The 59,307-nt window shown below is 39.6% G+C and overlaps 1 protein-coding gene across 1 annotated transcript; it reads right to left on the minus strand.

Annotated features, from left to right (window-relative positions):
* Nucleotides 1-1,116: 1,116 nt before the first annotated feature.
* atp1b3b (ATPase Na+/K+ transporting subunit beta 3b) lies at nucleotides 1,117-56,587 on the minus strand. Its single transcript, XM_052110780.1, has 7 exons — nucleotides 56,311-56,587; nucleotides 21,636-21,764; nucleotides 15,019-15,117; nucleotides 11,739-11,926; nucleotides 10,515-10,565; nucleotides 7,773-7,859; nucleotides 1,117-2,124 (listed from the first exon to the last, which is right to left on the minus strand). Exons 1-7 carry the CDS (start codon nucleotides 56,414-56,416, stop codon nucleotides 1,957-1,959), a joined length of 828 nt encoding a protein of 275 aa, XP_051966740.1. The 5' UTR covers nucleotides 56,417-56,587; the 3' UTR covers nucleotides 1,117-1,956.
* Nucleotides 56,588-59,307: the final 2,720 nt, after the last annotated feature.

The following is a 59,307-nucleotide window of genomic DNA, read 5'->3' on the forward strand; positions in this document are numbered from 1 at the left end:
AAACAGCCATGAAGCTGTCTGATTCATGCTCAAAATTGTAGATCATTTTTGAAACTTCACATAATAGTTCTACATTTGGGCTGATTTAGGACCAGCTTTCCCATAACCCAAAAAAAATTATATTAATAGTGACCTCATAACAGATCTCAGATCAGAGTTGTCTGAGCTCACCTTTAGTGTAAAAGCTTGTTTACAAACACACTCCAAAGCCACTTGGTCAGGTCACTTCTCTCAACACCTAATTATATACCCTCAACCCAGAGTGCTAATGCTTCTGTTATCAGGTGCTGAGAAGATTACAGACTTAAAAGCAAATTAAGAGTCTCAAGAAACTAAGAATCAAACTCTCTGATAAAATATGTGTTTTTGTTATCACACAGCAGGGTTCTATCACACTTGACCTGGGTCTTGGTATTTCTTGGTCTTCAACTGAATGAACTATTTAATAACAGATTAGATCCACAAGAGAGCAGTATTGGAATGTGTTTGTCACTATCATTAAAAATCAATGATGGTACAGCAATTTATACTCAACTATCAAATCCAGCAAAATACAGACAAATAGTAATCTAAAAAATGACCACAAAAGTATATTGTTCTGTATGATGGAATCGCTTCCATAGATTAATCCATGTTATGAATTTATTATAGAGAGCTAGAACATGTGAAACCATTTAATATATTTCTGAAAATAATCCAAAATCCTTGCTTCTAAGGGACAGTGATATAGTTTTATTTGAATGATATGGCTATAAAGCAAATAATTTTGACACTAAATCCATATAAACCACACAGATTGTACTTAAATAGCATTTCAATATTTAGACACTTTCCATACTTGTCCAACTTTTTCGGAATTTGGGTTGTATATTCATTATAAACTTTAATTATATATTTTGAAATTCATGAGTAGGTACAAGCATAAGTGTGACTCAAGCTTTCTATAGACATAAAAAGACCTTGTGTGTTAGTTGGCTTGACCAAAAGCTGCAACTGACTTCCATCAGCGCTTGTATGGAAGTCCATTCTTAATTCTTTTCCATAAACAATTTCCTTCAGCCTAGCTATCAAACACATGAAAAAGAAACATTCTCAACAAAGAAAAGCTTTGTTTAAAATCACTTTTATTTCAAGATTTTTAAACTCATACAGACCGTAAGGCATCTGCTCTGCAGAGGTTTAAAAAAAATCATTTCCCTCAGATGGTGGACGAGTTTCAAACAACATTTGACAGACGTTTTTGGTGTTTACCCCCTCCATATTTTTACTTTCTCAATAATCTTAAATTACAGCTATTATATAATTTTATACTCTTGATTTCTTACAGCAGTCAGACGTAGTGAGAGCATTGACAGAATAAGAGTGTTTAAAATCCATTAAATATGTACATAGAGGCTTCACGTCACACGCACACACACGGCAGGCTAAACGGTACTATGGGAGGGAGCGGATCACATCGACATGTGTTGATGCAACTATTTACAGGTCCCTAAACTTACTACACGATGGCACTACGTTCTCTCTTAAGGGGCGGCATCAGAAAATTAATGTGCATCGTTTTTTTCCCTTCGTGTTTTTTTTCTCCAGTGAGTGAGTGTGGGGTTTCGGAATAATCAGACGGGTAGGGGTGTGATTAATGAATTATAATGAAAAATAAACTAAAACCTTGATTAACCTTCACACACACTATTCCAACCCTGACCCCATCCATAGCACAGGGCAACTGAACGTTAGTATGCATCAACCTTCTCGGTTATCCAAGACAAATTTCTGTTTTGATCATAGATTAACATTCATATCGTGTTTGATGCTTAAAGGCCCTGATGACACTTACAAGACACCAGATAGGGTACGAGTTGCGATTGGGTACAGGGTGGTGAGAAATAAACATTTCATGGAAAGTGTCTGGGCTTGAGTGAGAGGAACTGCATCGTGTGTCTCCATGAATGAACCAGGCTACTGGGACACCTTCACCCGGAAGGTGACACGGCCCAAGAACTTGTCGCGCTCATCGTTGTTACGCAGGTCTGAGCCCTCTACCTTGCACTCGATGATGAGCTCAGTATTATAGTCATCCTTGGCCAGAAGCAGCTTCACAGCAACAACTGGCTGGACATAATTTTGCTGCAGAAAGAGAAGATGTAAAAAAAAGAGATCAATAATAAATAGGGATGCACCAATTTCGAAATTTTGTCCAATGCTGATGATAACCAAGAATTATTTTTGCCAGCTATGATGACATTATACATTTATACAGGTGTGTCCTGATAATATTTGCTTCTAATATCCTCCAGATAAATACATATTTATAATAGTCAATATAATAGTCACTGATACACAATATCAGCCTAATTAGACAAATACGGAGGATTAACTAGTTATGGCCAATACTGATAACATATCATCCCCTATGAATACAGATACTTAAAGTTTAAAACAAACTACTTAAGGCCAACACCAATAATGGTAATCAATTTATTGTGCATCCCTATAATATACTTCATCATCATACTTAAGGCATTTTCAAATCAAACTACCTATGGCCAAACCGATAATGGTCACGATTTATATTGTGCACCACTATAATCAAACATACTTACATAATGATATAGAGGTGCTCTCTATAATTAAGGATACAGTGATACCACATATGATATGATATATCTGTTAGTCTTCCATGTAGTGCCAACTCAGCAAGGCATGGACTCTACAAGACCCCTGAAGACCGCTTCAAGTCCTGTAAGTTGTGAGGTGGAGCTGCTGTGGATCAGACTAGATAGTCCAGCACAATCGGATTGAGATCTGGGAAATTTGTAGGCCAGAGCAACACCTTGAACTCTTCATCATGTTCCTCAAACATTCCCAAACAATGTGCACACTGTGGCAGGGTGCATTATTCTGCTGAATGAGGCCACTGCCATCAGGGAATATCATTGCCATGAAGGGGTGTACCTGGTCTGCAAGGATGTTCAGGTAGGTGGCACGTAGGGTTGCAACAGTATGAGCTTTTCACAGTATGATAATGGTCAAAAAAGATACATACAAGAACATACAAAAAAGCTATTTATTGGCCACTCCACTCTTGGTACATATGTGTAAAAACGGTCTCCCTTTTGAAAATAAATAACATAATTACAAAAATAAGAAATCAAACATAATTATAATAAACCGAATTATAAACATGATAAAAAAATAGCATGTAACTATAACTAAAGCATGTTAGTTTACATGTTAGCATAGCATGTTAAATTAACTACTAAATGAAAAATAACATCAGCTGTGTGAGCTTTTAAAGTAATGTCCTGTGATTATTAACCGTTAACATATACTGCTCCTGTCTGTACCTTTATCTTCTCAACTGGTTTTGCTTCAGGACAGATTTTACATTGGACATCAAGTGTCGACCTGCCATAGATTAAACGTAACCTTTATTTTATGTATCAAGGGGTTGCATTTCCTTTTATGTTGCATAGTTTTGTTCATGGTTTTCAAGTACAAGGACATGCATCAAGTGACTTTATTTTTGTTGTTGAAGTCAACAGAGCATATTTACTTATATGAGCCCTTTATTGTCACAATTCCCTTGTTGTCTGCCCTGGGTTTCATTTGTCTTTGTCCAAAACTACACTTCCCATGATCCCCGGACCTCATCACTGCCAGCCCTGTGTCATTGTGCTCACCTGATTGTAGTTTGTCATCATCATGTCTCCAGTGTATATAAACCCTGTTTGTTCTCCATTCCCTTGTCGATCGTCGATGTTTCTGGATGCTTGTTTTGCCTGTTTCCCTGTTTATGTCCTCAGTGTTTTTGTTCCTCCGTGTTTGTTTTATTTTTCCCAATCTGGAGATTTCCTTTGTTCCGGTTTTGTCGTGTTATGATTTTTGCTTTAATAAAGACCTACTGCAATTAGATCCTCGCCCCTCGTCTGCCTTCCTGCTCATCGTAACAGAACGATCGACCAACAATGGATCTAGCAGGGTTCCTCAAGGAGCTGACACAGGCGGACTTGTCCGTCCGGGAGTTCTCCCACTTCTTCGCCAGCGTGGCCAGTTACACCGGCTGGAATGACCACACCTTGAAGGTGGCATACCGGTTCGGTGTACCCAAACACCGGTGGTGGGAATTACCGGAGACTGGAGCCTACACCTGGCATGTGGGACTCATCGTAGAGGAATTCGCTGCCGGGGAGCCACCTCTCCTGATCCCGGCTCCCGCCTCTGGGCTTTCCTCGCCAGCCACGTTGAGTGAGCCAACCCCCACGAACCAGCGCTGCCAACTTCATCCACCCAGAGGAGGAGAAGAGGAAAGGCCTCTGCTCTCCAGCCTCCGCCAACCACGGCCAACCAGCCAATGCCTGCAGCCCCGAACGTCAGTGAGCCAGTGCCTGTAGCCTCGACCGTCCCAGAGCCAGCGCATCTCGAGCCTCCCAGGGCTCCGCCTCCCGAGCCTCCCAGGTCTTCGCTTCTAGAGCCTCCTACGGCTCCATCTCCCTCTGCTCCGCCTCCAGAGCCTCCTACGGCTCTGCCTCGAGAGCCTCCTACGACTCCGCCTCCTGAGCCTTCCTCGGCCCAGCCTCCAGAGCCCCCAGGGCTTTCCATGGTTCCGCCTCCCTTGGCTCCGCCTCCTGAGCCTCCCTCAGCTCCGCCTCCTAGGCCTCCCTCGGCTCCGCCTCCTGGGCCTCCCTCAGCTCCGCCTCCTGGGCCTCCAGAACCTCCCTCAGCTCCGCCTCCTGAGCCTCCAGAACCTCCCTCAGCTCCGCCTCCTGAGCCTCCAGAACCTCCCCTCAGCTCCGCCTCCTGAGCCTCCAGAACCTCCCTCAGCTCCACCTCCTGAGCCTCCCTCGGCTCCGCCTCCTGAGCCTTCTACGACGTGGTCTCCTGAGCAGTCCATGGCTCCGCCTACCTCGGCTCCGCCCTCGGAGTTCCCCATGGCTGTGGTCCTGAGGCCGCCTCCCAGGCCTCCTGAACCTGTCTTTGCTCTGTGGCCAGCTCCCAGGCCACCTGATCCAGTCCTCTTGTGGCCACCTTGGACTGCCTGTCAGCTCCCTGTGCCCCCTTGGACTGCCTGTCTGCTCCCTGTGCCTCCTTGGACTGCCTGTCTGCCCCCTGTGCCTCCTTGGACTGCCTGTCTGCCCCCTGTGCCTCCTTGGACTGCCTGTCTGCTCTCTGTGCCCCCTTGGACTGCCTGTCTGCTCTCTGTGCCCCCTTGGACTGCCTGTCTGCTCTCTGTGCCCCCTTGGACTGCCTGTCTTGTGCCCCTTTGGACTGTCTGTTTGCCCCTTATGCTCCCTTGGTCTGTCTGTTTGCCCCTTGTGCTCCCTTGGTCTGTCTGTATGCCCCTTGTCCCCTCTTTGGCCTGCCCCCCCTCACTCCTTGGATGATTCTTTTTTTTTTTTTTGGGTATTCCGTTTTGTTTTTGAGGATTGTCTGGAAACCGCTCCTTTGAGGGGGTGTTATGTCATATTCCCTTGTTGTCTGCCCTGGGTTTCACTTGTCTTTGTCCAAAACTACACTTCCCATGATCCCCGGCCCTCATCACTGCCAGCCCTGTGTCATTGTGCTCACCTGATTGTAGTTTGTCATCATCATGTCTCCAGTGTATATAAACCCTGTTTGTTCTCCAATCCCTTGTCGATCGTCGATGTTTCTGGATGCTTGTTTTGCCTGTTTCCCTGTTAATGTCCTCCGTGTTTGTTTTATTTTTCCCAATGTGGAGATTTCCTTTGTTCCTGTTTTGTCGTGTTATGATTTTTGCTTTAATAAAGACCTACTGCAATTAGATCCTCGCCCCTAGTCTGCCTTCCTGCTCATCGTAACAACTATCCCGTTTGTTTCCTAATTTTAAACATTCAAACAACATATTACACAGAAGGAAAAGCTCCTCATTACCATGGTTAGGTCAGTGTAGCTAGTCTTAAATAATAGTAATAATAATAAAAAATTATAGTATTTATGAAAAATAAATACTGAAACGCATCTTGAAACTTTAACTACAACTGCCACTGTTGATATAAAATTAGGTCTAATTGATTCTACCTTTAGATTATTTCATATGAAACTAACATTTTGTCAAAATATAAGTTACATTTACTCATGTAAAAACGTGAAACAATTTTGTAAAGGTGGTGTGTGATTTTTTTATTGTTTTTAATTTTTTTTGTTCTATTCCTCCTCAGTGCTGTTTGGCATGTCAGGGCTGCCAACTCTGTTTGAGAGATTCAACAGTAATGCTTTGAACTAGAAGTCTCACTAGAATTGAAGTTGGTCACATCAGTTTTGATGTCTGCACTCCACAATATCGAGGGAAGCCCAGTTGTTACACCCACGTGCCAGAGAGAAGAGCAGATCACGATCGCGAGCTCGTTACACTAGTGCGAAAATGCAGATGAGAAGCCTTTAGCTGTTTGCCAGATTATCATTAAATCTGCCTCGGCAGTCCTAAATAGGCTATCACTTGGGCGGCCGCCGAAATATCTTCAATGGGAGAACCATGGCATTACTCTTTCCCTGCTGTCCATGACCCAGTCCGAATAGAACAAGTTGGGAAACACTGCTTTAACTCACAAAACACACTCATTCATGTCAGACCCCTCTCCTCACTCTGGCATTTTCTCCACTGCGCGTGCGTGTGTGAGACGCAAGTTGACAAATCTGACAGGCAAACAATGAGGAAAGGAGATGCACACAAGCATGTGAAATTTTCTGTCCGGTTGCTTTTTTTTCTCAATATCGTAGATAAGCAAACGTACATGGTAAGATAACCATCAATTTTCATACCATGGTATACCGTGAAACCGGTATAACAGCAAACCTAGTGGCACGTAACAAATTGACATCCACATGAATGACCGGACCCAGGGTTTCCCAGCAGAACATTGCCTTGAGCATCACACTCCCTCCACCGGATTGTCGTGTTCCCACAGTGCATCCTGGTGCCATTATTTCCCCAGGTAAATGGTGCTGACACAGATCTCCATGTGATGTAAAAGAAAACGGGACTCATTGGACCAGGTGAACTTCCTCCACCACTCCGAGGTCCAGTTCCGACACTCGTGTCCCCATTGTAGGCATTTTCAACCACGGACAGGGGACATCATGGGCACTCTGATCGGACTGCGGCTTCGCAGCCCCATACGCAGCACAGTGTGATGCACTGTGTGTTATGAAACATTCCTTCCGTAACAATCATTCAAATTTTCTGTGATTTGTGCCACAGTAGACCTTCTGTCAGTTCAGATCAGACGGGATAGCCTTCGTTGTCCTTGCACATCGATGAGCCTTGGGTACCCAACACCCAGTCGCTAAATTGTGATTTGTCCCTCCTCGGACCACTGTCGGAAGGTACAAATCACTGCTGAACTGGATCACCCCACAAGCCTTACCATTTCAGAGATTCTCTGACCCAGTCGTCTGGCCAGAACAATTTGGCTCTTGTCAAAGTTGCTCAGGTCTTTACTCCTGCATTCAACATGTTGACTATGAGAACTGATTGTTCGCTTACCATCTACTAGTAATCTACCCAGACCTTGACATGTGGCCTTGTTAGGAGATGATCAACGATATTTGCTTTACCCGTCAGTGGTCTGTTTTGGCTCATTGGTGTATACAGTATACAGACAAATAATACAGTATTTGTTTAATTTTTAAAACAATCTACTTGTTGCAGATACTGATAATGGTCACCTATATGTCATACATCCCTATAATTGAATATACTTCCATAATGATACATGTTCAATTTTTTTTTTAATGCAGAGCTATATTGTACTCACATGTAATTTCTTGCCATAATAGGGGAAATAGCTCTTGTCAAGCCTGCCTTCACTTGGGAAATATTGCATCTGCAGGGGAGTTTCTCTCTGTATCAGGAGAGACAATGACAAAGCGTGAGATCACGCTCATGCACTTTAATGGACAATACATGTCATGTGACTCATGTTCAGTTGCCACTGGTAACGGACTGCCTCACATCACTCAAACTGATGACACAAAGAAAAATAAGAATCCCCTTCCAACACACAAAGACATCAAATATTTGAACAAAGCATGTTACAGACAAATCCATTCTAAAAAAACAAACCCAACAGCAGATTTTCATCCTATACAGGAGCTATTTTACATCATGTATATCAATGCATAAATTCTCAGTCCACCGCAGTCATACAGCCAGAAAAATTGGGAAGCAAAAAAAACTGTTTCCACAGATACTGATGTGCATTCAGAAATTGGTTCCTCTTTCAGTAAGTGAACCGAAATTAAATGATTTGCTCTAAGCTTTTGAAATGGCTGTGTATCCAGGAATAGATCACAGTGATGCCATGTTTGAAAACAGTGTAGTCCAATGAAAAGATAGTCAAAATGCTAAAAGAAAGTATATTAATCAGTCCTTTTAAAGCACTGATCGCCTGAAGCCATGATTCATGATTTAATAATCAAATTCAAAGAATGTAATCATTAACAAAGCATCAGCACAGAAGCTTGTTTTATTAGCCACTTTCACACATTACATTCTTTGCGGTAAATGTATAAAAAGTTGTGTATAGATGCTATATGTTGTTAATATAGTTGTAAAAGACAAACATTAAAAGTTTGAGCATGCACAAGGTTACGCCACCCTGACAGACAACAGACTCTGAAACAAGATATTTCAGAGCGCAAGCATATCACAAAATTCTGAAGAGCTGTGCAAGTTGAAAATCTCAATTTGGCTATCAAACATAAACATCATTGCACACTTTGGACTTCAAAGTGAAACACAAGCAAAACAAATGTGTATAAATCATAAAGGTATTTTTCCAAATTTTTTTTTATTATTTTTTATTCATTTCATGTGTGAAAGCAGCCACTGAAGCATTGCATTATCACCATAAGTGGAGGTTTGATCAGTAAGAAATGCAAAGACTGAAACAACAAGGACCATCAGCATAATTTGAGAGCAAAAACGATAGTTCCTAAGGAGCAGAGGGCATGTTTGAACCACAAACAAAACATTTCACTTGTGCACGTGTTACAGATAACCACGAGCTTCTCAGGTGATCAGATCACAAATGGGCAGAGCTATGTTACATACTGGTGTGAAGGTTTTGTGATCGAATCCCTCAAAACACTATCAGAGTTGGTCATGAACACACAAGTATGCACATCACATTTGTACTGTAAATTATAATGTGCCTTGATATTGTCCTAGAAGACCTCGAAACATTGCCTACTCACCTAACATGTAATCTCAGACTCAGGTGGTTACCACTGGGCACGTTTGCTGTGGTCCGAATCAGAGTGCGATTAGTTCCCGGCAACCCCGCAGAGTTGGACTGGTTACAGACAACTCATGAACCCCGGTGTACACGATGGAGAACACAACGCGGGTCGCCATATTTGTGTGTATTTTCTATTACTTTGCCGTCATTATGCACACCAGAGTGAATGACACTTGCGCCTCTGTGCGTCACATGCTGTAATTCAAGAGTTGTACATTTCCAGAAGACGACTATATCTGATGATTAGAAAATATATATTTTGAGGACACAGCTGGTTGCACGCTCACTCATGTAAAGATTGTGTCAGTACCATGGTGCGCTCCCCAGTCGGCAAAAGACTTAACTGCCAGTGAGAAAGCCCACTCGAACAACCCAGTCTGATCATTGATTGGCTACAGTAATGCATATTGCACATAAAATGGCAAGAGCTGCAAGAAAACTCTCCAGCACGAATATGATTGGCTGTACTAATCTTCATGGAAGCTGCACCAATCTGCCAAAAAAATTAAGTTGTGCTTACAAGGGATGATGCAACAAGTGCTTTTGAGGAAGAACAAATCATTTTAATTTTGAGAACTTGGTAGTAACTACAGTGTGGCTGGTTATGCTAAACTCCCTAACATCTAGTCACTGTGCCAAAAAGGATTTAAAATTCTGCTGGATAGGTCTGGCTTTAAAAGAAAATATGCTGCAAGTTTGGGTTACTTTGAGTTGCCCAAACATATGTGAATAAGACTTAACTTTCCACTCGCATTTGAGGAGCACATTAATACCAGATGTAAATGGAAACCTGTCTCCAATGCCCTCTTGTGATCGAATCACCCAAAATGCAAGTTAAAATCAGGTGTTAACAGGACCTTAGGCATACCTATAAGGGACCTATAAGGGACCCACTGCTATATACCCCAAGTAGGCATTACCTTCTCTATGGCTTAGGTTTGAAGGTATACATTAAGTCTAGAATGAGGGTAGTTTAAAGCACCAGAGACAAAGCAGTACAGGTGATAAGCAGCAGAAAGATGGAAAAGGCCTGGGGCAAGAACCCTGGGGGAACAATGGGGTAGCTCGTGCCCGACGTCTTACCCACCATTGAAACTGCTGGCCCTATAGGCAGCGTGGAGAAAAACCAGATACAAACAGACGTTTGAAAAAGCAAAATGGAAACACACTTGCGCACATTACTCCTGGGTCACACCTGAACACACAGTAAATGTGGTCACTGAAGCAATAGTATACAGTGTGTGAAGTAGTCAGTACCTTGGCTGCACAGTTGATATGTGGGTCTCCTCGTGGCCTCAGCCCAATAACCTGCAAAGGATAAGGAATTTATACATTCAATAAACATCCTTATTTAATTATGTGAATTCCACAGAGGCATAAAGAAATTATCGATCTATTGGCGAACCTCTTGACTGCAGAAATCTATTAACTAGAATGACCTCAAAATTAAATATTAAAATACTTCCTCCTATTAGTGGAGCAGCTAAGTGCTTATGTTTGGCAGAATCGTTCAGTTTATGATACAAGCGTGAAAATTGGCATGAGCAGTCTCCATGGGTCACTTGACAAGAAAATTGTCCGAGCCACTTGAAATTTCAATATGGCGGCCATTTTTCAAGATGGCCGACACCTTAGTGGAGCAGTTAAGTGATATAGTGGTTTATTTGATGATACAAGCATGAAAATTGGCATTTCATATACTCCTTACTTATTGTATTGTATATTGTGTGTATTGTTTACTGTACATTGTATATAATTATTGTGTTGTGTAAGTATGTGTACATTTGATTTGTAAATTGTGTTGTGTAAGTATGTTGTTTACTGTAATTGGTATATGTCTCGTCACTGTCATGACTGCTATGTTGCTCGGAACTGCACACAAGAATTTCACCTACTGTTGCACTTGTGTAGTGTGACAAAGTGATTTGATTTGATTTAAGGTGGTGGCCATCTTGAAAAAAAAAGGCAGCCATATTGAAATTTCAAGTGGCTCGGACAATTTTCTTGTCAAGTGACCCATGGAGACTGCTCATGCCAATTTTCACGCTTGTATCATAAACTGAAAGATTATATCACTTAGCCGCTCCACTATATCCCAGTTTGATTTGCAGAGACAACAATAAGTAAGCCATTCATAAGTTGACTTCCTGAAGAGTGCGAACACACTGTTTAGGGTGTTTGGCTACTCATTTCGAGGGTGGGATGGAAACAACTTTCACAATTCTGTTTAGTGCCACCTGTGGTGCAGAAATTACACTTCAGGACAAAGTTCATCACATCTTTTGAAGAACTTTCAGTTCATTGATACATTTTATTTATATGTAGAAGAATAAAGCAAACAGGAAATTATTAGGGAAAGAGAGGAATGGATCAGGACAAGTTGCTGGCCCAGATTCAGTCCAGAGTCCCTATCTATGTAAACCACCAGGTCATTGGCTCCAATATGAGGTGAATTTCATGGAGTAAAAACAAGCAACTCACTCGATTCATCTTGACCAGGATGCACGGCTGGCCCTCAGAGTAACCGAAAGTACTATCAGCCAGTCCAGAGCACTGTCGTAGCAGACTTCTCTTGAACTGGCACACCTTCTTCTCCTCCACATCATCCTGCTCAAAGTGCTCGCCCTCAAGACAGCGCTCATTGGCGTCCTGCAGAGATTCATTGTACTCTGAAGTAACAAATGAAAGAATGTAGATGAGTCGCAGGTCTTCAGCTGGAAACATTCAGCAGTAATTTAAAGAGGTTGTAAGATTTACTTCCTTGTTCTCCGTTTAATGAGTTTAAAAGTCTACATCTGTCTTATAAGAACATGAATATACCCAATATTTTTCAAACCCTGTTAAATGGTTTGAAAATTTAGATTTTCTGTCTTGTTGAAATATTTATTATTGAAACAGAGGGCAGGCTATTTTTTTAAATAGCCAAAAACTTACATTTGAGACACCGCCAAACCATTTACATGCTACTTGCTATTGCTAGATGGTATTAGAGGGAGAGACTCTCTCTAGAGAGCATTTTTGCTTGATAATAATAATAATAATCATAATAATAATAATTCCTCTTAGTACTAGGAGATGATGCCATCAATATTTTTAGTCCATTTTCCAGAAGACTGAAGACCATCAAAACTATTAGGAATGAACTAAATTCACAAAACTTAGATGTTGTGGGGTCTTTTCATATTCCAATCAATTCCCACCTCATTGTATGTCCTGTTTTACTCAGACATATGTCACATTGAACAAGTAAAATAGAGCATGAACATGTTTTATTATTTATATCCACTGTACAGCTTATAACAATTTGTACAAAAGGGAAGATTCGGATTAGTTAGTGTTTTGTGAGCAGATTGAAATGCAAATCTGTTTCAAAGAATGTTTAAATGTACTAAATCACCAATAGCTTAGAATCTGTCACATTTATAGTGCTCTGGGTAAACCCTCCTCTCGTAGCCTTCTCTTGTTGTCTTCTACACCACCACCTACTGATTTCTTGAGAGCTGCAGTTAATATGTTAATATTGCCCAATGTGATGACCATGATTAGCAATATTTGTAAAAACATCTTTATGTAAAATTTTTGCAAGATTAAGAATATCCTTCTTGATTAAGAAAAGATTAAAAGATGGCTCTCCATCTCTCCTTATTCTCTTGGACCTCACAGCCGCCTTCGACACTGTTGATCACATCATCTTACTCCATCGTCTGCAACACTTCATTGGCATCTCACATACAGCACTTCAATGGTTTCGATCCTACCTGACTGATAGAGTTGAGTATGTGGCCCTGGGGGGAGCCAGGTCGAGGCCCTACACAGTTACTTGTGGAGTGCCCCAGGGCTCTGTTCTCGGCCCTACTCTCTTTTCCATTTATATGCTCCCACTGGGCCACATCATCAGCAAGCATGGTGTTGCCTTCCATTGCTATGCTGATGATACTCAGCTCTATGTCAAGCTGGACCCCATATCATCTACACCTTCACTCTCCACTTTAAATGCCTGCCTGGAGGAGACAAGTGCATGGATGACGGATAACTTCCTCCAGTTAAACAGCACCAAAACTGAAGGTCTCCTCATTGGGACCCCACACCAACTCCGATCTTCCCCCTGACAGTCTACTCATTTGCTGGCCATGATATTTCTTTGACGTCCTCTATAATAAACTTGGGGTTCGATTTGACGCCCACCTATCATTTAACACTCACATCCAACACACCTGTAAAACTGCACTTTTTCATCTCCGGAACATTTCCAAACTCCGCCCCTCCCTCTCTTTTTCTGATGCAGAGATGCTGGTGCATGCCTTTGTCTCCTCCAGGCTTGACTACTGCAATTCACAACTTGTTGGGATCCCTGGCAGGAGCATACAAAGACTGCAGTACATTCAGAACTGCGCTGCCAGGGTCCTGATGGGGGTTCGCAAAATTGAGCACATCACACCCATCCTCCAAAAACTTCACTGGCTCCCTGTTAGACTCAGGATTGATTATAAGATCTGTCTCCTGACTTATCAGTGTGTCTACGGTAGCGCACCAGTGTACCTTAAAGAACTCATTACTTTGCATAATCCACACCGACATCTCCGCTCTTCTGACAGCCACAAACTCCAGGTTCCTAATTCCAAACTCCGTACTATGGGAAATAGGGCCTTCCAGGTAGCTGCGCCTAGAATGTGGAATGCTCTCCCTAATCACCTGAGGGCGCCACAGTCTATAGAGGTTTTTAAAAATAAATTAAAGACCCACTTATTTTTAACTGCTTTTTCTTAAAACATATCCTGTTCTTGTTGTCACCAATTGTTCTTAATTTTGTTATTAAGTGTTTTAATCTATTTTTATTTTTTTTATTTTTTTTTTTTGTTTTTTACCTGTGCACTTGTAGCACTTTGAGATATGTTGCTTCATGTGTAAAGTGCATTACAAATAAAATTTATTATTATTATTATTATTAAGGATCTTGATCTTGTGGTCTTGAGACTTGTGTATGTGGCTTTTGTCTGGATCTCAAAGCTCAGTCTTATGGACCTGGATACCAGCTTATGGTCTCAGACAAGGCCATAGTCTATTTTAAATATTCAGAAGGTTAGAATTACCTCAGCTACAGGTCAGAAAGGAATCGGTCACCAATGAAGAGAATTCCATTACTCTGAACAGCTTTTAAGACACAACAAAGTGGCTTAGTGTTATATATTTTTTTTTTCTCGATTTCAGATCATTAAAATGGTCATCAAAACCAACTGGTCTTGTGTCCTGTTATTGGCCAAAAGTTCTTGGTCTGGATCAGGGCTTCGAAAGATATATACTTGGTGTTGGTCTTAGGTCTAGTCTTGGTCTTAGGCCGTCTGGTATTAGACCAGGTTTTAGGGGGATTGGTATTTCCGAGTCTTAGGTGGTCTGGTGTTTTTGTTTGGGTCTGGGTGTTGGGGGTCAGGTGTTGGTGTTAGGGGTTCAAGTCTTGTTATGGGACATTAGGGGTCTGATACAGTTCTGGGTCTTATGGATCTGATATACTGTAGGTCTGGGTCTAAGGGGTCTGATATTGCTTGTGTGGGTCTTGGCAGTCTAATCTTGGTCTGGGTATTAGGGGTCTGGTTATGAATTGTGCATTAGAGCAGATTAAGAGAACTCACAGATAATCCTGTTCAACAAGGCATTTATTATCCTTATTTATTATCCTATCTTAAGGAGATTGTTGCAGAATCTTTTTCAGTTTGTACTCTTGTAGGTCAAATATTTTGACAGGGAAAGGAAGAACGGTACTCACGCTGCAGGAAGGACTCCAGGTGCTGCACGTAATTGTTGTATTGCTGGGGAATGGAGTGGTTAAATCCAATTTCCATGAACTTCGGCCTGATCACCAGCCCTGGGGATGCAACACCCGTGCAGTCACACATGATGCACATCTAATGCAGATTCTGTTGGTCTGATAGCACATGTACATCACCAAGACATCTAAACGATGTGTATATTTTAATTTAGAGCATTTGCTCAACTGCATTATGTCACTACAACACTTTGTGTTGAATGTTAGAACAACAATTTATGACGTTTATCATTTAGAGCAGTGGTTCTCAACTGGTTGTTTCAGGTCCCAGATTTAACAGAGCATCAAGTGGTGACCCAACACAGAGTTGTAGAAGTCAATTTGACGCATATCACATTGTCTGGAATATAAGTAAAGATGACATTTCATCATATTCGTAGTAAAAACATTCAGTCAGTGAACCGGATAGTTAGTGCACAGCAAACAGGGTTTCAAATATCAGAAATATTCACAGATAGACTGTCGCTAATGTTATTAAATGAACAGAATATAACAGGCATATTGTGTTACTCACAGACTAAAAGCGGTTTCTTTGTATACAGCATAGAGTTACATAGACTATAAATAGATGTGGTTTAATTGTCAGGTATTTTGAATGAAACACAAACATTATATGAAAAACTGTTATAGACGATTACTTAAAAGCAGAATCTTGATCAATATAAGCCCAAAAACACCATGATACAATGCGTAAATCCTGAGGGAACCTCCACAGAGAGAATGTTGACATGCTATTGGGCAGCTGAAGCAAGTAGCTGCAGGCCGGAGATTTCCAAATGGGGGCAGAATCTCCAAAATGGGGTGCGGTTTGTCCAGAAGGGAGCCAGGTAACTCCAAAAGGGGGCATCACCTCCACAGATGGTTGGGATTAGGGAAAGGCAAGGGGAGCCCTATATCTTTGCTGGTGATTTTGAGCTCCCGCCCCTTTTTGGAGCAATGCCTGCAGCTATATACCTCTCTGCTGAACAGAAGTCATGCAGCAGCTCCCGGGTCCTAGTGCCTGCTGTATTCAGCCTCTGTCAGTGTGACTAATACACGGATGTTACTTATCAGTGTTTTTTTCTCTCAACAACTTAATGTTTACAAGGTGCAAATTATACTCTGGCATGACTTTATTTCCGAAAAATATGACATATGAAGTTTTTTCACCTCCATTTTAAAGGTTTATAAGCCTAATTGGCTTGCTATTGAAACTAAATAAGACTATATGGCTTGTTGTATTTAATTTTTCGTTTTACGGTTGTCCAAACCCCTCTCAGAACATACCCGCAACCTACCACTGATTTACAGTGAATGTACTGTAAATGTATGCTCATTTTAACATGTTTATCAGATGTTTGTACACAAATATGATGCTTAAAATGCAATAAGCTTTTTTTGCAGATGTCTCAGCGATGTACATGTGCTTTCTGGACATGTTTTTTTAGAACAACATTTCTGCTCATTAACACCTGCCTTAATAAAAACATGCTTGGAACTTTCAATATACCGATAATTGGAGACACTTAAACCGCAACTTGTCTGAAATGACGTCCAACTGTTGTACTGAGAACATTATGTTACTGAAAGAGCTAGAGGATAAGCTGGAAGAGGAAAAGAGAAGATCAGTGGGAGGAATAAATTGACACTTGGGGTAGGATGAGTGATAGCTAGAGAGAAATCTGTGAGTACTGTCTCATATTCCCAGCTTCAACAGCACTAAAGGATGGAATTGGAGCGCTTTCATCACAATTATTATACACAAGTGTGTGGGCTGCTGAGTGCGACTGTGTGTGGGATGTTTTGGATTATGTGTAACACTGCTTAGACTGCTGTTGTGTGTTCTGAGGTATTAGTAAAAATAGTGCAGAATAAATCACATCAGCTAAATGGCACTAATACAAATACATTCTATTCCATTACCATTATAATGCTCAAGTTATTCGTGCACATTTGCTCATTTTCTTCATGTCAGCAGTGTATGCACATGTTAGTTCTATCTGGGAAATTATCGGTCCTCAAGACATTGACATTTGATTCGATTTGCGAGTGTTACCACTTACAAAGAGCACAGTATTTCAATGTTTTTGCATGTATATATGTATATATATATATACACTCACCTAAAGGATTATTAGGAACACCTGTTCAATTTCTCATTAATGCAATTATCTAATCAACCAATCACATGGCAGTTGCTTCAATGCATTTAGGGGTGTGGTCCTGGTCAAGACAATCTCCTGAACTCCAAACTGAATGTCAGAATGGGAAAGAAAGGTACGCCGTGGCATTTAAACGATGCCCAATTGGCACTAAGGGGCCTAAAGTGTGCCAAGAAAACATCCCCCACACCATTACACCACCACCACCAGCCTGCACAGTGGTAACAAGGCATGATGGATCCATGTTCTCATTCTGTTTACGCCAAATTCTGACTCTACCATCTGAATGTCTCAACAGAAATTGAGACTCATCAGACCAGGCAACATTTTTCCAGTCTTCAACGGTCCAATTTTGGTGAGCTCTTGCAAATTGTAACCTCTTTTTCCTATTTGTAGAGGAGATGAGTGGTACCCGGTGGGGTCTTCTGCTGTTGTAGCCCATCCGCCTCAAGGTTCTGCGTGTTGTGGCTTCACAAATGCTTTGCTGCATACCTCGGTTGTAACGAGTGGTTATTTCAGGCAAAGTTGCTCTCCTATCAGCTTGAATCAGTCGGCCCATTCTCCTCTGACCTCTAGCATCAACACGGCATTTTCGCCCACAGGACTGCCGCATACAGGATGTTTTTCCCTTTTCACACCATTCTTTGTAAACCCTAGAAATGGTTGTGCGTGAAAATCCCAGTAACTGAGCAGATTGTGAAATACTCAGACCGGCCCGTCTGGCACCAACAACCATGCCACGCTCAAAATTGCTTAAATCACCTTTCTTTCCCATTCTGACATTCAGTTTGGAGTTCAGGAGATTGTCTTGACCAGGAACCACACCCCTAAATGCATTGAAGCAACTGCCATGTGATTGGTTGATTAGATAATTACATTAATGAGAAATTGAACAGGTGTTCCTAATAATCCTTTAGGCGAGAGTATATATATATATATATATATATATATATATATATATATATATATATATATTAGACCATGGTAACCTGGCCTGGTATATCATGGTATTTGTTGAAAAACCTTGGAATAACATGTAAACCCAGTGGTATAAATATGGCTATTATTTAGTACCATTTTACAGATCAAAGTACCATGGTATTACAGTCCTTGAAACCTTTGTTGTACTATTATACAGTTTTGCAACAGTACACTGTTGTACTATGTTTGTGTATTTATTTATACAATGGGGTCCAAATGTTTGTGACCACAAGTTTCTATTATTCATATATCCAATTAAAAGGTTTATTATACATTATATCATCAGGATATTATAAGTAAAACTTAATTGAATAATAATAATAAAAAAAGAAAACATTACAACATTTCTTAATATTTTTTATGTACCCTTTTACCGGTTTTTAAAATTCTGTTAACCGTGAGGTTTCACAAATTATTATTCGTTTTTTGTCGGGTGTCAGGATGTGGGAATAAAGAATGTTTATTGCATTGTAATTTCCTCAAACATTAATCAAAATAGCAGTAAATAAAGTGCACAGTGACCTATGAGCCTTAATAGAATAATACATAGATCTTCAAATCATAAAATCTTACATTAAAGTCAAACAAAAATAATCAAACTGTCACTGCCTGTATATGCACACTAACAAGGCAGCTTCACATTTCTGTTACCGAGTGAACACAAGTATTGTCATGTGCATGGTGTTACACTGCTTCGTTTAAATAGTCTCTTCGGGGTGCTTTGATTTCTAAATCGTATCACTCAATCAAATGGCATTGAACTGGTCTAAATATGCACACAAGAGCAAAAGGGAAAAACACTTTCTTACCGTTTATCAAGAGCTGAAACAACCTTGGAATCATGTTTAATAGTGTAACAGTCACATTAATTCATCTTTGCAACCTAAACCTTTAGAACGCTGCACAACAAATGAAATAACACAGGTGTTTCGAGATGCATTTATAAAAATGTAAGTTATTTTTTATATTACTTTGTCTAAAAATGCAGCTATCCTGTGCGAGACATGGATAGCAAAAACAGTGAGATTCAGCACCACAGCCAAAGACGTCTGTCCAGCACGTGTTAACAGTTTATAGAAAAACAGTGCAGAAGCACACAAAAGCACAAAAACAGCCTCTAACTTGCCACATACAAACCCAGCTGGAAAACCTGAATGTTTGTCAGAAATCGTGGAGTTAGGGTCAGGTTGAAGACCTCTATTGCACGTGTAGAATAACCGAATAGTGATTTTGCCATTCAAATATCTGCGCGCCGAAGGGTTAACCGAATGTTGACCATCCGTGCTTGTGCAAAACTTGATAATCCATGTTATCCCAGCATGTTTTGAGAATGTTCCAAAGAGCATCTTGTGTGTTTTGATGAAAGCAAGGAAATCTGACCTGATCAAATATTAAATTGATATTAAATTATTTTATTTGATTACTGACCTGGAAAATATGCAAAAATCTTTGTTTTATTCAGTATTATTTCACATATTTGAAAATTACTTTTTGTTGTTAAATGGTTCAAATTCTAGTCACTTTGTTCATTTCCAGGTTTTTTTTTTTTTTTATTAGATTTGGTCTCAGACTTTTAAACTCCTGAGAATAAAGAAACCGAAAGGCAAAAGTAAACCAGAGGAACCAACGATGATGATGTTGAAAAGTTGCTAGTGAGAATTTTTAGATATCTATATATATATATCCATATATATCTATATCCAAGATATCCATTGCAAAAGGTTTCAGAGAAAGGCTTGTTCTGATAAAAGGACAGAAAAGGAAGTGTATGTAAAAGTAGACTTATGTTTTTAGTGGCTTGAAATGAATTTGCAGAGCCAAAGGAGATTGGCCATTTACATCTCCCAATTATAAACTTGAATTGAAATGCCACATTTACTTTCACACAGCACAACTTCATACTCTAAATAAAAATCTTGAAAGGCCAAGAGAAATTGTTTAAAGTAGGGCTGCATGATTATTGCTCTTGATATTGTAATCGTGATTATTAATGTCGATTAAAAATTGTAATTACCGTGATGTCACAAAGCAAGTAACCATGTGGTTCTTCAGAGTAGCAGATGTCAATGGTGGATATGAGCTGCGTTCCAGTTTCTTTTAAGCATCTTTTAAGCATTTTATTGTATTACATTTTATATTTTAATAATGTTTGTTAAGATAAGGCAAATTAACATTATTGTAAATGGATATCTATGGTATAGAATATATTTAATTATTGCTAAATTACTGGTTAATTTATTAGTCCACGTACAGTAAATAATATGGCATATTCAATGTTCAAACTTATTAACAGCTGATTTAAATCCACCAAGTTACTCTGTTCGGTAAGACCTTTGGTGGCGAGATGTATGCCCATTAATACCGTTAGATCTTTAAAGGTGATCTTGTTCATGTAAAATCATCGTTTGATCATTTTTTGCCTCAGTGGTGCACTTTGGAAATTAAAAACAGTAAATTGCGATTGGAGTCGGTGCGATTCGTGAAAATGTTAAATCTACCATTACCAGCTGCGTGGCAAATGGGTCTTATTAGAGCAGATGCGATAACAATGACGGTGATTCCTGACATATGCACACTTAGAACAGTTAAGCTGAATTATTTTATTGCTGTTTTGTTCAAATCAAATTCACATTGGCCTACTTATTAACATGACAAAACAAAACTTATTACATTTTTAATAAATTGCACACAGAAATCGAGCAATATTTACACCGCGTTTGTGCCTTGTTTAGAACAGGATTGTTTTGTCGTGTTACTCATTTGCAGTTTATTTAACATCTACATTCAAAGCGAGCAGTGCAATATGCAATGAATCCAAAATATTTTATTATAAAAATGCAATGAATTGCAAAATATTGATAAATGCTGTTGTTCTAAACCATCTTTTCAAGTGTCAGGTGATGTTTCTTCAGTATTCATTTTCGTGTGCGGTGCGAACAGAGCAAGAACATAAAGCAAGCATCTGGGCATTCAGACAGTTTAAAACTTGCGCATTAGGAGAAGTTGTCATTACAGATAGACTAATCTAAGCGGATTTGATTGGCCATTGAAATTTCATTGCTCAACGGACATGTTAGTGATTGGTTAGAACACTCAATCGCTGCAAAAACATGTTGTAAGCAGAAAACATTGACGCAACAAGAGCGGACTTAAATTGAACGCTGTAATTGTCAATTTTCACGATTACATAATCGTGGCAGCTGTAATCGTAATTCGTTTTTTTATTAATTGTGCAGCCCTAGTTTAAAGCTGCACTAACTTCTATGTTCGGAATAGCGCACTACCATACAATATCGACTGGACATGTCATTGTGCTGACCACAAATCCATCATTTTAGATTTTCTTTAGTCTCCTCCTAGCAATAACAGCAGAAAAGTGCATCACAATTTTCCATCATGCTTCGTAACAAAGTGTTGGGGATGTGGGATTGATACCTGGATTGGCCACTCGGTCCCTGTACTTGGGGGTGTGATCATCCAGCGTCTGTAGCATCACCCACATGGTGAGACTGAACATTCCAGCCAGGAAACCATAGAACACCAGATAGAAGAGGAAAATAAGAGCTGCAGAGAGAAAAGAATAGAAAAGACAGCAATGAAAATTTTCAATTTGATAAAGACCCCCAAATTTCTTTCCTGTGTCTATTAATTATTTTAGTTACCTTTTCTGAGGGGCTTGTCACATGTCTGTGGTGTCAGTTGTGTTAATCCAGCGATTCATATATTCATTTTGCTTGTGGGTCATAAAACTAGCAGTTTACTAGCAGGCTAAACTAGTTCTGATTGTTTGCTATAACACAGTACAGTTAGAACACGACATGTTGGAACAGAAGTGAGGATGGGAGGGAAGTGGAATAGTGAAATGAGGAATGTAACAGCTGAAAGGTTTTGATAAATGCCAAACATTTCTAGTCACTCCCAACAGGTGGAAATAAAAAAATTGAAAATAACAAGGGGCGGCCAACAATCAGTACAGGTATATTTTTTAAATTCTCCATTCTGAAAGATTGTTGACATACTTATGATAGCCCCAAGCAAAGCCTAAAACTCTATTGGTGCAAATACTTGTAACAACAATTGTGAGGACATGACAAATCCATCCCTCCTATATACACTCCCATTCAGAGAACACAGTAATGACTAAACTTCCTGAGAAACAGCTAATGGATGTCTCTCTAGTCTGGAATACTTGAATCTGATTGGCCAATTGGAGCATGCTTGTATAATAACAACTAAAAAAAATTGACACAATGTAAAAAATAAATCTCAGTTGTTTTCCAGTAAAAAATAAAAAAACGAAATATCCTTAAATATATTTTTAATTTTACATGAGAAGCAAAACAATTTAAGCTATCAAGTCTTGTTTTAAGATAAATCTAACAAAATAATTAATTTTATGCTTAAACCAAGAAAAATTGCTAACTGGGTAAGAAAATATTGAAAAGGAAAAAGCTTAAGTTTATTTTCTCTTATGTCATTTTGCATCTCAAGTAAATATATCGTGTTATAAGGATGTTTCGATATTTCTACTAGAAAGACAAAAACACTGACAAAAGGAAATTATTTTTGCAGTGCAGGCAACCAGTTTTCTAGATGTGCTAGTTTTATGAATCTTATTCCACTATGCAATAAAAAAAAAATTCTCTCTTTCAATTAAAATTTCATGTTCATTTATTTAATATAAAGCAAAATCCACAAAAAAAATAAATTATATGGAGAAAGAGTAAGTGAAAACTGAGGGAATTCGGATACATCTAAAAACACTACTGTCCATTTTGCGTCCCACTCTACACCCTAATTCTGCATCCCAAATGAGGGAAAAAAAAGGGCACTTTTCAATTTATGCACTTATCAAATTGATCAGACTGAATGCACTTCTAAAAAAATCCGATTTTAATTGGATTTCAAACCTTATTAGAAAACAGTTTGGATCAGGTTTGAAAAAAAAAAAATCAAGATTTCAAGTTTTTCCTTTTTTCTGATTTTCAGACTACAAACAACTAAACAGATGTTAAATATTTTTGCTTCTGTCTGTAAAAAGCCTTAGAGGCTTATACAAAAAATAAAGAAATAAATAATTGTGCCGATACCATGATTTAGTGATGTATCAAATGGCAATATTGTGATATTCACTGTGGTACTGTGTGATTACCATATTTAAATACCACGGTACAGTATTTACTTGTACATAAATCCCATTGTATTCCAAAAATGTCCCAGGGTCTGCAGAATAGAAAAAATACATAGAAACAGAAATGCAGTAGAAAGCAAGAGAAAAACGTAAAAAAGGGAATGGAATGGACTGTGTGTATAATGCGTGAGAGAGGGGCTCGGTTTAATTATAGATGCATTTCTTCTTTGCCGAAGTCTCTGAGGTAGACTCTTACTATAAATAGCATCTGTGGGAGGACAGTTTACTGATGGCACAGCACTGGCCTTGGGAGATGAGCGCGTGCGCACACCCGTATACAAACACGCACACTGCTTCTGCTCGGTCATAAAATTCCCCTGGCAAATCTGTTTTAAAGTGTGTATTGGGATGGCAGACATGCAAATGAACAACCATCATTATGTTTCACCAAATAATTTCCATGTAAATTGAAAATACTGCATACTCAACTCCTAACCACCCAACAAGTTTGCTACAAAACAGCAAAAATCAAAACAGATTGCGGGAAAATAAGCGCTCACATTTTGAAAAAACTTAATCATTCTGAAAAAGATTTTCTGATCTTAAATATCAGAAAAACCCTCAACCAAAAAGGGATTAAAATCCATAAATGAATCACCCATAAAAGAGTGAATACTAAAATTTATATTTTATCCTACAACATTTAGCCAGAATAACATAGTAAACTATTTAGCAACTATTTAGTGTTTTTTTTTTTTTTGCACGATTTATCATCTAACAAGCAAAAACATTAAGTCTGATCCCTTAAAAACTAATAGTAATTGCACACCGCTCCTCAATAAGCCTCATGGTGTATGCTGTATTATACACTGCACAAATATTGCATGACAAGTACTACTAGCCTATATTTATCATAAAATTTCTCATTTTGTCCGCCATCTATATTTTTCCACCGAGCTTATCACGATGCATTCTGGGATCACCTACTTAAGGATACTTGCGATGCTACACAAAAATTAGATAGGCAGCATAATTAAGATACTTACATTTTGGAACAGCCTTCACGATTGGAACCTGCCTATGTAGCCCTAAAATGCTGCCTCTGGAGGATGCTCACTAGGTTTTGGAACAGACCCATTATCTATCAAAAAACAACAACTTTGAAATCACTACAGAAAAGTTCCCCTAATTGAAGAGTCCCAAAGAGATGGAGAGAGAGACGACTCAGATGGATATCGATAGCGCAGTGTGATAAATCTGAGCATTAGTTGTTTGTCAATTCAGGAAGCCACTCATCTCATCAACACCTCTCTTTCTCCGTCTTGCTCTCTCTAATGCCACTTACACAGAGTTCAGATCTCACTGTGTCAATACTGACTTTACAACAACTTTGTACCTTCTATACACAACACATACAATATTGGTGTATCTATGTTATATTTGGGCAAGTTCTTAAAGGGGTCACGACATGAGGAATCACATTTTCATTAATTGTACTATAAGAACATACTGTAAGTTTCATAACTCAAAACTTCCTCACTGCAAAAAGAGCATTTGTGGAAACCAAGCTGCTGAAAAAACTAGTTCTCTACATCAATGTCACAGTGGGAATTTACCAAAGACAGGCCACTTCTATTAAAATGAATGGGAGAAATTGGAATGGCCAAACAAAGAGCTCTGGTGACCAACAGTCAATGGATGTAGAAAGGAAGTCCCACCTTACAAGTAAAAGAGCCAATCACCTTTTAGATACAGAAATCGCCTGTCAATCAACTCGATATGCTCACGTTTTCAGCATATCCAGTTTAAGACAGAGCGAATGTGTGTATATTGTAAAGGAATTGAATGAATGTGGTAATCTGGCATGCTTTTGAAGCATTTTTTTAGAAAATTCTCTTGACATTGTCTAAGAAAATTAGTTATAAATAAAACACAAAGTAGAGCATTATCACCCTCAGATTAGAACTAGAACATGGTAAGACCTGTGACATCCATTGAGTTCTTACTGTTTGTCAAGGGCAGTGTCATATATTCTTAATGCAAATATTATTAGGTAAACATTTATTGGTGATGAGCCACCATTTAACTTAAAAATGGAAAATGTTTTTTTAATCACCCATTTACTCACCCTTATGTTGTTCAAAACCCATATGCTGTTACTTTTTCTAGGCACAGAAAATTAGATATTTTAGGCAGCTCTATTCCATAAAATAACAGTTTATACTGACCAGGAGCTGTCAAGCTTCAAAAAGGACAAATATTATAAAGCACTATTAAAGGTACAAAATAAAGACATCATAACAGTAGTCCATATGACTTCTGCGCTATATTCCAAGCTTTCTGGGGCTATTCAACAGCTTTGTGGTCAATATGAATTGTTTTTGTATGGAAAAGAGCAGCATTAGGATTCTTGAAGAAAAGATTGTGAAAAAACAATGCGGGACAACTTGTCCCGCATAGCAAAAATTTTCTTTTTGCTAGCCAGTTGGCAGTCATTTACTTTTACAGATACATCAATGATGAAATTCTAATTATTTTCATCTTTTCTTTAAGGCAGCACAAAAAAATATACAAAAGATGACTGAAACAGGCAAATTGCTAGTAATGCAGGCACAGTGTACGTCTTGTACTGTGTGAACTTTAAAAATACCAAAATGTAAATTTAAAACCAAAAAATTATACAATTTTGAGCATTTATCGCATTTCAAGAGTTTATTCAAAATTACTGCATTCAGAGCCTTTACTATATTAAAGGACCAAAGAGGACTATTATATTTGTGACCTTAGCACCCATGACAACCCAACCCCAAAATGGTTTTTTCCACCCAATGTTCAAGACATGGTTATGGCCTTGCTGGCAGTGGGTCAGAATGTGGGTGGAAAAATGATCATGTTTTACAAATATATGACACTTTGCTAATATTATAACTCAAGTGAACCTCAAGGAACATATTAAAATAATAAAAAGGCATGTCATGACCCCTTTAAATAAACTCAGAAATTCACATTTCAAAGAATTTTATCAAGAATACAATCACTCCACTGAGCTAGGGCAGGGTGGTATAGCCGATCACCTTCATTTTTGCTAAATTATTTTTACATGGCTCGTTGTACATCTTGCGGCAGTTTCTTGGTGTAAAAAGGCAAATTATCAGTTCATAAACTCTTTTTCGCTCTGTTCCTTACACAATACTATCTTATAGGTATGGGACGATACATCAAATCTCGATAAATCACGGGGGAAAAAAAAGGCGTTAAAAATGTCATACATTTATTGAAATATAAAAAACGTAAAATACACTTCTAAATTCAAAATCTCCTCAAATCCAAACATTTACCGTCTCCAATGGCCCAATAAGCCATCACGCAAATATCCATAAACTAAAATTTTTGAATTGAAGACAATTATACATTTACAGATAATAATAATAATAATAATAATAAGCCAATCATAATAAATAAGCCTAATAAATTCCCTTGTGTTCCCAAAATGCTACCAAATGTGTGTTCTTATCGAATTTTATACAGTTAATGCTGCCTAAAAAAAAAGAAGAAAAAAAAATAAATAATTTTAGGTTCAAGGTGAATGCTGGCAAACAGTTTTCAGATGAATGAAACACAAGACAGGCTTGTACTGCACTCCTCTGAACAAACAGTGAATTGGACATGGGCACTGGCAGCTTTTCTTTAGTCTGTTCTTATAATAAAATACACTAAAGTGCCCACGTCTTTGTGTCTAACAGCATTTCTTTCCATGTGTCACTCCGAGATTTCATACAGGTTGCCTGCCTGATGCGGGTAGATGAGCAAGTGCATAAAATACCTGCATTTGGATGAGGAGCTTGCAGACTGGATTCAGCCTTGTTGCATTTGGCGGTAACGGGTGCTAAAATTTACACCCTGGGCTACTGTTTTTTGCAATTAACAATTTTTATTGATTCCAATTACAAATCCAATAAACAGAACAGGATACACAGAATCACATTACATAAACCTAAACCCTTCCCACCAAACATTCCCACCCAAAACAAACACACACACCCCAGTGGCCTGACATCAAACCAATAACACAAAAAAATCAATAAACCAACAGACAAGAAACATTAAAAACAATGAGAGAACACACACACACAATCAATATTACTCATCTCACTCCACAGTCTCCCCCTGAGAGCCCTCCACAAAATCCAAATACCTACCCCATTTTTTATTAAATAATCTCATGTTGCCCAGCCTTCTACAAACCATCCCCTCAAAAGCCACCACCCTACCTTGGCACAACAAAAGATCTTTATCGGATGATCTCAGAAATTTGGCCAGAATCTGCTCCTTGCATGGCATCATGTGACCTCATATCCTGTGCTACTGTTTAATATTTGTCGACTTCCCAGATCCATGCTTTTGCCATTTACCGATATTGTCGATCATCGTCTGTCAGCAAGTGTCGCAATCGGCATCAAGATATTTGTAAGATATTGTTGATATTTGATTACATCTTCCTGTCGCCCAGCCCTACACTCAATTTTCATTAAAGAACAAATTTTATTCAAAGGTGCATTAACAGTCAGATAAGTAAAAATAAATATTGATTTTATTCACAAATAGCACGGATGTGCTAAAATGCAAGTTGGACACAAAGTGGCAGTATCATTTTAGCTCTTGTTATACAAATTTAATGTAAACTCAATGCAATTACTTGTAAATTGTACACATTATTTAAAACATTGACAGCTCATATCATTGTTGTATAAATTATATAGAATAATAATATTAATTGATAGAATGTAGAATTTTCATTTATTTAAAAGTTAAAATGTAATTATAATAATGATGACAAATAAATTATTTAAAAAAACACTTCCACATACATTTTCGAGCCAAGTTCAGTTCAGTTGCTTGTTATGCACCAGATCAGCCTGAATGTAACCCATTATTTTTGAAGGTTTATTTGTATTTATTTTCTTATAGTGAAAGAATCAGCTCTTATTTAAACTTTGAGCATTTATATTTTGATGATAAATAATAATGTGCATTTTGTTAAAACAAAAATTTTTTTTATAAAATCATACTGTTATTATATCGAATCAAGATAATATTGAATCGTGAATCTAATAACGTATATTGAACCGAATCAGGAGATAACCATACCATACATTTACTATAGTACATGACTTGTTAGGCAATACATTTTAACTTTGTATTACATAACCAACTACATTTACAATTTTGTTCAAGCACATTCCAATTGTACTGTAGCTAAAATAACAACAGTACGAGTCCTGAAGGAGCACACATGTCAACAAATGAGCCAAGAGTCAGAGGCTTTTATTATTACAAATTAGGTTTAAGGTTAATGGTATAGAGTTACAGTAGGTAGGTTTGGTTGATTTGAAACTCCTTAAATACCCGGGTTTGGGTCATTTTTTCAAGTATGACTTCTGGTTTGTAATTAATGAAAACATAAACAGGCCTACCTAACTATTAACATGTATGCGATCTCATTCACAGATGTGCGTACAGATGAGTTAAGGGCCTTTCACTCTGAACATGTTTTTGGGTGTGTCTGCCCTGTTTTTCTGTTGTTTCTTTGTAAACACATTCTGGAGAGAAGTCTCTGACTGTCGCACTGCATCTCGATGTTTCTTCAGCCCTCATGCAGGACCAGCACATTTATTGACAATGTCAAGTTAAAAAGAACTTCAAGTTTTAAAAACACATGTCGAGACACCGGTGTTCTGTTTAATACTTTGCATTGCATCTAGCTTATTTACATTCTGAACAACTTCAGGCTGCAAAGAGGTGTCTATTAAATTTTTTCACATTATTCCAGATTTCTTTTGCAACAAAGTTTTGGCCTTTTGCCAATGTAGTGTGCTGAGGGGCCACCGTGCCTTGTTTAAAATGTGCATGTTTCATGTCTAACCCAGCCACCACCATTGTGTCCTTGAGCAAGGCACTTAACTCCAGGTTGCTCCGGGGGGATTGTCCCTGTAATAACTGCACTGTAAGTCGCTTTGGATAAAAGCGTCTGCCAAATGCATAAATGTAAATGTAAATGATAAGCTTAATCAAATTATTAATGACAATTCATCAATTTACGATTAATCGTTAACATCTGTAACTGCAACGAATGATGCTTAAATAAAATACAGCCTATTGCAACAGTACTTGCTAGGAGAAGAAATTAGAGAATGTGCGATTTCGGGTTTGGGCTTAAAATCTGATGGCACTGTTCGGGCCGGGTAGGGTTTACCGGTCTCAGGTATGGGTTTCATTTTAAGGCCTGTGTTGTTCTCTAGTAAGTAACCATGTAATAAGGTCATGTCATTTTCATGAGATCAGGCTGGGTATGTCAGTAAATGCAATGAAATAAGTTGAAGTACCTTTCATTTGTAAAGTATTTAATTTACTGGATTATCTGAAAATAAGCATTACCACATGATTAACTGATATACAAACCATTGTACATTGAATAAGGAGCAAAAATAATTATATTATGAAATGCATAGCACTATCAAGATATACAGTAAAAAATATTTATACCATGATACGATTTGATAATATCACCCAGTCCTACTGAACACTTATTATAATACAGAACTGTTCAGTAAACAAGTTTATGAATGGCTCGGAGGCAGTTCAGCTACTATATACTTCCCTACTTTGTAAGAAAAAGCAAGAGAGTGCATTCCAAATAGCCACAACGCCAGACACGGGACAGTAAAATAGCACAAGAAAGGTCTTTATCAGTGTCTCTTATGCTTCTCTCAGCTGTTGAGAAACCTAACCTACCACCAGATACTTGTCCTCCCCCTGTGCCCAAGCTTGCTGGGATAAAAATACTTCTTTTCAGGCAGTCAAAGGGGGTGAGTGCGTGTGCTGTCACACCAAGATGCAATCCGGGAGTGTTGTGGAGATAATTTAGGGTACCTTACCAAGACTGTGACCAACAAAGTGAGAGCCCCTCCTAAAGCAAGTGAAACTTTTCTGTAAGCAGATATACTTGAGCTTACTATTACACCATTAAATACCACACAAGCAAACACTCACACACACGTACATGGAACTGTCCGGAAAATGCAGACTGTAGCCTCTAACATCTGATATAATCACTGGAGGACAGAATATTGCCTAGATGACTCAGGTTTTGTATGATTGTTTCATGTTGGTCTTTGACCATCAGTTCTCTTACGAGAGGTTCTCTCGTATTGCATAAGCTAGCTTACGCTACGGGAAAGATTCATCTTTTCTGAGATATTGAAGCCAAAAAATTATCCTTAATTTTGTATCATTTGTCAACGCAGTGCAGCAACTGCAGACCTAGCTAGCGAGCTCATTGGTTGCTCTGCGACAACTGCTGCAGCCTATAGACGAACTTGGGCGAACTCGCGTCCAATGAGAGGCGTCCGCGCGCTTACTGCATCAAAGCCCGCCAAAATGGGCGTGGCTAGAGTGCATATAAGCGTAGTTCGTGAGGCTGGAACCCTGATTTTCATCTCTTCAGCGAAGCTCTTCGCATCTCTGAACTGGAAGCCGCTGCCGCTCGAGGGGCATCTAGCAAGCTTGGACAGCGCCGAAGAAGCCGGCCGCCTCCGCCACCTTCAGCCATCCTGCGAGCTACGCCATCCGGCGACGATCCTTTTTAGAGCAAGCTAGTTCTTAACGAACTTCACAAAAGAGTAACGAGCGTCTTTTTAAGATGCCTCGCACCACTTGCGCTTCATGCCGCGCCCTCTCAGCGCCAGAGACCGCCACATCATCTGGCGCCTCTGCCTGGGACTGGGGCATGCAGAGCTCGCCCTCGCTGAAGGCGGATGCGACCTCTGCGAGGAGCTTCGATGTCGACCCCGCGGGCTCGTCTCGGCGCCAGAACCGGCCGCCACGCCGCATTCCGCTCCGCCAAGCAGGAAAAACCGCCGCCCCAAAGGCTGCCAGAACCGGTGATAGAAGCCACTGCCTCGCCGAGCCTCTCCCTCTAGCATCGCTCTCACCCTCCCCGCCCTCGGACGCCGCAGTTGCCGCCCAGCGGCCGCACTGCTGCCATCTCGAGGACGGGCGGAGGATAAGGGCTGTTCCATCATGGCTTCGACAGCAAGGAGTGGTCAGGCTCCCACGCCTCCTCCTCGGCTCAGGAATCCAGCAGGACCCGCCCGAGTCGAGGGGAACTAACACGCCTCCTCACACAGGCCGCCGACCGCCTCGGGCTCGAGTGATCACCGCCCCTGAGCAGGCTCCCAACAGACTCGACGGCTGCTTTCTTCAGAGCCGCCGCCACGCAACACCCGCGCCCAGGCCGCCCCTTCCTGCCGAACTCCACACTCAAGGGCTACTCCTCCATCCCCCGTCGAGGATTCGGTAGCAGCACACCTTTGCCCGCCCTCGCGAGATGGCGGTCTAAGCCAGTGCTCCCGTCTAAGGCCTGCAGAGCGACTTCCGCCTATGTTGGCCGCGCCTATTCCGCCGCCGGCCAAGCCGCATCTGCTCTGCACTCCATGGCCATCTTACAGATCCTCCAAGCGGACCTTCTTCGGGAGTGGGATGAGAAAGACAGGCACCCAGAGGCTGTTACAGATCTAAGAAGCGCGACGGACCTCGCCCTTCGCGCCACCAAAGCTGCAGCCCAAGCTCTAGGGAAGTGCATGGCCTCGCTGACTGTGACCGAGAGACATCTGTGGCTAACGCTAGCCGACATGGGAGAAGCAGAGTGCTCCACGTTCCTCAACGCACCGCTCTCTCCGACCGGTCTCTTCGGCTCCGCGGTGAGTGGCATTGTTGACCGCTTTTCAGAAGTCCAGAAAGCCACCCAAGCCATGAACCTCTTCCCACCCCCGCCGCGGCCAGACCACCGTCAAAGCTTCGCCCCCTGTCAGTCCCCCTCTCTCAGGCTACTACAGTGGTGGATTCAGCAGCCAACAAGCCGGTGATACTGCCCGCTTGCCTGCACTCAAACGCCGCTTTCACGGCGATCCAAATAAATCTTGTAAAGAGCAAACATGCCTTATGTGTAGAAAATGTGCCCACAATCCAGTGTTCACCCCTACACACAAGCATTACACTTCCCGTGTTCCTATCAGAGCCCACTCACATAAAGCGGACACAGCCCGCTCGAATGTTAGTCAATAAACGCGCCCACGAATCCGTGCGCACGTCCTTTCTCTTGCCGCTGTCACACGACCAGCCTTATGTGTAGAAAATATGCCCACAATCCAGTGTTCACCTCTACACACAAGCATTACACTTCCCGTGTCCCGATCAGAGCCCACTCACATAAAGCGGACACAACCCGCTCGAGTGTTAGTCAATAAACACGCTCACGAATACGCGCGCCCATTCTCTGCCCGCTCTGTCACACGCCAGCAAACACTTCTCTGTATGTAAGTCCCGTGCCCGTGACTATGCTCAAGCATCACTTAACAGATGTGACTCTTTCCCCATTCACCTCAATCGGAAGTCACTCACAGAACAGCCTGTCCCTGCTGTCTGCGAGCAGTCATGCATAAGCACAGTAAGCGCACTCACACATTCTGTTCAGCTGCTGTGTGCGGCAATCAGGGCGATTTGGCCATTCACCCTCTAGCGCTATGCTTCAAAGCGTGGGAAGCTATCCCAGGGATATCCAAATGGGTGTTAAGCACAATAAAACAGGGCTATTTGCTACAGTTCGATCGCCGCCTCCCCGCTTCAGAGCGTGCTCGAAACTATTGTGAACACGGATGCAGCCTGCATGCTTCGCTCAGAAATAGCAAACCTTCTGTGCAAAAGGGCCATAGAGAAGTGCCGCTTCGCTGAGCTGAGTCGGGGTTTTACAGCCGTTATTTTCTTGTTCCCAAGAAAGACGGCGGCCTCAGACCAATATTAGATCTCAAGGGTTTGAACAAGGTGCTTGCAAAAGACCGCTCAAAATGCTTACAATCAGGAAACTCCTCGCGCATACGCGCCAGGGGACTGGTTTATCTCTCTCGATCTGAAAGATGCCTACTTTCAGATTCAGATAAATCCCGTCACAGGCCATTCTTGAGATTCGCTCGACGGCCAGGTTTATCAATACACAGTCCCTCCGCTCGGCCTGTCTTTAGCACCCGTACTTTCACGAAGTGCGTGGATGCGGCGCCGCACTCCCTGCGGAGTCAGGGCTTGCGAATTCTGAACTATTTGGACGACTGGCTGATTATGGCACAGTCACATACAGAGCTTCTGTCTCACAGAACAGTTCTCCTCAGCCATCTGAACAGTTTGGGTCTTGCAGTCAATTGGACCAAGAGCTCACTACAGCCCAGTCAGGCAATTTCCTTCCTTGGAATAGAACTAGACTCCGTGGCAATGACGGCTCACTTATCTACACAGCGCGCGCGCCGTGTTCAGCGACTAGCCGCGTCCTTTCAGATGAACAGCCTCACGCCTCTGAAAAAATTTCAGAGAGTGCTAGGTTACATGGCCTCAGCCGCAGCAGTACTTCAGCTGGGTTTACTGTGCATGCGCCCGCTTCAGCATTGGCTAAACACCCGCGGCCCAGACAGACTGTCCAGAGACAATATTCCTCCAGGGGAATGGTCCCTGCACGCTCAAACAGTCCAGAAGTTATGGCGCATATTCGGCAGAGCAGAGATCAAGACCTCTTGCGTCAGAAGAGAACTCACTGCCCAATATTTTTCTCGAAAAGCGAGGACGCGCTGGCCCAGGACTGGCCCAACCGCCCACTTTACGCCTTCCCTCCCGTCTCGCTATTGCCACAGGTAATGCAGAGGATCAGGGAAATGCGTCACTCGGTGCTCCTCATAGCCCCGCGTTGGGAGAATCAGACATGGTTCCCGGAGCTTACGCAGCTGTCACTGACAGCCGCGTGGCCCATCCCAGTGAGAGCAGATCTCCTCTCTCAAGCTCGCGGCACGATCTGGCATCCCCACCCAGAGCTGGGCGCTGCACGCGTGGGTGATCAACGACTACCCGTCGCTCTGCCAGAAGGGGTAATAAACACCATCATACACGCTAGAGCCCCTTCCACGAGAAGACTCTATGCGTCAAAATGGTCTGTGTTTTCAAAATAGTGCACCGACAGAGACCTGGACCCACGGACATGTGGGGTGTCGTCGCTGCTCGTGTTTTTACAAGAGCTGCTGGATAAGGGCAGATCCCTATCCACGCTCAAAGTGTATGTGGCGGCCGTCGCGGCGTTCGCTGAACCCCTGCCGCTTCCTCAAGGGAGCTAGAAGGATGAACCCCCCGCGCCCCCCATCGGTTCCTATCTGGGATCTTTCTATAGTTCTCGAAACTATGAAAGCCCCCCCTTTCGAACCGCTTCCGTGGATTTGAAATTCCTTTCACTCAAAACCGTTTTTCTGACTGCCCTGTCATCAGTCAAACGTGTGGGAGACCTTCACGCGCTGTCTGTCAGCGCTGCGTGTCTTGAGTTTGGACCAAGTGACTCCAAGGTCATTTTAAAGCCTAGACACGGCTGTGTTCCCAAGGTGATCGGTACTCCTTTCAGAGCACAGGTCATTTCCCTATCGGCGCTGCCAGCATCCGATAGCGAACACAACGCCAATCTCCTTTGCCCAGTCAGAGCACTGAGATTGTATACTGCGCGCTCCGCCTCTTTCAGACGCTCTGAGCAACTTTTCGTTTCATTCGGAGGGCGCACCAAAGGTCTCGCCGCCTCGAAACAGACACTGTCTAGATGGATAGTGGACGCTATTGCTGCCGCATACGCGTCAAAAGACCTGCCATGCTTGTTGGGCATTAGGGCTCACTCCACTAGAGGCATGGCCTCATCGTGGGCATGGTCCAGCGGGATTTCCATTCACGACATGTGTGTGGCAGCGGGCTGGGCTTCCCTCCACCTTTGTCAGATTTTACAATCTGGAAGTGCCCGCCCTGCAGGCAAAACTACTAGCGGTTTATCACGCTACAGCTCCCCTGGTGAGCTGCACTGATGGGACTCATTCCACACAGACCGCACCGCCGCTCTGTCGCTCCCTTCCCACTATGTGCTTATGTATTTCACACACACTGGCCCGCACTCTTGCCGGCCAAATATTATTTCCCCACTCACAAGGGCTCCCCGGTTCCCCCACCCCGGGGCTCATGCAGTGGATGCTTGGCGTGCACAGCGTTGACAATGGGTTCCCGTGAGCGTAAGCTAGCTTACGCAATACGAGAGAACCTCTCGTGAAGAGAACGAATCGGTTACTTAACGTAACCTCGGTTCTCTCTAGATGAGGGAACGAGTATTGCGTAGCCGGCCGTGCTTCGCGCCACGAGCGACTTTCGCTTCATTCAATGAAAACCAGGGTTCCAGCCTCACGAACTACGCTTATATGCACTCTAGCCATGCCCATTTGGCGGGCTTTGATGCAGTAGCGCCGGACGCCTCTCATTGGACGCGAAGTTCGCCCAAGTTCGTCTATAGGCTGCAGCAGTTGCCGCAGAGCAACCAATGAGCTCGCTAGCTAGCCCGCTCAAGGTCTGCAGTTGCTGCACTGCGTTGACAAATGATACAAAATTAAGGATAATTTTTTGGCTTCAATATCTCAGAAAAGATGAATCTTTCCCGTAGCGTAAGCTAGCTTACGCAATACTCGTTCCCTCATCTAGAGAGAACCGAGGTTACGTTAGGTAACCGATTCGTTTTATCACCAATTTAACAACAGAACTAAAAACGTTTTGCTTTCTGAAGTACCAATATTGTCAAGAACATATACTGCTCATAAAGTATGCCAACCCAAAAGCAAGAGAAACGATTCAAACAAATTCATTATGTTCATGTTTTCGTGAATGAGGCTACAGTGCAGTGAAAAAGTATTTGCCCCATTCTGATTTCTTCTGTTTTTGTGTATATCTCATACTAAATTGTATAATATTTTTACATAAAATAAAGGCAAACCAAGTAAACACAAAATACATATTTTTTAATTCTAATGCTATATATTGAAGCAAAAAAGTTATCCAATTCTAACTGGGACTGTGTGGAAAAAGTATCTGCCCCCATAGTTTCAAAATCCCCAAATATATGAAACTACATTCATGAAGGGATTCAGCTGGACAACAAACAGGACAACATCAAAAGGAACTCCAGGCCTCTCTCGTGTCAATAAAGGTCCCCGTTCATGACTCCACTATCAGAAAGACACTGGCCAAAAATGCCATCCATGGAAGAGTGGCAAGGTGAAAACCACTGCCAACCCAGAAGAACATTAAGGCTCATCTGAACTTTGCCAAAACACACCTTGATGTTCCTCAAAGCTTTTGAGAGAATTTTCTGTGGACTGATGCGTCGAAAGTGGAAATGTTGGAAGACAGGGGTCGTAAATCATACACAGAATTCCACAAAAAGAACATCATGCATGATGGTGGTAGTGTGATGGTGTGGGGATACTTTGCAGCATAAGGGCCAGGGCGACTTGCAATAATTGAGGGAAACATTAATTCTGCTCTCTACCAGAAAATTCTAAAGAAAAACATCTGGTCATCAGTCCATGAAATGAAGCTCAAGCGCAACTGGATTATGCATCAAGACAATGATCCAAAGCATAGGAGTAAGTCCACCTCTGAATGATTCAAAAGAAGCTAAATTAAAGTTGAGTGGACTAGTCAAAGTCCTGACTTGAACCTGATAGTGATGCTGTGGCAGGACCTTCAAAGGGCAGATCATGCCCGAAAACCCTCCAATGTGGCTGAACTAAAGCAGTTCTGCAAAGAAGAACTCCTGAAGAGAAATAGTGCAGTATCTCATATGAGCCGTAGCACGCATGCACCAACTGCCTGTGTATGCATACACTCAAGGGCTAGCGTGCGACTAAGCGTTCAATTTAGGGGTGTAACTATTCACTCGTTTTTCTGTATGCATCGATTAGTAATCCTGCCAATTCTTAAGCATCAATCTTGAAATATAATTTTTGAATCGAGAAACGTTAGTGTTGGTCAATAATCAATTTAGACTGTTAAAAATGGAATGAATCAAATCAGTATACAATATTTCAGAATGTATAATTATTAAATTAGTTACATGTACATTAAAATGAGACATGCGTGACTTCATTAGCGCGCACCCTCACAGCTCTCCCCTCACAGAGATGCGCACTGCACTCTTTCATAGGCTATATGTGGGCTTTACATCTCTACAGTATGTGAGATGCAAACTGCATCATCAGCACAACCATCTAGACTCATGCAAGCGGTCCTCAGACGTGCACGTAATCTGCGCATGCACTGGCCTTTGACTGTACTACAAGAGTGTCACAAAGCATGTACTGAATAAGTTCCAATTTGTTTGCGGTCAGAGAAGTATAATCACTAAGGCAACATGGTCGACCAGGCGTAAGGCGATCCGGAACACGCAAACAAAGTATACCTGGGCATTTACTCTCACTGAAACTTTTTTAGAGCGGCTTCGAGACTTTTAAGCACCTTAAGTCTGATATTTCCTGCAGATGGCCACTATCTCACGAACAATGACAGCTCACAATTCAAGTTAAACTGGGTCAAACCCATTGAAGCAAAAATGGCATTAAAAATCATAAAATTGTTCCCAAAATTTAAACGTGGGGGTAAAAAATTCCCTCGTAATGAATTCTTCTGTTTTTTATTTGTAACCTGTGCTATAGTTAAGACGTAATACATTCTCAGACTTAAGAAATGTGTTAATGAATGGATTAAACTGACATTTTGACAAAATTTACATTTAAATTTTTTAAATGGCTAGAATACAACATGCCATCATAAAGGTAAAAATGCCCCTGAAAATAAAAAACGGGAAATATTAATGTAAAAAAGTTCATTTCTGACACTGGGTCGATACTGAAATAAAGTGATTTAATTTAAAGCCGTTATTTTCTATAAGATGAAATAGTGCCATTTTACTGGTATCATTGTTTAGCTGGGGACTTAGAGTGCAGAAAACATTTAAATTGAAGTCATCAATATGTTTAATTTTCTCTTTCGTTTGAAATTGAATGCAGTCAGATGATGTTACTTTAATGTTGTAATATTTGGATTAGTTTACTGATTCAGGGTCCCCACTGTCATTGAAAACCTGGAAATATCAGGGAATTTTAAAATAGTGATTTCAAGGCCTGGAAAAGGAAAGCAAATTAATATAAACTTTTTATAGTGAAGTATGGAATACTTTTCAAGCTATGTTCTGCTCTGAAATATTTTATTGGCACGTTGTACTTTTGTAATATTATTGTATTCCAAGTAGCCTGGATGTACATGTATTTCATGTGATTTCTTTCAAGTTACTTTTGGTGATATAAACCATCTTCATAAATGTTTTTTTCTTGCTTAAGACACATTTGAGCATTTTAAGAATACTATAAATACATAAAAAGAAAATGCAGAATTTAATCGTTAATCGAATAGAATTTCGAAATCGTTTTGAAATAGCTAAAAAAATGTATCAAATCGGAAACCTGTGAATCTAATCAATTCGCTTTCAATCCAAAAGATTCACACCCCTAGTTCACATCAAAACCGAAGTATACTTTGGGCTTTGGGGTGGGACTATCAATTTGTTTAATCAATGGCAGAAGGGGGAGTATTCAGAAAGCTGAAAAATATTTATTTTTGCAATTCCGTTTGGTGACAATTCAGCTTTAACACACCTTTTGATTTCAATTTAAAGACACAGTGAAATCATAATTGGAGATATCTTAATACAAGCTGTGAAAATTGCATATCTAAAAGAATAAAGGACAAGCCCTTCGATATGTCCCAACCAAACTGCCTCAATAGGAAATATGTCAACACAGAAAAGAATACTGCACTCTTCAAATTATTCATCATGTTGTTAACCTTTAAGCCTTTTCATGGCAAGTCAGTTGACTCAGCAGCCATCTTGGTAACTACAGATTACATTCACCTTAGCAAAATGCACTTTAACTCAATTCCTGACATTTAATCGTATAAAACATTCCATGTCTTAAGCTGCGTACACACAGCCAGCGACATCGTGGGAGACAGTGACACATCCCATTCATTTTCAATGAGAACACAGCGACTTCCAGCGACACAAGCTGTCGCGACCGTTGGCGACTAGATTTGGGCGTGTCCAGCGACGCGACAATGTTGAGACAAGTTCAACTTTATTCAAATGAAGAGCGACTTAGGGAAGCGACAGCCAATAGGAGAGAAGACGGGAGAGCTCAAGTGATCCTTCTCTCTCTCAGCTCCTGCAGTAATGGAAAGATGGATGAAAGGCTAATTCTTGCTGTTAGCAATTTTCTAGTGATCTATGATATGGATATGGTATATCCAGCCGCAGCTCTTGATTCAGGTTTGTAGGCCTCCTTGCTCTCACATGCTTTTTTCAGTTCTGCCCACAAATTTTCTATTGGATTGAGGTCAGGGTTTTGTGTTGGCCACTCCAATACCTTGACTTTGTAGTCCCAAGTAATTTTGCCACAACTTCACATACAACAAAAAGGTATGCTTGGGGTCATTGTCCATTTGGAAGACCCATTTGCGACCAAGCTTTAACTTCCTGGCTGACGTACTGAGATGTTGCTTCAGTATATCCACATAATCTATTTGAAGGTGAGTTTGAAGGTTCATTGGATGAACAGAAAATGTGCAATATGCATCAAAATGAAATTAGACAGGTGCATAAATTTGGGCACCCCAACAGAAACATCACATCAATATTTAGTTGAGCCTCCTTTAGCAGAAATAATAGCCTCTAGACGCTTCCTATAGCCTGTAATGTGTGTCTGGATTCTGGGTGAAGGTATTTTGGACCATTCCTCCAACATCTCCAGTTTAGTTAGGTTTGATGGTTGCCGAGCATGGACAGCCCGCTTCAAATCATCCCACAGATTTTCATTGATATTCAGGTCTGGGGAATGGGATGTCCATTCCAGAACATTGTACTTGTTCCTCTGCATAAATGTCAGAGTAGATTTTGAGCAGTGTTTTAGGTCGTTGTCTTGTTGAAATATCCAGCCCTGGTGTAACTTCAACTTTGTGACTGATTCCTCTACATTATTCTCAAGTATGTGCTGATATTGAGTAGAATCCATGCGACCCTCAACTTTAACAAGATTCCCAGTACCGGCACTGGCCACACAGCATGATGGAACCTCCACCAAATTTTACTGTGGGTAGCAAGTGTTTGTCTTGGAACGCTGTGTTCTTTTGCCGCCATGCAATAACGCCCCTTGTTATGACCAAACAACTCCATCTTTGTTTCATCAGTCCATAGCACCTTCTTCCAAAATGAAGCTGGCTTGTCCAAATGTGCGTTTGCATACCTCAAGCGACTCTGTTTGTGGCGTGTTCAGAAAAGGTTTCTTCTGCATCACTCTTCCGTACAGCTTCTCCAGTGACACCATCTGCAGCAAGATGATGTTTTAGGTCTTTGGTCAAAAACAGCCCACAGACCACCTCCATTCTCACCATCCTTCGTCTTTGCCTCTCCGATATTTTACTTGGCCTGCCACTTCTGGCCTTAACAAGAACTGTGCCTGTGGTCTTCCATTTCCTCACTATGTTCCTCACAGTGGACACTGACAGCTTAAATCTCTGCGATAGCTTTTTGTAGCCTTCCCCTATTTTTCAGGCTAGTCCAGCAAATGCTCATGTACACTCAAAAGTCTAAAATGAACAACAAAATACAACTATTTAGTAATTATGTAAAACAATCTGTGTTCAAAATTCACTATGATAAGCCTACAATAGTGATTTAACATTGACTAACAGAGCTGACTAACAGAGCTGACAGGGTTGATTTGGCGTGAAATTTCAGACTTCCGTCATTTGTCTTTGCATGTTTACGTCATGCACATAACCGGCAACGGTTAAATGTTATTTACATGCACATTCTTTCACAATCATTCTTATGACGAGAGCTTGTGTGGTCATGTACAAGCATTAAATGGCATTTCTTTACCAGTGTATGGTATATTCTTAAACAGCTTAAGAATAAACCAATCGACGTGGGTAGATTTGTGACCCGGTTACTCCAGTTTTGTGTTGCATCTAAATACCTTCACCAGCATTCTTACTGGCATATCAAATGTGCGCAAGTGTTGTGCGCATACCTCTTCCTGGATTGACATCAAAAGCAGAGATTAACTTGATTATTTCAAATCTCAGGTAAACATGGGTTTCTTGCAATTGGTCTTTGAGAATTATTAGCATATTGGTGTGCGTGTAAACGGACTCAATGACTCCTGGTGTAGCTATTAATTTCCACCCTGATATGGTGATCACAGGCAACCATGTGTCTACCTCAAACCATCAGATTTATCTGTGCAGAAGAGCAGTGCTGAAGCACAACTGACGTAGAAAACAAAACAATGTTCCTCCGCAAGTCACTTGCAAATTTTATTTCAACCACTGATGTCGATAGAGTGCCATGAATACAGTAGCATAGAATTCCTACATATGCCACACTGAGTGTCACAATTTCTCCTATTAATTTATCTAGAAGTGGTCTATCTCCTCCTCATACTATCTCACTTTACACAGTAGTCTCCAGCTACCAACAACGCATCATAATCAACTAAATTTCATCATAAGGCACATCTTACTCCAGTGTATGAACTACAGGGGGAAAGTGTAACAGGCATGAACAGCTTGGCCTTTGAGAAAAAGGGGGAGAACAGTGACAGAACACCCAGTGATGGTGAGTGGAAGAGGCGTGGAGAACAGCTGAGAGTCCCAGTATGACATTCTTCACTGCCAGAATCCCTCCTCCAGGCAAAACACAGAGAGCTCCACTCCCTCAGGCTAGTGCTTATTCACATGCTTGTGGTATCATCAGCTACACTTTTTTCATTAGAAGCTCTGTATATACATACATACATACACTCACCTAAAGGATTATTAGGAACACCATACTAATACTGTGTTTGACCCCCTTTCGCCTTCAGAACTGCCTTAATTCTACGTGGCATTGATTCAACAAGGTGCTGAAAGCATTCTTTAGAAATGTTGGCCCATATTGATAGGATAGCATCTTGCAGTTGATGGAGATTTGTGGGATGCACATCCAGGGCACGAAGCTCCCGTTCCACCACATCCCAAAGATGCTCTATTGGGTTGAGATCTGGTGACTGTGGGGGCCATTTTAGTACAGTGAACTCATTGTCATGTTCAAGAAACCAATTTGAAATGATTCGAGCTTTGTGACATGGTGCATTATCCTGCTGGAAGTAGCCATCAGAGGATGGGTACATGGTGGCCATAAAGGGATGGACATGGTCAGAAACAATGCTCAGGTAGGCCGTGGCATTTAAACGATGCCCAATTGGCACTAAGGGGCCTAAAGTGTGCCAAGAAAACATCCCCCACACCATTACACCACCACCAGCCTGCACAGTGGTAACAAGGCATGATGGATCCATGTTCTCATTCTGTTTATGCCAAATTCTGACTCTACCATCTGAATGTCTCAACAGAAATCGAGACTCATCAGACCAGGCAACATTTTTCCAGTCTTCAACTGTCCAATTTTGGTGAGCTCTTGCAAATTGTAGCCTCTCTTTCCTATTTGTAGTGGAGATGAGTGGTACCCGGTGGGGTCTTCTGCTGTTGTACCCCATCCGCCTCAAGGTTCTGCGTGTTGTGGCTTCACAAATGCTTTGCTGCATACCTCGGTTGTAACGAGTGGTTATTTCAGGCAAAGCTGCTCTTCTATCAGCTTGAATCAGTCGGCCCATTCTCCTCTGACCTCTAGCATCAACAAGGCATTTTTGCCCACAGGACTGCCGCATACTGGATGTTTTTCCCTTTTCACACCATTCTTTGTAAACCCTAGAAATGGTTGTGCGTGAAAATCCCAGTAACTGAGCAGATTGTGAAATACTCAGACCGGCCCGTCTGGCACCAACAACCATGCCACGCTCAAAATTGCTTAAATCACCTTTCTTTCCCATTCTGACATTCAGTTTGGAGTTCAGGAGATTGTCTTGACCAGGACCACACCTCTAAATGCATTGAAGCAACTGCCATGTGATTGGTTGATTAGATAATTGCATTAATGACAAACTGAACAGGTGTTCCTAATAATCCTTTAGGTGAGTGTTTACTTGAGTACTGGCATAAAAGGTTAGATAGAGGAGAATATGAGAGTGGCTTGCCTCGTGTAGGGGTGTTGCTACGTGATTGCTTACTAAACCCATCCCCAAGTCTCTTTCATACTCTGATCTCTAGATACGGTGAATATTATAAGTTTGAAAACTAGCCCTCATGTTGTTGCACATATGAACACTTATTTTATTCTGTACAAACACTAAGGCTCAAAATAATACATAAATTATCCTTGATGAGTATTTATAGAACTTTTTCTTTTGAACTTACACTGTTAATGTTTTGAGTTTAATGTACTAGTCTCTTTAAATTTAACTGAAACTGGGAAGGGGATTTTTATTTCCCTGCATGCTTTAAATGGCACTAGACAGGGAGAATAAATGTTAAATTTAAGTGATATATAGTGTGTCTTTGTGCAAGATGAAGGTAAAGGGAGATACGTGTTAGTGTTTAATGCTTTGTTGTGTTGTTTAGAAGAGTTTGTCATGTTAACATTTTTGGGGGTTACCATTATGGTGAATAGTGGAGTTTGAGATTAGTTTAAGGACAGGTACAATATTAGATTCTCTATAGTATATTGATATACTTGAGCAATTTCTATGATAATCAAAGCATGGTTTATCCAATTGGCATGCATTCAGTATGCTAACGCTCACTGCACTAGTTTGTTCTAGCTAGTACAAGCTAGCTAGGTTCCCTCTACTTGACATATTTAAGTTGAGCCTACATGGTGATTTTAAATTCAGCCAAAGATTTCAATTTAAAATTAAATAGCAATAATATGCATGAGTTAGTTTACTCAATATTTCAAGTTAATAAAAAAAACAAATCAACACTCATGAGTATTACAAAATCTAACAGTTCTGCTTATTTAAACATTTAACTTGTTAACTAAACAATTTTATGTAACATTTATTTATTTTTTCTAACTTATTTGGGTTTACAGTGTAGAACACAACATAATTAAAAATAATCTTGAACAAGAACAGTTGACCACGGCTGTAAAGCTCAAAAGTACCATAAAAGTAACGTGGTCCATACGACTTGTGCACTATATTCCAAGTCTTCTAAAGCAATATGAAAGCTTTTTATGAGGAATAGACAGAAATTTAAGGGTGCTTTCACACTAGCACTTTGGTGAGCACCCGAGTTTGAATGATGTCAAAGTTCGGTTCATTTGTTGGTGTGAACGCTGTTTTCCGAACTTGGTGCGCACCTACGAACCACACCAGAGTCCGCTTAAAAAGGTGGTCTGGGTACGGTTCATGTGAACTCTGGTGCGGTTTGCTGCTAATATGAATGCAATCGTACCAATTTATGGAAATGAACCGCTATTGATTACATATAATTCTCGTCTTTGCAGACTCCCAATCACAATTAAAGTTTAATGAATTTCTCATATCAGCTTGTGTCCAAATAAATCACCTTCAGAGAGAAGCTCACATTCTTCACATCTCTTGCAACGCATCCGTGGGCTTGCGGCAGACAAACACTAATATTCTTCACATCATTGGACATTCAATGCATCGGTGCCAGACAAACATAACTGTCGTTTAGTGCATGTAAAACATGGGTGCTCACACTTTAATGGCATGAGATCTTTTTCATAATTATATTACAGTAAGATCTACCATGCACAATTTGATGATTCTCGATGCAAAAACTAACAGTGACTAATTGGGTAAAAATTGTTTCAAGTTCTCAAGTAAATATTCAAGTCAAGGAAACAGTCAGTAATAAAATAAGAACAAAAGAAACAAATGAAGAAAACAGTGCTTCCAGTTTCTAACAGCATGTATTAACATTCTCATGGATTACAAGTCTTCACTGTATGATTATAATACATTCATATTTTATTTAAAGCTACTTAAGGTATCCAGCCAAGAGCATTGGATGGTTTTCTTTTTATTGTTGTTAATATAAATTAATTATACAGAGGCAGATCTATCAGGCTGCATTTACACTGCAAGGCCTAATGCACAGATCCAATATTTTTATCCAAATCCATCACAAGGTGTGTACACACACTCACAACACACAAAGAAGCCGTCTGTCAAACAATGTGAGCAAGATTTAAAATATATAGGACGGCCAGGGAAGATTCATTTATGATTATTCACGAGGAAAGCAATACCTGATTGGGCGAGTCAGTAATATTTATCAGGAAAGCATTACCTGATTGGAAGGAGAAACTATAGCCATACTCCTAATCGTAATCAGATAGAGCTTTCCTCATAAATATGAATGAGTCTTCTCCTGCCAGCCAAAGTTTTGGATATCTACCTGCATGGGAGGCGAAATGAGGAAATAATAATGAATTTTTAAGAATTTCCATATTGGAGTAGTTTCTCGCTCTACATCCTCAAACCATTTGACCATTTAATGAGATCAACCAGTGGTTGTCTAACAATCAACCGTGATCGACACCAAAAATGTTGGTGGTAAATCCAGAGTTTACTCAAGTTACATTGGTAAAAAGCTGCCGCTTGTACTCACTTTGATGACATAATCAGACCACGTTTCGGACCCCAAAAATATGATGTGAACAGAGATCAGTGGGGGCAGGGGGAGCAAATGAATTCATGTTCGGTCCAAGCAATCTAACAAAGTGTGAAAGCACCCTCAGTCAATATCAGTCGTTACCTGATATTCTTTGACTTTGCGAAAGCCTTGGAATCTCACTGGTTTTCAGATTCAAAAACAGGCATATTGCATGGTATGCTATATGTCAAGTTTGACGTAATTGAAGTTTGTTTCATAAATGTCAGCGTGTGTGACCTGCCAGTCCAAACGTGGGATTTAAAATGACATTTAAGAGCTGTAATGGTGGGGAACTGATTATTCAATGAATAATCTCAATTTCAGTCTGTTCCTCGTATGAAGCTATGAACAAGTCTACAGAACACTTGGAATATAGCGCACATATCGTACTGACTACACTGATACTCTTGTGCTTTTTGGATCTTGACAGAGAAGTGAAGCGGTCTATGATTGACTACGCTGTTGTTGTATAGAAAAGAGTAGCAGAACATTTCCACAGAATAATCTAACAGCAGAGTCTGTAAACAGAATATACGTTTTTTGGGTGAACTTTAAGAATTTAAGACTTCCAGATATGAGGATGTTTATGGGATGGCAAGTCTTCCATTTAAAAAAAAAAACATGAATGAAAAGCAATTGTTGCACTGTTGTACCTCAATTACTACATTGTGAACCTCAAGCCAAACATGTTTGAATACACACACTCAAATCAAATTTCAAAGCTGTGTTAATGGGGGGCACATGAGAGGGAAGTTTCATTGATAAAACACAGAAAACAGGTCATTGTTGCATATATGAAAGCATCACTGCCACGTGGTTGGGCTCCTAACGGAGAACAACGATTCTTTTGTGACTGCCTTTGGTAAGCATGCCCTGAGATCCTTCAAGCCATATGAGGAACATGGCTCAGGGTAAAAGTGTGCGTATTAAAAACATGCAAGCCGGTAAAGGTTTTGGTACTATTTTATACGTCCATTTTGCGGGAGGCAAATTTGAATGGCTATTTTACGATGCCTCCAAATGTGGCTCATCCTATTAGAATTTAGAATCAAAACTAATTGTTTTATAATATTAGTTTTATGGTTTAAAGTGTGTTTTTCCATCAAAGCTTTTCACAGTGTGAAGATGTTTTCGCATTGATGCCAAGCTTATCATTCATTTGTTATGAATGGACTTATTGTTTGGTTTGCATCCATGAAGTTGCAAGACGTTCCAAAAAAGAGAGAAAGAAAATAACTAAATCAAATAAATCAACTTTCTTTTGTAAAATATTAAATTAGATCGATTTATCAACATTATCCCTAAAAAGGCATTGCTACATGGTAAATGTTTTATCATATTTCCAGCAAATATTAGTTGTTACCACAGTCAAGGAACACCTAGAAATAAATAATTATAAGGTAATTGATATAAAAAGTCATTTAAAATGAAAGATTGTACCAAGGGAGTGCTATAAGACATATAAACACTTTACGATTTCAATAATAATAATTTTCATGTTGCGGTAGCCATTTAGAATATCATCTTTTTTCGCACTGTGGTAATGAGAACTAGGGGGGACATTTTGTGTAACTGTCTTGAAAATAATGTCCCAATGTACTAGGGGTGTGAATCATTATGTTGAATTTGGGTTCATTTTTTTAAATGCATTTTTAGTATTTTTTAAATATGTCTTAGGATGTCTTAAGAAAAAGAAGGGAAAAAGGTAAAGCACATTACTTTTATTCTGCCAAAAGTAACTTGAAAGTAAACACATTAAATTAATGTGCATGCACGCTACTTGGAACCCTGAATCAGTAAACTAATCCAAATATTTCAACATTAAAGTAACATCATCTGACTCCATTCATTTTCAAAGAAAAGAGAAAAGCAAGATTGAAGCAGATTACTTCAATTTAAATGCTTTCTGCACACCAAGACCCAACTAAACAATGATAAATGGCACTATATTTTAAATTAAAGAGAATAACATCTTTATAAGTTTCCTCACAATTAAAATCACTTTATTTCAGTAGTGGCACAGTGTCAGAAATTAATTAAACATAACATTTATGGTCAATATTTGTCCCCTGTATTTGATTTTCAGGGATATTTTTACCTTTATGAGGACATGTTTGTTTTCTAACAATTTAAATCAGAAACTGTGTCTTATCTGTTTATGTTAAAATGTCAATTTAATCAATTCATTAACACAAATTCTGAGTCTGAGAATGTATTACACTGTAAAAATCACTGTTAAAATGTCACTGTAAATATTTTAACAGTAAAAGACTGTAAAAATGTTACAGGAAAAAATAAGTGAATTGATTAACGAGTATTAACTGCACAATATACAAAAGAAATGTTTAATACATTTTAAAAGACAATACAGTAGTTTTAATGTAGTAAAAATGTAATGTTTTAGATGTAAAAAGTCTGATTTTCCTGTATAATGGTAAAAATGTACAATGTTTAATGAGTACATGTACTTTTTACAGTAAATTATTGTTAAAATTACAGTAAAAAAAACGTATATTTATATACATTATATTTTATTGGAATAGTTACGGTTCTTCCTATTTTTAATATCAGTTACCGGTACGTACATTAGGGTGTTCTGTTTTATATTTAATGTAGTTTAGTTAATGTTTACTGCATTGTTTAAATCTCATGTTTTACCCTGATGGTGTTTAGTGACACTGAGCATTGTCTCTACATGTTTATTTGTCATAGCTCCCGGAAGAGCCACTATTGGTGAACTTCATGCCATCATGTGCTCTTCTGTCAATTTTACGGTGATTAGCAATACCTAAAGTAAAAAGCAGATTTTTACAGTTTCAGAAGGTTAAGACTTTTTTTTACTGTAAATTTTAAATAGTTTTTTACAGTGCCAGCATTGTCAAGTACAGTTTTAAACTGTAAAATGTACAGTTTGTTCTCTAAATCTTTACTGTATTTTTTTCATAATATTCTGGGAACCACAGCTGACAATTTAATTTTTTATAAAAACAACAGGATTGTTTTTTTTTTTCATTGTACGTCTTACCCTAAACATTACGCCAACATCAACTATATCAGAGGTTACAAATAAAAAAAAACAGAAGAATTCATTACATGGGCATTTTCTGACCCCACATTTACATTTTGCTTCAAGCTCACCATAATTTGAGACCATGTTACCACGCATTGAGTAAGCAGCTGTATTAAATGGTCTTGTTTCAAAAAACACATTTCAAGATCGATGCATAAGAATCAGCATGATTACTAATCGATGCATCGAGAAAACGAGTGAATTGTTACACCCCTGCAATGTACAAAATCTTAATAGCCTTAAAACACTGCTCACCATACCATGGCCACAAATCTAGTGCGATTATGCAAGTAGCAATACACAGATTAGCATGATAGCTAAACAAAGCAAAATCAACAGCAGGTAGTAAAGTGTTAATCTACGCTAATCCAAACAGACATGCATCAAGGTACAAATGTAGGATGACCAATTGACATATTAAATTGATAACTTGATCTGCACATTTGACACTGTCATTTGTGGGATTTTGTTGGTCAGTGGATCTATGGCGTAGTGACTCGTCTCAATCTGGTTGGCAGAGGACAAATCTCAGTTGGGTGATTCTCACGAAATTAGACATATGAGGTGTCATGAAACATTTTGATGATAAAAGTAAATGCTATCAAAATAAGAAGGATACAGTTATAAACATCTCTTCATGTACTATTTTGCACATGATTTCAAATGACATCATAAATACCAATTTTGTTGTTTTTTCCACATTTAAGGGGAAATTTTTCATTACCGCAACGTGTCCATGACTGGATTTGTGTTCGAGATGGAAATATTTATAATTAAAAAATATAAAAAATAAAAAGCTTCAGTGCATGTTATACTATAAACATTTACAGTAAAGAAACATGTGGTATTTGTTGATCATTGGTAAATGTAGTGACAATAATAAGGAATATAAATGTGTCCAAGAACAATTTTCTCATCCTCCGCAACAATTTTCAATCATTGTTTAAGTCCTCAAGGAACTAAAATTTTCAAGAAATTTTGTTGGAAGGGACATAATTGACTTGACACTCAAGATGGCTACCAGGTAAGCAGTTCTTATTTTTCTCTCCAAATAAAAGTTAAAATTTTGTTTGTCATAGTACCTACACAACTTTTTAGTTCTCATTACTGAAACATGAGTTTGTGAAGTTTTAAAAAATGTTGCCGCTTTTAATTTTTTGATTACTATATACCCCATTATGGTCTAAATATAAAAAGAGAGGGAAAGTTTAGCTAACCCTCATTTAGCTTCCACAGTTAGCAAGAATGTTTAAGGTCGCTCATCCTCCGCAACACCATTATCGTTCACCGCAACAATTGAAGGCCTGTTGCGGTGGAGATACTCAATGTTTCGGTAATGAGAAACAGACTTATGAATGAGGGACATGCACTATAACTCTTGCTCATTTCAATATAACTTGATATTTGCCTTAAACACTTCTTGAACAAATTGTGTAAACCTTGCAGAAATGTCACCTCCTCTGCTAGACATTTCTGCATTTTACCTGACATATGGGCAAAACATAAACGCTCATGAATGAGTTACAGTTGGGGGAAAACGTGATTGGTACAAAGTAGAGATGCACCGATTGCAATTTTCTTGGCCGATTTCGATTTCCGATTTTTTGCAAGTGTGACCTGCCGATACCGATTTTTTCCGATTTTCTTTCTAAGAACTATTAGTCACCACATATACAAACAAAATCTACCTTGCTTCAATGCTAAATTTTATTTTCATAATAAAATAAATTATTAAACATTACAATTGCCCCCAAACTGCACTAAGTTACAGGATCTTCTCTCACTTAAACAACTCTCAAAATAAAGTGCTCTGTGACTGGAAAGGGGTAGAAATAACAATTAACTGCAAATTAGTTGCTTTATATAACAGATGTCATTTTTCACTATTTTTATAAATGGACATTTTTCTCTTTATTACTCATCTAACAAAACAATTCCAAAGATCTGAAAAACTGAAGTGTCCAATACGCTCAACTTACATTAGATGTCCAAATATCAGTTGTAAAACTGAGCACTGCTTCAGGAATGGCTTGCATACCTGTCAACACTCCCGTTTTTCCCGGGAGTCTCCCGTTTTGTTATTTCTCCCAAAAAAACTCCCGTAATTTGTATGGCCCAAACCACGTTATATGAATAATCACATCAATATATTATTCCAAGGTGGTCCAGTTGCCAGATCTTGAATGAAACGCATCCTACTCACACAATCGAAACATCATACAAATTACAAATCTTTTGTGTCCTCAACCTGGCAACCTACAACCCATTTGCACTGTTGATATCTGTGCAGGCAGTAGACGCGGGATGTTAACTCAAGCATCACTGGTAGATGGGAGGAGAAGAATCAGCTGGTGCTCCGGTGAAAAAACTAAATATACATGTAAATTTAACAACAGCTGGATGGAAGAATTTAATTTCATATCCCGAAGCCATATCGACAATGCCCACACCTTTTGTAATGTGTGTCGCACTGATTTTAATATCGGACACGGTGGGAAAAATTACGTTAAATCACAACGGCACAATTTGTATGTATTTAGCCTGCCTCTGCCATCCAGCACCCCCTTCCCTCTCCCGGATTTGTGTACCCAAATGTTGACAGATAACACGCAGCGTGTGGGACATGACACGAGATTAAACAACTCGGGCAAAGCGACGTCGGAAAGTACCTCATACTCTGTATTGAGGAAATTTATCAGATTTCTGAACCCTTTGTCCTCAACTATGGAGAACAGCTGGTCATCCAGGGCCATGAATTGCATAATTTTCCTTGTAATTGCTTTGGTCTTTTCGCTGCTCATTCCAAGGAATGATAGGAGAGGCTGCTGACTTGTGGCTGGCTCTGAGCCCTGGCTAGCTTTAGCCGCTTTCACTTTTTAGCTTCTTTTTTAAAATGGGCATTTTCAGCTGGGTGATGGTGTTATAAGTGTCTAATTAGGTTTGTTGTTCCGAAAGTTATTGTGGTGGTTCCCCCACGGTTTACTTTGGCCTTACAATTATTACACATTTCGAACTTTATATATACTTCACTCACGCAGTGAAGATCTCCCACGCCAATGACATGTTACATGCAGCTGTGATGTCATTGCCTGCGCCACTGGCAACAAAACGGACCGGCTTGGAATCGGTAAGACGTGAGGCTGACCGGCCGGTTACCGGTCCGGGCACAGCATGCGGAAAATCGGCTAATTCCGGTCCCTGGCCGGTCGATCGGTGCATCTCTAGTACAAAGCAGTCGTTCCAGTTGTTTGTTTTAGTTGTTTGACCAACTCATAAATAGAGTTGCTGCTATTCAAGTTCTTCACATGAAATTATTCTCAGAAAAAGGTTGTGTGGTTGAATGTCAGGACCAAAGTGTTTTAGCTAAACTAAAATCTTTTTACAAGAGCACATGATGCTGTTACAATTAAATGTTTCTCAGGACCACATGATAATATGTTACATTGAAAAAGTTCTCATGAACACATGATTATATGTTATACTAGAATGATAATATTTATACTAATGGTTGTATATTTGTTAGTACTACAGTGTAGGCTACATGACATGATTCTTTATGAGCATAACATTGTAACTTATATACACAACACTTGTTAACACAAGGCATGGTACTGTGATGATTACGATAAATGAGAAAATGAAACTCTGTTCATGAAATAAATATTATTTAAAAAATTGTATGCGTTTTAAATATGTAAAATAGGGTTAGGCATCAAACCCCTTTGTCAACAGTTGATGTGTGAGCTAAATCTCATTTCCGAAACATTGATCCTCATTACCGAAATGGCAGTTTCATTACTGCAACATGTATCTATTTTACAAATTAAGTAATAATTAGATAATCATATTTTGTTTTAAAATGTATATACATATTACACAACACTACTTATTTAAGGTCTGCTACATAACAAATGTACATGTTATCTTTTAGTAAAACAATTAAATAAAAGAAATTGTAAATCATCACGTATGTTTCGGTAATGAGAGAAAATAAGGAAATTACAAAACATAATAAATATGAAAAAGTAATCTCTCCAGAGTTTTACATAGCTTTGAGCATGAGTAATAAGAGTCTACTTTAACATTAACCAAAAATACAAATTTTTAACCATGTATTTAATGTAATGTCATGTTGCGGTGATGATAATTTTTTATGGACTTCATCTAAAAATGTAAATAATTATATAGGAAATATTTTTTTACATCTTGTTATAGTAAGTTCAGACCTTAATCTTATATGTGCAAAAAGAAAATTGGCTTTAAGGGCATTTTAAAAATTCTGATGCTGGACACCTTCTAAATCTGGATTTCGTGAGAATCACCCAGTTGCCTCTGCGTCGTAGACGTTAATCTGTGCATTTTATTACATAACTTGATGAACGCTTTACCGCGGACACAGCGCATGTGGAGGCTTCACGCAATCCACTGCGGCATCCATGCACAACTCATCACGCGCCCCACCGAGAGCAGATCACATTATAGCGACCACGAGGTGGTTACCCCATGTGACTCGACCCTCCCTAGCAACCGGGTCAATTTTGTTGTCACTCAGCAAGCCCTGGGATTTGAACTCACGAACTCCAGGGGTGGTAGTCATCGTCTTTACTCGCTGAGCTACCAGGCCCCCCCGCCTAATTTTTCCACTAGACCACTAGAATAAATAGGGATTGTTTAGGGACAAATAGGGGCATTTTGAGATTATGGACATCATATGATAACTATGGTTTATTTTAGTTTTGGTTGTGTTGTTAATTATATCTGTTGAATAAATAAGAATTAAACTGCATAGTTTGGCACTGTTGTACATTTTTTGAATACATATATTTTCATACCATACACCATGTTAGAAGGTTCTCTGTGTAATTTAGAGACGATTTCTTTCATTTGGAAGCAAAATGGACATTATAAAAGAAATATACCCACATGAATGAGAATCCAATTAAATCCTAATGAAATTAAATCAAGAGCTTACGAATAGGAAATCTGTATTAACAGAATGGAGTGCTCGCTCTCCCTTGTGTCAGTTCCAAAATACCAACAGTCTTGATAATGGATACTATCTCGATAATTATTATTATTTTTTTTCAAATTGCATTTTGAGCTGTCACAAAACATTCGAGCCCAGGACAAAATTATTATGGGTGGGCCCCCTCTCTCCTATGCCCAGTGAGAAGGCTACACTACAGTGGATCTTAGGGGCCCCCCTCGTCATAGGGAATGGGACAACATAAGTGATTACATTCATTTAAATTTAGCAATTTGTGTACATATAATTCGCAATAATTTCAATATTATTTTGGCCATCAGCATCCTGCTCTCTATATATCAGTATCAGCCATTGAAAACCCCTCTCATTTTTATCAGTACAGGCAATGCTTGTGAAAAAAATATCCAAAGGTGTAGTAGAAAACCCCCAGGTTAGCAGAACAGCAAGGCACCCTTTCACAAAGCAATCTCCAAGCACCAATAGAAATAAACAGGATCCATATGTTATATTCCTCAATGTTGGAGATTGTTTTCATGTTCATTTCATTCGTTTTCTTTCAAGAGGCCTCTTGCTACAGTAGCATGCGGAGAACTGATTTGACCTTGAAAGGAAATGGAGGAAGACATTGTTGGGGGGCAGAATGTGAGTTCGTGCATCACACATCAAGGAACACCCATCCTGGAGAAGAAGAGATGCACTGCAGAGTTTAGCATTGCGAACACCCATGAGCCACTTAACTACAAGAAAATAGTTTCATGCAAAGCAGGTTACTAAGCAACTACTGTAGGCATTTAAGAAATTGAAACCTCCCATAATAATTATGGACACTTTGCAGCTCTGAGGAGAATGTTCAAGTCAAGGCCGTATAGTTCTGGATATTGTATGAAATATTCTACAGCACAGTTCAGGAATCTAAATGGTCTTGAATAAGAGGATAGAAAGCATCACTGGTGCATTTTTCTGCAACCATCCCCTCAACCTCCCTCAGAGAACAAAACGTGTCTAGGGAAGTGGAAATTTCCTCTCATCATCTTGAGCTGGGCTGCGAACCTCAGCAATGATCATTTGCATATCAAATGAATGCAGAGGCTACGTCATCACAGCCGAGAATGATTGACATCTGAAACATCCCGAGAGTATTTTCGCACTAACTGAAAAGGCAGCGCAAATTAAAAATAAATCAATAATTTTGGTGTGTGGGGTGGGGGGGTTTAGAGTGGACAGTATTCCAATTTTTGCTGTGTTAATGAGCCGGGAACCACTCAAAATTACGGAAAAACTAGAGACCCTAAACGAACACGTACGAGATGGTGTGCGAGGGCAGGTGCGAATTCGGAACAGCAATTTAACGCATTACGAAGAACCGCTGTAGCTATAATATTTTGCGTAAACTACCTCCATGCATTTCACATATAAGTTGACAGGCCTACTGTAAAGAGCGCAGTGATGAAATTTGGGAAATGCTATTCATAAGCTCATGTCTCGTGTGAAACTGTATGATATGTACACGAAAATTGCTGCCACGCTGTTTAATTAAAACTATTAATCGCTGATATATTTGCAGGGGTGTAGTTTTTAAGTACCCCCTCCCAAATAATCAAAACAAGGAAGTACAACCCCCCCAATATTTATACCATGATCAATGGAAACATGCAGATGCTTGACGCTGAACCCCCAATTTTCAAGCCAAATCTACGCCCTTGTATGTCTGGATGTTAGGTCGCGTGATAGGACTCATCCAAAATCTGATCTGATTCAGCACCATTAAGTAATAATGGTATTATTGTTTTTTCTGTGGTGGGCTAGCATGGGTAGGAATTAGATATAGATTTATTTAGGCAAAAATGTACATACATGAATACTTTTTACACGCTCGTTTTAAGCAGACTTCACATTTCTTTAAAGAGGATTTCTCATGAAACGAGATCGATTACCAGTGCTTTATATAGGCGTCTAGGGTTATAGGCATGGGCATTAACCGTTTTATACGCTAATGACGTTAATTTATTGATTGGCATTTATAAAATAAAGGGAAAATAATGTGATCCAGTGATTATATGTAAGGTGAATTGCCCATGCCACATAATAACGGAATGTAATCGACATCAAAGTAAATAAGAGCATAAAAGGGTAAGAAATGTCCAAAATAAATAAAAGCAAAAGAGCTTTGAATGAATTTCATGTCTTGTATGAGTACCATTTGGCACTGCAGATACGCGCCAATTTAATAACGCGTTTCTGCGTGCTGCAAAACACACAACGAGCTATATTATAGATATTTAATGTCTTTCATGGATTTGAAATTCGTTTTTTGAGGGGTGTGCACTTCACCACTAGTCAAATAGCGATTACTCACCCCAACTACTCGCAGTGCGCCCGATGAATTCCCCCGTTCGTGGGTTGTAGATAAAATCTTTCCAACTCGTCTGTTTCTCGTCAGCTTTCTCCTCTTTGTTGGCCATGGCGTGAATAGGATGAATAAAACAGTTTGAGGACGATGGATTAGGACAATCAAAAAAGGCGTTGATTGAGACTTGCCACCTTTGCGTAATGAAATAAATGAGGTGTGCAGACTTCACACGCGACTCGAGACTGCAGCAGTAGCTCGCTCGTGCTTTCCACGCTATGACGCATGCGCAGCCGCACCGCAAAGAGCCGCATCCAAATGAAGAGCATTCAACATAATTACTTCAAGATTGCCTCAACAGCTTCGTAGTTTGTAGACTTCGCTGCAGATAACTCTGTAGGGGAGACCGGGGCTAGTTGTAACACCTTTTTATTCAAGTGAATACCTCTCAGGGTGGGGTTGCTTCAGTAGGCCTAAGTGTTTTGTTTTTTGTTACCAGCCTCGTACCTTGAAGGAACATTTCCAGCATTATTTCACCTTTAACTGGGCATGTTGTCACTATGGGAAGCTGTTATTTATTGCCATTGAATTGAGAGGAATCGTTTTGAAAAATGAATTATTATCAAATTAAAACGTATCTGTATTTAATAAGTAGGCTATTAGTCCATTTAAAAGATTTTCAGCTAAATTTAATCAGTAAGACATTTATGAAACAATTTATGGGACAGCATTTATGTTTTGGTTAATAGAAATAACATTTAATAAACTTGCAACATAAAATTATTGTGACAGCTTGCCAAATGTGACAAAAACATGTCAAACCAGACTTTAACCAAATATTGGAACATTTTGAAAAATGTATAACAATTGAATTATTCAATCCATGTTAAAAACATATTTGAGATTTAACAAAATAGAAAACATGAGAAAACTGTCCTGAAACCTGAGCTCCTGAAATTATATCATATATTGAGTATAATGCATCAGTATTAGGTACTTTTTGAAGTTAATGTGTGACAGTACATGTATACTGTGTGTGTGTGTTTGTGTAATACCCTAGATCACAGTTCATCCTTTAGGTTAAAATACTTTACATTTGACTCTTTCCTTAAAGGGATATTTCACCTATAAAAATAAAAATTCTCTCATCATTTACTCACCATCATGCCATCCCAGATGTGTATGACTTTCTTACTTCTGCAGAACACAATTTATGATTTTTAGAAGAATATTTCAGCTCTGTAGGTCCATACAATGCAAGTGAATGGGTGCCAAACTTTGAAGTCCCACATAAGGGCAACATGAAAGCACTCCAGATGACCCTGGTGGTTAAATCCTTGTCTTCTTAAGTGATGTGATAGATGTGGGTGAGAAACAGATCAAAATTTATGTCCTTTTTCCTTCACTTTCAGTTTTTGGAGATTCACATTCTTTGTGCATATCACCCCCTACGGGGCATGGAGGAGAATTCATGACAATTAGTGACTTAAATATTGATGTTTCTCCCCCACACCTATCATATTGTGTTTGAACACATGGATTTAACCACTGGAGTCATATGGATTACTTTTATTCTCCCTTTATGTGGATTTTGGAGCTTCAAAATGTTGGCACCCATTCACTTGCATTGTGAGGACAGAGCTGAAATATTCCTCTAAAAAATGTTGTTTGAGTTCATTAGTTGAAAGAAAGTAAAAGCCATCTGAGATGCCAGGAGGATGAGTAAATAATAAGATATTTAAATTTTTGGGTGAACTACCCTTTTAATTGATCACATATTATGACAATGTATCAATGGATGCACTATAAAATGTAATCACCACCTTGGATGTTTTTGTATTTTCTTTTTGTATTTCGTTTTTTTATATTGAATCATAGTGAACTTCATTTGGATTTCTGAAGAGTGATCAAAACACCTTGCTACCAATTAGTCTATATTTATAACTAATATTAAACACAAAATAATTGGTTGCAAATGTACTCACCCCCTTCAAGTCAGAATGTAGTAGATGCACCATTGGTAGCATTTACAACCATGAGCTTATGTGGATAGGTCTCTTCCAACTTGGCACATATGGACACTGCAGCTTTTCCCCATTCTTCTTTGCAAAACTGCTCAAGCTCTTTCAGGTTTCATGGGAATCATGAGTGCACAGTCTTGAGGTCTGGACTCTGACTCAGCCACCCCAGGACATTAACATTGTTGTTTTGAAACCATTCTTGTGTAGCTTTTGCTGTGTGCTTGTGATAGTTGTCTTACTGGAAAACAAATCTTCTCCCAAGCCTCAGTTCTCTTGCAGACTGCATCAGATTTTCTTCAAGGACTTTCCAGTATTTTGCAGTATTCATTTTACCCTCTACCTTTACAAGCCTTCCAGTGTCTGATACAGAGAAGCATCCCTACAGTATGATGCTACCACCAACATGCTTCACGTTGAGGATGGTGCATTTTTGATTATATGAGTTGTTTGGTTCACGCCAAACATAGCGTCTGGTTGATAGCCAAAAAGCTCCATTTTGGTCTCATCGGATCACAGAATCGTCTTCCAGCTGACTTCAGAGTCTCCCACTTAAAACCTAATAGTTATTGAGATATTACTCTTGTTACACATTCCCGTTTTAACTAGTCCAGTTCTCCTCTAGGTTAAAAATAATGATCTTTATTAATATTCATTATTAAATATTATTTAATATAAACATTATATTCAAATATTATTTGTGATCCCCCAAATCAAACACATCTGAAGTTCTGAAGATGCATGAATCCTTCGATTCATGTCGTTTCTAGACAACGTCTTAATCAGGTCTGATCACACTTTAACGCTCTATGGGCCACATAGTTTGTTCTAATATATTTCTTTTATTTTATTTTTTACATAACATAGCCCTAGCCACAATAATAATAATAAATAACAATCCCATATGGCAACTTTGGACCACAATGGAATATGGTAAAAAAAAAAAAAAAAATTATCATTTACATTTACACACTTAAAACTCCTACAA

The sequence above is a fragment of the Xyrauchen texanus genome, chromosome 38, assembly GCF_025860055.1.
Source record: "Xyrauchen texanus isolate HMW12.3.18 chromosome 38, RBS_HiC_50CHRs, whole genome shotgun sequence".
Lineage (NCBI taxonomy): Eukaryota > Metazoa > Chordata > Actinopteri > Cypriniformes > Catostomidae > Xyrauchen > Xyrauchen texanus.

Excerpts from the sequence above, each read along its gene's own strand:
- atp1b3b (XM_052110780.1), bottom strand. The coding sequence starts at position 56,416 with ATGGCCAACAAAGAGGAGAAAGCTGACGAGAAACAGACGAGTTGGAAA. Across the intron at positions 21,765-56,310 it reads GCGCACTGCGAGTAGTTGGG|CTCTTATTTTCCTCTTCTAT; the intron begins GTGAGTAATCGC and ends TTCTCTCTGCAG. Across the intron at positions 10,566-11,738 it reads TCCTGGTCAAGATGAATCGA|GTTATTGGGCTGAGGCCACG; the intron begins GTGAGTTGCTTG and ends TATCCTTTGCAG.